We start from the raw sequence: 72089 nt of genomic DNA, 5'->3' as shown, positions 1-72089 counted from the left end.
GTAACAGATTTCCTCTCTCTAATTATAAACATTTACATATAATAGGATATATAGCATATAATAAAGGCATAACTTAAGTTATAGGAATTGGAGAAAAAGATCGTTAAACAAAATACTACAAGTATACTTGTGTACGTTTTTGAGCAAAAAATCTCTTATGAAATAATAGCACAAGTTATATATATATATGTTTTAATTCCGTCCTAAAAAAATGATCAACTGAATTCGAATTGAGGGCAAAAATACAAGTGAAGCCAAAATCAGCTGATTCAAGAGAACCGAGATGTGTTGTTATTCCCTTTGCAAACTGCTATCAATTTGGCTTGAGCTGTTGGTTTTCCTTTAATATCTCGTTAACTATTGGAGTAATATTCTGAAAATTTTGACACAATATGAAATTTGGCCAAAAATGGAGTTGTGTTGATATTCCTAGTGGCCACAGATATATGTGAAGGGCATGAAACGCAACCATTGCAACTACAATGAATTCTATGCACTAAGTGTAATGGAAGAAGAAGGAATTGACAACGGTAACGCGAAATGATCAGTAAAAAAGGGATTGGCAAGAGTCTTTCACCCGCCCTCAGATAGATCGACACAAATAATAGCGTTTATAATTTTATGTGCAAATTGAAGAGAATTCTTAAGAGCGTTTTGAATTTCCGGTCCAATAACTTTGCATAGGTTTAGCAATTGAAAACCAGTCAAACGTCATAACACCAGTGGAGCGAATTAACAAAAAAAAAAAAAAAAACAGCAACAGGAGAAGTAAAACAATTTCAAAATCATAATTTAACATTAATATCATCAACAACTGGTGAGCTGTGTATATGAAACCATTATATTCAATACTAGCAGACCCGGCAGACGTTGTTCTGCCCTAAATTTTGTATATCTGCATACATTTTTATAAGCTTTTTCCGCCTAACTCTGCCCTACCCCTCTACCATTTTTCCTAATCTTTTTATCCACTCCTCCCTCAGTCTTTTTTGCTTCATCTATCTCTATCTTCGTCTCATTCTATCTCTTTCTCAGTCTCCTTCCCTCTTTTCTCTTCTCTCAATTTATTCTCATTCTTCTCCATCTCTTATTGCCAGTCCCAGAGGGTGGTGTGTATTTTGTTCCAGTCCCACTCCGGGTCTTAGTCTCAGTCCCAGTCCTAGTCCTAATCCCAGTCCCAGCCCGTCTCTGGTACACTTACCGGAAAAAAGCATCGTAAATACTAATATAGGCAAATTTATATACGAAATGTCAGGCAAATCGAGTAGGACGTATGTAAATAGGTATGTGGGTATTATTAATTCTTGTCTTTATTTCGGCTTCGCATGCATATTTATCAGTTTTGCCAAGTTGATGCGACTAAATCGAATATCACAATGAACTGTAGAGCTCTCAGCAACAGCTTTCATTTGATATCCATAATGCACACACATTCTAGGGGTATCGGGGTACATGTTTTGGCCTATATCTCGAGACCCTAGTCACTCAGCGTTGTAAAACCTTCACTGTATTATAGAACACATCAACAGCTTCAATTTGATACCCACAATATAAAACACATTCTAGGTGTATCCGGGTCCATGTTTTGGCCTATATCTCGAGACCATAGTCACCCAGAGGTGTAAAACTTACTCTGTACTAAAGCATACATCAACAGCTTCAATTTGATACCCATAATGTAGAAACACATTCTAGGTGTATCCGTGTCCACGTTTTGGCCAACATCTCGAAACCCTAGTCACCCAGTGGCATTAAACTTACTCTGTACTAAAGCACACATCAACAGCTTCAATTTGATACCCACAATGTAAAAACACATCCTAGTGTTACCCTGATCCACGTTTTGGCCCATGTCTCGAGTCACCAATAGATATGAAAACTACCCTGTACTAAAGCACTCATCAACAGCTAAAATTTGATACCCACAATGTAAAAACATTGTTTAGGCGTTCACGGGCCCACGTTTGGCCTATATCTCCAGACCATAGTCATCCAGGGGTATGAAAATTATCCTCTACTAAATCACTCATCAACAGCTTTCATTTGTTATCCATATTATATAAACACATTCTAGGGGTACCGGGTCCACGTTTTGGCCTATATCTCGAGACTCTAACCACCCAGGGGTATGGAAATTATCCTGTACTATAGCACTCATCAACAGCTTTCATTTGGTATCCATATTGTATAAACACATTCTAGGGGTACCCGGGTCCATATTTTGAGCTATATCTCGAGCCCCTAGCCTCCAAGTTGAATGAAAATTATCCTGTACTATAGCACTCATCAACAGTTTTCATTTGATATCCATATTGTATAAACACATTCTAGGGGTACCCGGGTCCACGTTTTGGGCTATATCTCGAGACCCTAGCCTCCAAGTTGTATGAAAATTATCCTGTACTATAGCACTCATCAACAGCTTTCATTTGATATCCATATTGTATAAACCCATTCTAGGTGTACCCGGGTCCACGTTTTGGGCTATATCTCGAGACCCTAGCCTCCCAGTTGTATGAAAATTATCCTGTACTATAGCACTCATCAGCAGCTTTCATTTGATATCCATACTGTATAAACACATTCTAGGGGTACCCGGGTCCACGTTTTGATCTCAAGACCCTAGGCACGTAGCGAAAAAAAGGTAGACGCTGGCCGATTTCATACCTACCCAATATGCTCACAAAATTTCATGAGAGTCGGTTCAGCCGTTTTGGAGGAGTTAAGCCTCTAACACCGTGACACAAGAATTTTATATATTAGACCAGCAGACCCGGCAAACGTTTTTCTGCCCTAAATTTGGCCTATCTGCATACATTTTAATAAGCTTTTTCCGTCTACCCCTGCCCTACCCCTCTACACTTTTTCCTAATCTTTTTATTCACTCCTCCCTCCGTCTTTCTCACTTCATCTATCTCCAACGCAACCCCACCAAATAATTATGGTAAATAATTAAATTTTAAAGAAAAAAGAATGTAAGCGATTGAACGTACATATTTTTAACTTAATGTGCCCATCTCGGCTTTACATACATAGCTATGTAGACCATTTTTAGCTACAAAACGATTTCTACGAATTTACATACATAAGTACGCACAACAGGTGTACCGATGTATGTACATACGTTTGTAAAGTGAGTAGGTAATTATGCCCACTAATATGCCGATTTGTCTTGGTTGCAAATCAAAGCAAAAAATTTTAACAATAACAAAGGCAACAAAGATATTGGTACAATATTACTTACATATTTTATTGTGATAGGTATGTATGTGGGTGATGCAATCCAGCGATGAAAGGCCTTTCTATCTGTTGGACAAATTTCTTGCTTTGGTTTTGTTTTTGGGCTATGATGTGACTTACACGGTAAGGGAGTGCGCTCGCTTACAGTGACACATAAAACCCTTCGGTAGCCGCAAAATTTAATTTGAATATTTTTGTTAACCAAAATATTATTATAATTTTCTTTTTGATTTTTAACTAAGTTTATGTTTTTTTTTTCTTTGGAGGGAAAGATGGGGTTAGATATGCCTACCACACATATGCATGCACTCAAATATTTTCACATCTTATTTTTACGTAACTTTCAATTAATTATAATATTATGATTATTTATTTATTATTTTGATATAACACATTTACTCTTTTTACTTTTAATTTTCTTTTCTTTCTATCGTTCTTTTTAGTTACATTTAATTCACTGCTCTAAACTTATTATTTTATGTTATTTTATAAATTTTTTTTTTCACTATGACCAATTTTAATTTTTGTCACACTGTGCACTTATTTGTTCTGCAAATGGGTGGTGGATGGCAAAAAGCGACGAAAATGCTGCCTATTTTATGTGCGCCTGATGGTGCTTGAATGAGGTGGGGTGGCAAAACCAAGCCCCAGGATCCTTCTATATTCCTAATCTTCGTTGGTCGCGTGGAAATTAGTGGAGGCTCACTCTTGATGCTCCTCAGCTTCAATTTGTACCAATGGTTCGTAACCAAAAAAGCTTCCACACCCTCACCTATGTGCATTGGGAAAGTGACTTCCAACTTGTCAGGAGGCGATGAGTGTGGGTAGGAATTTCTGTCTATATGGTAGTCACGCCTATTGAAGAAAAATGCCCTATAATTATTTCCTATCTAAGGAGATTTAAACGGAAATGTCTTACCTTATTAAGCGAAAACAAAACCCATGTGGTATACGGGAACTGCCTGAATATCTTTACTGGAGCTGTCCGTCTGGTACGATGAAAAACAGGAAGGAGAGCTAACTGTAGCCGTTCAGGCTCTTTTATACCCTCGGGCTTCCTATCTTTTGGCTTCTGTTTTTGACACTTTCCTAACTTCGTTTGAGAAAATGTTTAATGTCACTTAAATGCGTCTTTTCAATCATTGTAATAAAACAAAGCAGAATGACGTGAATGATTTGATTTTGCTACTGTTTGTAATTTTTCTAGCCTACGAGACATATTTACTAACTTTGGCGCATTTCATCATTTGAAAGTTTCGGACAGATTTACCTTGGGAAAATCCAAGCGATTATTGTTCACGTTTCAGCCACTAGGTGACAATTTGTCGTTTTTACTAGAGGTAATCAATTAAATGCCCTAGAGCGGTAATAAAGTTCTTAAGTCAATTTCTCGCATGCGAGACATTTTATTTTAAAAGGGGATAGGTACACGCCAAAAGACATATTGCAGCCCAAGTGACCATTACAGTTTTTAGGGTGAGACATGCTCCGAGCTTTCCATACAAAATGTGATCCAGAACCGGTATATACATACTACTAGTCGCTTTTAAAAAGTAACAGATTTCCTCTCTCTAATTATAAACATTTACATATAATAGGATATATAGCATATAATAAAGGCATAACTTAAGTTATAGGAATTGGAGAAAAAGATCGTTAAACAAAATACTACAAGTATACTTGTGTACGTTTTTGAGCAAAAAATCTCTTATGAAATAATAGCACAAGTTATATATATATATGTTTTAATTCCGTCCTAAAAAAATGATCAACTGAATTCGAATAGAGGGCAAAAATACAAGTGAAGCCAAAATCAGCTGATTCAAGAGAACCGAGATGTGTTGTTATTCCCTTTGCAAACTGCTATCAATTTGGCTTGAGCTGTTGGTTTTCCTTTAATATCTCGTTAACTATTGGAGTAATATTCTGAAAATTTTGACACAATATGAAATTTGGCCAAAAATGGAGTTGTGTTGATATTCCTAGTGGCCACAGATATATGTGAAGGGCATGAAACGCAACCATTGCAACTACAATGAATTCTATGCACTAAGTGTAATGGAAGAAGAAGGAATTGACAACGGTAACGCGAAATGATCAGTAAAAAAGGGATTGGCAAGAGTCTTTCACCCGCCCTCAGATAGATCGACACAAATAATAGCGTTTATAATTTTATGTGCAAATTGAAGAGAATTCTTAAGAGCGTTTTGAATTTCCGGTCCAATAACTTTGCATAGGTTTAGCAATTGAAAACCAGTCAAACGTCATAACACCAGTGGAGCGAATTAACAAAAAAAAAAAAAAAAACAGCAACAGGAGAAGTAAAACAATTTCAAAATCATAATTTAACATTAATATCATCAACAACTGGTGAGCTGTGTATATGAAACCATTATATTCAATACTAGCAGACCCGGCAGACGTTGTTCTGCCCTAAATTTTGTATATCTGCATACATTTTTATAAGCTTTTTCCGCCTAACTCTGCCCTACCCCTCTACCATTTTTCCTAATCTTTTTATCCACTCCTCCCTCAGTCTTTTTTGCTTCATCTATCTCTATCTTCGTCTCATTCTATCTCTTTCTCAGTCTCCTTCCCTCTTTTCTCTTCTCTCAATTTATTCTCATTCTTCTCCATCTCTTATTGCCAGTCCCAGAGGGTGGTGTGTATTTTGTTCCAGTCCCACTCCGGGTCTTAGTCTCAGTCCCAGTCCTAGTCCTAATCCCAGTCCCAGCCCGTCTCTGGTACACTTACCGGAAAAAAGCATCGTAAATACTAATATAGGCAAATTTATATACGAAATGTCAGGCAAATCGAGTAGGACGTATGTAAATAGGTATGTGGGTATTATTAATTCTTGTCTTTATTTCGGCTTCGCATGCATATTTATCAGTTTTGCCAAGTTGATGCGACTAAATCGAATATCACAATGAACTGTAGAGCTCTCAGCAACAGCTTTCATTTGATATCCATAATGCACACACATTCTAGGGGTATCGGGGTACATGTTTTGGCCTATATCTCGAGACCCTAGTCACTCAGCGTTGTAAAACCTTCACTGTATTATAGAACACATCAACAGCTTCAATTTGATACCCACAATATAAAACACATTCTAGGTGTATCCGGGTCCATGTTTTGGCCTATATCTCGAGACCATAGTCACCCAGAGGTGTAAAACTTACTCTGTACTAAAGCATACATCAACAGCTTCAATTTGATACCCATAATGTAGAAACACATTCTAGGTGTATCCGTGTCCACGTTTTGGCCAACATCTCGAAACCGTAGTCACCCAGTGGCATTAAACTTACTCTGTACTAAAGCACACATCAACAGCTTCAATTTGATACCCACAATGTAAAAACACATCCTAGTGTTACCCTGATCCACGTTTTGGCCCATGTCTCGAGTCACCAATAGATATGAAAACTACCCTGTACTAAAGCACTCATCAACAGCTAAAATTTGATACCCACAATGTAAAAACATTGTTTAGGCGTTCACGGGCCCACGTTTGGCCTATATCTCCAGACCATAGTCATCCAGGGGTATGAAAATTATCCTCTACTAAATCACTCATCAACAGCTTTCATTTGTTATCCATATTATATAAACACATTCTAGGGGTACCGGGTCCACGTTTTGGCCTATATCTCGAGACTCTAACCACCCAGGGGTATGGAAATTATCCTGTACTATAGCACTCATCAACAGCTTTCATTTGATATCCATATTGTATAAACACATTCTAGGGGTACCCGGGTCCATATTTTGAGCTATATCTCGAGCCCCTAGCCTCCAAGTTGAATGAAAATTATCCTGTACTATAGCACTCATCAACAGTTTTCATTTGATATCCATATTGTATAAACACATTCTAGGGGTACCCGGGTCCACGTTTTGGGCTATATCTCGAGACCCTAGCCTCCAAGTTGTATGAAAATTATCCTGTACTATAGCACTCATCAACAGCTTTCATTTGATATCCATATTGTATAAACCCATTCTAGGTGTACCCGGGTCCACGTTTTGGGCTATATCTCGAGACCCTAGCCTCCCAGTTGTATGAAAATTATCCTGTACTATAGCACTCATCAGCAGCTTTCATTTGATATCCATACTGTATAAACACATTCTAGGGGTACCCGGGTCCACGTTTTGATCTCAAGACCCTAGGCACGTAGCGAAAAAAAGGTAGACGCTGGCCGATTTCATACCTACCCAATATGCTCACAAAATTTCATGAGAGTCGGTTCAGCCGTTTTGGAGGAGTTAAGCCTCTAACACCGTGACACAAGAATTTTATATATTAGACCAGCAGACCCGGCAAACGTTTTTCTGCCCTAAATTTGGCCTATCTGCATACATTTTAATAAGCTTTTTCCGTCTACCCCTGCCCTACCCCTCTACACTTTTTCCTAATCTTTTTATTCACTCCTCCCTCCGTCTTTCTCACTTCATCTATCTCCATCTTCGTCTCATTCTATCTCTTTCTCAATCTCCTTCTCTCTTTTCTCTTATCTCAATTTCTTCTCATTCTTCTGCATCCCTTATTGCCTGTCCCAGAGGGTGGTATGTATTTTGTTCCAGTCCCATTCCGAGTCTAAGTCCCAGTCCCACTCCGAGTCTTAGTCTCAGTCCCAGTCCTAGTCCTAATCCCAGTATTATGGTATGGGTATTATTAATTCTTGTCTTTATTTCGGGTTCGCATGCATATTTATCAGTTTTGCCAGGTTGATGCGACTAAACCGAATATCACAATGAACTTTAGAGCTCTCAGCAACAGCTTTCATTTGATATCCATAATACATACACTTTCTAGGGGTATCGGGGTTCATGTTTTGGCCTATATCTCGAGACCCTAGTCACTCAGCGGTGTAAAACTTACTCTGTATTATAGCACACATCAACAGCTTCAATTTGATACCCATAATATAAAAACACATTCTAGGTGTATCCGGGTCCATGTTTTGGCCTATATCTCGAGACCGTAGTTACCCAGCGGTGTAAAACTTTCTCTGTACTAAAGCATATATCAACAACTTCAATTTGATACCCATAATGTAAAAACACATTCTAGGTGTATTCGGGTCCACGGTTTGGACTATATCTCGCGACCCTAGCCTCCCAGTTGTACGAAAATTATCCTGTACTATAGCACTCATCAACAGCTTTCATTTGGTATCCATACTGTATAAGCACATTCTAGGGGTACCCGGGTCCACGTTTTGATCTATATCTCGCGACCCTAGCGTCCCAGTTGTATGAAAATTATCCTGTACTATGGCACTCATCAACAGCTTTCATTTGATATCCATATTGTATAAGCACATTATAGGGGTACCCGGTCAACGTTTTGACCTATATATCGAGACCCTAGTCACAGAGGGGTAAGAAAATTATCCTGTACTATAGCACTCATCAATAGCTTTCATTTGATATCCATATCTCGTCCACGTTTTGGGCTATATATCGAGACCCTAGCCTCCCAGTTGTATGAAAATTATCCTGTACTATAGCACTCATCAACATTTTTCATTTGATATCCATATTGTATAAACACATTCTAGGGGTACCCGGGTCCACGTTTTGATCTCAAGACCCTAGGCACATAGCGAAAAAAAGGTAGACGTTGGCCGATTCTCAGACCTACCCTATATGATCACAAAATTTCATGTGAATCGGTTCAGCCGTTTCGGAGTAGTTAAGCCTCTAAAACCGTGACAGAAGAATTTTATATATTAGATTTTATCTTATCTTGTAAGTTTAAACGAGCAATTCTTGTATATTTGTATATTCGTATATTTGTATGTTTGTATAGCCGAACGACCTCGGGAACGGCTCAACCGATTTAAATGAAATTTGGCACAGAGATAATGTATCACCTTCTAAGACTTTCTACCCAGGTGTTGCCACTCAGAATGTTTCACAAGGTTGCCACCTACTCGAAATTAAAAAAAAAATTCCATGGGATATGCCGATATGGGTATCAAACGGAAGGTATTTCACTCCTCATTACAATAGGGACATTTTCGAGTAGGGTTGCCATCTAGGGTTGCCACCTATTCGAAATTAAAAAAAAATTGCATGAGATATGCCGATATGGGTATCAAAGGGACATTTTTGAGTAGGGTTGCCATTTAGGGTTGCCACCTATTCGAAATTAAAAAAATTGCATGAGATATGCCTATATGGGTATCAAACGAAAGGTATTTCACTCCGCATTACAATAGGGATATTTTTGAGTAGGGTTGCTTTTTAGGGTTGCCACCTATTCGAAACTAAAAAAAAATTGGATGAAATATGCCGATATGGGTATCAAACGAAAGGTATTTTACTCCGCATTACAATAGGGTCATTTTTGAGTAGGGTTGCCATTTACGGTTAGGGTACATGGAATAGTACTCTACTTATTCATATTCTATTAAAGCTTTAAAGGAGAACATTAAAGTTAAAAATCTTCGTAAAAAAATCTTACACATGCTAGTAAAATTGAAATGCAATATGAAGGCACCGTGGCAAATTCTAGTAAAATATATTTAAATGCAAATTTTTGGCAAATATGAAATGAATAATTGCAATTTCTCACAAATTGCTATTAGAAAGATTTCTCACCATAGCAAAAAGATATCTCACCATGGTAATATGCTATCGTTGAACACTAGAGGCATATGTTCAATTTGAAAACGACATCTAACCATTTAACTACTTACCAACAGATGGCGCTTAGGGAAGTAAGTTGACATTTAATTAAACTACCTGATAGTTATCATAACTGATAGTTGTCATTCGTGAAATTTACAAGTTTTGGGAATGTAATAAAATTGTGAGACTTTCATAGTGTATATCTGAAAAAAAATTTTTGAAATTAATAATTCGGCGCATGAAAATACTCGACCTAAATAACTTAGTTCTCGATTTCACTAATTGTCATAACAATCCCTTATACTATAGGCTGGAATTACCCATTTCAAATTTTTATTCTAGTTCATTTTGCGGTTAGTGTTTGATATGTTTTTGAAATCTATTTTTAAGGAAATCAAACATACATATAACAAGTAAGGAAGGTTAAGTTTGGGTGTAACCGAACATTACATACTCAGTTGAGAGCTATGGTGACAACATAAGGGAAAATAACCATGTAGGAAAATGAACCGAGGGAAACCCTGGAATTTGTTTGTATGACATGTGTATCAAATGAAAGGCATTAAAGAGTATTTTATGAGGGAGTGGGCCATAGTTCTATAGGTGGACGCCATTTAGGGATATAGCCATAAAGGTGGATCAGGGTTGACTCTAGAATGCGTTTGTACGATATGGGTATCAAATGAAAGGTGTTAATGAGTATTTTAAAAGGGAGTAATCCTTAGTTCCATAGGTGGACGCCGTTTCGAGATATCGCCACAAAGGTGGACCAGGGGCGACCCTAGAATTGGTTTGTACAATATGGGCATCAAACGAATGGTGTTAATGAGTATTTTAAAAGGGAGTGGGCCTTAGTTCTATAGGTGGATGCCGTTTCGAAATAGCGCCATAAAGGTGGACCAGGGGTGACTCTAGAATGTGTTTGTACGATATGTGTATCAAATTAAAGGTATTAATGAGGGTTTTAAAAGGGAGTGGTGGTTGTTGTATAGGTGGTCGCATTTTCGAGATATTACCATAAAGGTGGACCAGGGGTGACCCTAGAATTTGTTTGTACAATATGGGTATCAGATGAAAGGTGTTAATGAGTATTTTAAAAGGGAGTAATCCTTAGTTCCATAGGTGGACGCCGTTTCGAGATATCGCCATAAAGGTGGCCCAGGGGTGACTCTAGAATTCGTTTGTGCAATATGGGTATCAAACGAAAGGAGTTAATGAGTATTTTAAAAGGGAGTGGGCCTTAGTTCTATAGGTGGACGCCTTTTGGAGATATCGCAATAAAGGTGGACCAGGGGTGACTCTAGACTTTGTTTGTACGATATGGGTATCAAATGAAAGGTGTTAATGAGTATTTTTAAAAGGGAGTGGACCTTCGTTCTATAGGTTTCGCCTTTTCGAGATATCGCCATAAAGGTGGACCAGGGGTGACTTTAGAATATGTTTGCACGATATGGGTATCAAATGAAAGGTGTTAATGAGTATTTTAAAAGGGCGTGGGGCTTAGTTCTATAGGTGGACGCCTTTTCGAGATATCGCCATAAAGGTGGACCAGGGGTTACTCTAGAATGAGTTTGTACGATATGGATATCAAATTAAAGGTATTAATGAGAGTTTTAAAAGGGAGTGGTGTGAAGGCGTTTTCCAGATATCGACCAAAATGTGGACCAGGGTGACCCAGAACCTCATCTGTTGGATACCGCTAATTTATTTATATATGTAATACCTGTCAAGATTTTAAGGGTTTTTTATTTCGCCCTGCAGAACTTTTTCATTTTCTTCTACTTAATATGGTAGGTGTCACAACCATTTTATAAAGTTTTTTCTAAAGTTATATTTCGCGTCAATAAAACAATCCAATTACCTTACCATGTTTCATCCCGTTTTTCGTATTTGGTATAGAATTATGGCATTTTTTTAATTTTTCGTAATTTTCGATATCGAAAAAGTGGGCGTGGTCATAGTCGGATTTCGTTCATTTTTCATACCAAGATAAAGTGAGTTCAAGTAAGCACGTGAACTAAGTTCATTAAAGATATGTATGTCGATTTTTGTTCAAGTTATCGTGTTAACGGCCATGCGGAAGGACAGACGGACGACTGTGTATAAAAACTGGGTGTGGCATCTACCGATTTCGCCCATTTTCACAGTTAACGTCATAAAATCTATGCCCCTACCAAATTTCAAAAGGATTGGTTAATTTTTGTTCGACTTATGGCGTTAAAAGTATCCTAGACAAATTAAATGAAAAAGGGCGGAGCCACGCCCATTTTGAAATTTTCTTTTATTTTTGTATTTTGTTGCACCATATCATTACTGGAGTTGAATGTTGACATAATTTACTTATATACTGTAAAGATATTAAATTTTTTGTTAAAATTTTACTTAAAAAAAATTTTTTTTTAAAAGTGGGCGTTATCCTTCTCCGATTTTGCTAATTTTTATTAAGCGTACATATAGTAATAGGAGTAACGTTCCTGCCAAACTTCATCATGATATCTTCAACGACTGCCAAATTACAGCTTGCAAAAGTTTTAAATTACCTTCTTTTAAAAGTGGGCGGTGCCACGCCCATTGTCCAAAATTTTACTAATTTTCTATTCTGCGTCATAAGTTCAACTCATCTACCAAGTTTAGTCGCTTTAGCTGTCTTCTGTAATGAATTATCGCACTTTTTCGGTTTTTCGAAATTTTCGATATCGAAAAAGTGGGCGTGGTTATAGTCCGATATCGTTCATTTTAAACAGCGATCTGAGATGAGTGCTCAGGAACCTACATACCAAATTTCATCAAGATACCTCAAAATTTACTCAAGTTATCGTGTTAACGGACGGACGGACGGACGGACATGGCTCAATCAAATTTTTTTTCGATCCTGATTATTTTGATATATGGAAGTCTATATCTATCTCGATTCCTTTATATATGTACAACCAACCGTTATCCAATCAAACTTAATATACTCTGTGAGCTCTGCTCAACTGAGTATAATACTAAGTTCAAACACACACCAAATTGGCAATTTCTACTATTTAGGCAATTTATTACGCAATTTGTCATATAATAAATTGTAATAATAAATTGCCAATTTAAAAAAAATTGCGTAATAAATTGTTTCAAACTGCAAATGCAACATTGTAAAGTGTGTTTATTGAGTATATTTCAACGTCAGTTACGCATGGCTGAACTTTATGGTTGGCTCATCTCATCAGCTGATTTTATGTCTTTCATTCACTGGGAGTAGGGATTGTCAAAAGAAGATGGCAAACTCAAAATGAAACCAAAACATTGAACACATTTTCTTACAACACACAAAAATTTCAAAGTTTTATGTTTTCATTCCATTTCATTCGCCTAATAATGTACGTGTTCATTTTGAAAGTCTGAACAAAGGTATGTTCTTGATGTAGAGATGAGCCAACCAGCTATCAAATTACTATTGTGTAAGCTAAATCGAGTTGTATGAACAGCACTCAATTCAAATCGAAATTTCCTCAATTTATTTTTCTGTTTGAACATAGTATAAAAAAGTCAGTAAAAAAGTAGAGCTGGATTAATGATGACATGTAGAACAAAGTATGTTATGCGGCATACTCGAAGATTGCCGAGCAAAGCTCGATCGCCCAGTGTATGTATATATATGTATGTGTATAATTATATTTAATGGCATTTTCTCAGTATTTATTTGACGGAAATATTTAAATATTGAAAACTCTCCCTTTTGAAATATGTATATTTATTCGTTATGTCTTAGTTAATTGCTTATTACCCACAATATTTTGTTTCGGAACTTTCTTTTAACATATGTTTGTATACAAACATGTTTCGCTCACCGCAATAATACACAAACACCAACAATGAGTAACAATTTAACGATTCTTTAATTGATTAGCAATGACACTTTTCAACAACAAATTTCAAATCTATACGAAAATCTTCCCCAAAACGAAACTTCTGCACCATCGGTCAAACATCCACAATTTTGGACTACTCCATTTCCAGTTGTAAATGAGAAAGCGTCAGATATAAATGAAAAGCGTCATATGGAAATGAGAATAGTCAATTGTAAATGCGAAAACTTCGATACGAGGATAGTCACTTGTAAATGAGAAAACTGTAAATGAATTTTGGATAGCGTCAATTGTAATTGAGAATAGTAAGTTGCAAATGAGAATAGTAAATTGTAAATGCGAAAGCGTCATTTGAAAATGAGAACAGTCAATTTTAAATGCAAAAGCGTCACATAGAAATGCGAATAGTCACTTGTAAATGAGAAAGCGTCAGATGTAATTTCGGAAGCGTCATATGGAAATTATACAAGTCACTTTAAATGAGAAAGCATCAAATGAAAATGCGAAAGCGTCATTTGTAATTGAGAATACTGTAACGAATTTACTTTCAAATCCTCTTATTTGCCCTTTTGCTAGGATCGTATCGCTAAACTGTTGAATAAATAACTCCAATATTGAATAATGGAAAAATGGCCTTTATTAAAATACTTCACAATAACACTCAAACTGTGCAACGAATAGCTTAATAACCAAACTGATAGCTTAAAGGAAACTGACTTTCAAAATAATAGTGCTATTGCTCGCTAGATATCGTCTTACTCGTAACTGCTTGACAATTCAAATCAAACTGAATTACATTTTACTCGCTTGTGCCGCTTTTATAGTTTACGCTGCATACATCTAGGCTCTTCTATTTCCAGAACTTACCAACTATTTCGAGTGTTTATAGTTCTCATATAGTTTCTACTTGTTTACAATTTTCTACTTTTCAGCGTCTCTCAGATGTATGTGAGTTTGTAGTTTACAGTCTCTCGCACACACATAGGCGTATAAGTAAATGCATCTGTGTGTGACATCTCTCGGCTGCCTTATATATGTGTATACATGATTTGATTATTGACGTGAACATCGCTTAGCATCGCCTTAGTGATGGTATAGCTTAGTGATGCTAATATCCGTGACAATACGTAATCAATTATGAATAAGAAAGTATCACTTGCAAATGCGAAAGCGTCATATGGAAATGGGAATAGTCACTTCTAAATGAGAAAGCGGATCCAACCCACATAATTGCTTAAATTACTTAAAACCGTGGTTAGCTTTTTGGATGGTATTTAACCACTACTTACTTCACTAAAATAACACTAGGTATTAATAAGGCTTTGTTGATTATTCCAATTGTGTCCCTCGGACTTCGGACTCCTTATATATTTTTTGAAGAGAAGTCCCAGTTCTTGTAGAGTGGTGGGCAATGGGTAATGAGAGGGAAGGGAGGGGGGGAGCCTCCTCGCGGTGACACCTGGTAACGCTTTGGCGGCGAATGCGAGCGGCTACCCTTTTCTCTTCTGTACTCCCTTTTTCCTGGGCCAAGTTTTCCTATAAACAGGTGCTATTTTTAGTTGAAGACCCACCATACGTGGCGAACAGTCACACCCTGAATAAGGTGCCCAAGCTTTGCTAACAAATGTGGCGGATCTAGAGAGGACAACTCGATAAAACCCGTAATTCGGAGTGTCATCCGAACCGTACTCATTGGATGAATGGAACTACGTTAGTGTGTCTTATAACGGTGGCCTCAAGATACCTGACGCCCTCTGGATGTAGTCTTGCTGGGATATGGGGGGCTATGTCCCAGCTGACCTACCTTCCCCCATACTCGTGGGTATTTATATGGATCAAAATAATACACAAAAAAACCAAAGTGGAGCTGAACAGCTCCCACTAGATCAAGTCGATTGCGACCTTTCGGTGCAAGCCGAATCAGCTGTCGCTACAGACTTGCCGGGGCCGAATAGTCCCCTGCATGACGTGGAGATGGCAGATGTGGGGAGCAGGATGCAAATCGGATAGAGTCACAACCTGCAATATCACCGGAGGATGAAGAGAGGCTCCTTGCTCTCCGGCGAAAAGCGATCAGCCTGGCCAGAATGCAGAGCGCAATCGGCTAAGTGGTGCCGCTCGAAAACGTCTCAAGCAATTATTGGACGGGGGGATTAGCTACGCTGAAGCCAGTGGACTTGCCAAAGAACCCTGGGGATCGGTCCATGGTGGGGGGTCATGCAAGACAGGCCGCTCAGATAGCTCGAATCCATCAGAGATAGCCCAAAAAGATGTCGCTGCCCACAGCTGGAAATAAAAAATGTTGTCAAAAGCTTTGGAAAGCTGTGCTTGGAATGTCGAGGCAACCATACCTCCCCATCGTGATGAAACAGCTAAGCAGTCGGCAACTTTCAGGGATGTTCTGGGCTGCGCATTATACCTCCCGACTATCCAGCCACGGCTTGGTCTTCAGGGGAACTGAAGGCCATCCTGGGAGAGGTGATGAGCCAAAAAGATGGTACTATAAAGCCCACCTTTAGCGGTTGCACACCTCGCCCAGGCTGGCTTTCTATCGCCTGCAGGGATGGAACCACCGCGGAGTAGCTAATGGCTATCGCGCCAAAGCTCACTCCATGACAGGGTACCAAGCTGGAGGTAGTATCTGATGCGGATATACCACGTCGCATCATTCTCGTGGGGTACTTTAAGGAAGAGGACATCTTGAGGTCCACGGTGGTGGCGGAAGTTACAATAGCCGTCGATCCGTTGTCTGCCGAGCTAATAAAGCAACGCAACTATTTCATTTTCTGTGGGTTTAACGGAGTTAAGCTAAGGCCCAAAAACAAGCCAACGCTGCCCCTGGTAAATATAAATACCAGCGGTAGTAACAATAAGGGCGAGGGGGATGAAACGGTTGACGATGACATACCCTGCTGTTCGAAGACCCTGAAGATATCTAGTAGGCACTTACCTACTGAACAGCAGGATTTACCAAGTCAATCGGACACCCCCAAAACCACTTCTCAGGAACAGCCCAGGCCCTCTGGGTCTAGTGTTGACCCAAAAAGGCCAAACGAGGCAGCGACAGTCCGCCAACCTGCCCCCCAAAACCTGACAATAACGCAACCACCACGTGGGAGCCCCAATGTTAGGAAAGGGGACTAGAAAGGACGAGCACGAACGGCTGAAGAAGCCGTAATGTCGCGTAGCAATAGGGAAAGGAAGCTGGCTACACATGGCCGAAAAGACCATAAATAGTGAGTCCTTTCTCTATCAAAGCCCAAAAGCAAAGACGTCTGAAATGCCTGCAGGTGCCATGCCAAGGCAGCCTCAGACGTCTTAATTAAAAAATTTGCAGAAGAAGATCTGGGAATAGCCTTCATCCAGGAGCCATGGATTAACACGGTGCCGTTAAAGACCTGAACAGTACTGATGGTAAGTTAATTTATTCCACCAGTTCTCGCCCAAAAGCGGCGATGCTTTTAAGCAACAAATTAAAGTTTCTTCCACTTTTAGAGTTTATGACGGCTGATCTGGTAGCAGTGTGGGCTAATATTCCAACCCCAAGAGGAGAACAAGGGGCAATTTTTGCCTCTGCCTACTTTCCGGGGAGGAAGAAACGCCCCCAACAACCGAAACAATAGCCCTCATCAAATACTGTCAGCAGAGTGGCACACCATGGATCCTCTGTTGTGACGCGAATTCCCATCATACAACATGGGGCAGCACGAACATCAACAACAGGGGAGAGTACCAACTAGAGTTTATCAGTAGTAATAATATAAGCATAATCAACCGGGGCAATGAACCCACCTTTGTGAATGCTATTAGAGGGGAAGTTTTATATCTTACTCTGTGTAGCCATAATATGGCCAGCACCGTCACTAACTGACATGTTTCAGGAGAGGAGTCAATGTCATGCCAGCTTTTAGAAATCCCAGAAAGCGAACTGGGAGCTTTTCCGTTTTATCATTGAGGAAGCTGGTAACAGCTTACACCGATTCATAACCACCGTGCAGGAGCTTGAGAAGGGAGTTGAAGAGCTCCACTCTGACATTAAAACAGATTTCAATGAGAGTTGCCCCAAGGAAAGATACGTACACAACGCGATGTGCCTTGCTTGAATAAAAAGGTTGGGCAGCTAAGATACCAGGCTAGGAAGCCGTTCAATAAAGCGAGAGTTACGGGCGACTGGGATTCATACAAAGTCGCTCTAACATCTTACAATAAAGAAGTCAGGAAATCTAAAGGGCAACATGAAGAGAACACTGTGAAAAGATTAATGATCTTCCAGCAGCGGTTCGACTACAAAAAGCCCTTTCTAGAGATCACAGAAATGTAATTGGCACGTTGAAAAAAATAGATGGAGGCTACACCACGAGGCCGGAAGAGACGAGCAAACTATTACTCGAAACACACCTTCCTGACTGCATAGCAGGCTATCAATTACCACCCATAATGGCAGATTTGCCAACCATCAGCGGTAATGAAAAAGCCCTAACAACAAAGCTCACCACTGTGAAACGTGTGCAATGGGATCTATCTAATTTCAGTCCATTGATCTCACCAGGGCCAGATGGGGTCTACCATTGTATGTTACAGCAAGGGATAAATCATATAGCCCCAGTCCTCTCCACTTTATATAAGGCATCACTACTGCTCGGCCATATTCCAAACAGGTGGACAGAGGTTAAGGTAGTATTTCTACCAAAGCCAGGGAAACCCGAGCAATTGCCCTCATCGTATCGACCAATAAGTCTGAGCTCATTTCTCCTAAAAGGTATGGAGAAAATCTTAGATCAGCATATCAGGGAGATCGATCTAAATAAACTCGCTCTGTGTAGGAATCAGTTCGCCTACAAGTCAGGAAAATCCACGGAGACGGCTTTTCATAGTCTCACGGTAAAACTCGAAAAGGCTCTAGAGTCTAAAAATATAGCCCTCTGCGCTTTTATTGATATATCAGGGGCTTTCGATAACACAACACATCAAGCCATCGAACAAGCTATAATTGACAAGAACATAAGCCCTATAATAATTCGATTTGTGCTGTCCATGTTAAAGAGTAGAAAAATCCATTTGGAACTGGTAGGGACAACTGAATCAATTGCGACCACAAGAGGATGCCCACAAGGAGGTATGCTCTCCCCTCTCCTGTGGACCCTGGTCATAGATGACCTCCTTCAGTTAATGAAAACCAAGGGAGTTGACACACAAGGATATGCAGATGACCTAATCATTTGCATCACAGGGATGCACGAAGATGCAATATCAGATCGCATGCAACAAGCCCTTTACATCATAGAGACGTGGTGTGATATCAAAGGATTTTCTATCAATCCTAACAACACTGTTATAGTGCCTTTCAACCGGGGAAGGAAAGTATCCATCCCAGAACCAGCCCTGGGTGGTACAAAAATAAAATTCTCAATAGTGGCTAAATATCTAGGGGTGACACTGGATAGAACCCTCACGTGGAATGCTCATTTGGATGCTATCCTAAATAAGGTAAGAAGATCTTTCTTCGCCTGTACTCGTCTCTACGGCAAAACATGGGGGAAATGGTACATTGGACATTTAATACTGTTTTAAGGCCAATAGTCACCTATGCTTCCCTAGTTTGGTGGCAGAAGGCCACGCAAAGAACGGAAACAGCTAAACTAAGTAAACTGCGTCGACTAGTTTGCGTTGGCATAACGGGTGCGATGAGAACCGCCCCTGCTGATGCACTTAGTGCTTTAGTGGGAATACCTCCTTTCCTATTCTGATAGAGAAAGAGGCAGCACTAGGCGCACTAAGACTTCCAAATATTTCTGAGTTGAAGCAAGGAAATATGATAGGGCATATGAAAGTAATAAGAAAATTCATAGAACGTAATGTCCCCTAAACTTTGAATCTCACGGAACTTTGAAGTGTCCATTGGGGACAGGACCCACCGGGAAATAGGGAATCCTTATAACGACCCTGACTCAGAGGTCTGGTTCACGGATGGATCGAAATTCGATGACGGAAGAACGGAAGCTGGTATCTATGGGCCGAACTTCAAGAAATCGATACCAATGGAATGCTACCCCACCATATTTCAGGCAGAAATTCATGCAATAGAAATCTGTGGTAGAGAATGTCTGCGAAAAGGCTCAATATCGAAGAGCATCTACATTATGTCGGACAGCCCGGCGGCCTTACGTGCCATGCAATCCTACACAGTTACATCTAAGCTAGTGGATGAATTCACTGAAATCCATAATGCCCTGGGAGCCAAAAACAAGGTTTTGTTAGGCTGGGTTCCCGGACATCAAGGACATCAAGGTAATGAACTATTCTATGGTCCACAGCCCTTTTGTGAACTTACAAAGGCACACACCAGTGAAACTATTAGTAACTGGGAAACTAAACAATTCAGACGTCACAGGATTGACTGCCCAGGGAAAAGGCAGAACAAACTGTTTATACTTCCGGCAACGAAAGTATCAGCCAAACTCATTAATCTAAGCAGGGAGGATCTAAGAACTCTCACTGGGTACTATACGGACATTGCGGTCTACGATATCACCTAAGTAAATTAAGTCTATCTGATACCAAAATTTGTCGTTTCTGTGAGCTGGATGATGACACGCCGGTTCACATTCTCTGCGAATGCGTAGCTATAGCTAGGCAGAGACTATCCCATCTAGGTGGAGGGACTCTTAATCCCTATGTGATATGGAGTAAAAAGCCTGAAGAGGTACTTAGATACATTAAAAGCCTCCATATACAAAATTAGGCTGTAAGGTCTTGCACAATAGATCTTCACAAAGGTCGCATTGCTTCCAGACCTATTAATAATAATAATAATAATAATAATAATGTGGGCATCTCTTTCATGGGCAGTGCATGGAACCCATACTCCATACTGGTAATGGTACGTGTCCTATTTGTCGCGGAGCTATTGAAGATATGTACATGAACGTGAACTATATACACATATGCAAGAACTTAATATATTCAATTAACACTTCATTGTTTTATTCGCCCAAATACACTCAGAGAAAAAATCGTTCTAAAACGAACGAAACAATTTCAAAATTAAGAACGTTCGTTGACAAAGGTCTGTTAAGTACGTTTTTTCTTAACTCGTGACCGATGGGCTTATTTTAAGAGCGGTTTTTCCAAGCACACCGTTGGTATTTGGTGACCACTTTGGTATTGATGTGTGAACCTTCTGTGCTCATTTCAGGCACTATTTGGGCTTGATTTAAGATTTTTCGTTCTTCGGTCTCAATTCAAAAACGGTTTGTGCTTAATCTTTGGGGGAGTGGGGAAGGTAGTTTTTTCAAGAAGAACCCATTTATTAATTTTTTTATTAATAAATACGTTTTTTGTCATTGATAAAAAATATTAATAACAAAAAATTATTATTAAAATTCCAAAAGATTAGAAAAAACGCATAATATGCATTTTTTCATATATTTCTCTTATTGAGAAATTCTTCTTATTTGACGATGCAATCTGAATATATATTTAAAGCATTGCATAACAAGATTGAGAATTATCTGTGCATATGTGAATGGAACTCAATGAAAAATAAGAGTTAAAAAATGGAATATAAAAAATTGTTTTAAAAACTTCAGAGTTTGACGGTGTTCCAACTCGCGCCCCACGATGGCAACCGCAACATCTTAGCCGCTGGACCACTGCAACTGCTTGATGGCTTATGCCAAATGTTGTATTTAGCATTGTAGTACACACGAATTGCACGGTTTCTTTTTTCTTGAACTTAATTTAATGTTTATAGTTTAAGAACATTGTTCTCATTAATAGAACGTTTGTTCATATTTTAAGACCAGCCATTCTCTTTTCAAGAAAATGGTTGTCAGTTGAAGAAAAAGGTTGTTGTTTTGAGAACAGGTCGTTCGTTTTTCAAGAACAAAAAAGTAAGAACATGAAAAGCTTGAATTGAGTCCGGTGGTGCTGGATTTTAGAACGGCGTTTTTCTCTGAGTGTAGATGCTGAAGATTGTGAAAGAAAAACTTACCGCAAAAACCCATTAGCAGACCGAAACAGAATCGTTGCTGCAGCCACACGTGGAGAGGAAGTACAAAACGGTATGGAATTGGGCAAGATCAGGGCGAGCTGAACATAACCCGAAAGGTGGCAAGAAGCCAAAAATACTGATGCAAGAACACATAGACGCGATGGTGGCGTGGGTAGAGGAGAATTGCGGTATCACCAGAACTTCAATACAAGGGCGCCTTCAAAATACATATAATATTGCCATATCAAGCACAGCCATTGTAAATTACCTCGAAAGCCAGATGTTTACTTCAAAAACAGTACCTACGGAGCCTGTTACAATCAACAACGAGGTAAATAAACAAAAGCGCGCAGCTTTTGTCACAGCTCTGAATCAGCACATTCAAGCTGGAAAGCATGTGGTGTTTATCGATGATATACATTTTAATTTGTTTTGTCGCCACACCCGAGGACGGTATGAAGTGGGTTAGAGAGCCATTCAGTTACTTCCCGCTGCCAGAGGTCCCATCGTCCATTTAGTTAGGGCAATATCAGAATCTGGAGTGGTGTCGATCGACCGAAAATGGGCTTATTCAGGATGCACACATGTGTTGCAAGGTTCGGGACAATTTTCCAACGTTGGGAGGACCAGGGAAACCACCTAAATGATTTATGTAGTTTTAGTGTGCGACAAACCTCCATGTCACTCCAGAATCGAGGCAGTGGCAGCTTGTGCTTCAAATGGTTAGGTGGAAGTTCTGCGTTTAGCACCCTACTCTCCAATGCTTAACACCATCGAAATTATTTGAGGAAAATTAAAAACGTACGTGAAAGGACACATTTCCATACCACAGACAAATGGCGGGAGCAATGGCTGCAATATTATGAAGCGAAGCTAAGTGTAACTGGAGGAGAATTTGATAGGGCGGTCCATCATGCAGCATCATTCCATGGAAATGCTCTCTCGCTCCAATATATGCCCGTCGGAACATAGTTAATATTTATATATATATATATATATATACATATTGTAATATTTTTCACTTTTTCATCAATTGTTATTGTTCTTACGCCATATGCCCGTTAGCATATACAGTACTGATGTAGCTCTACAACTTACAATGTTTTAATGTTATGTTTATAAAAATGTGCTGTGAAAATAATTACTCCCAATTAATATTGCATACCAAATGTCATACCAATATGTAGTTATTGTCATTAGTCAATATACTATTTAATACACGTATTTAATACAACTTTTATTCGTAATAACAAATAAGTCTTTCTCACTTTCATTTAATATTTTCTCATTCAAAATTTACTTACTTTTCTCATTTCTATATAACACTTTTGCATTTACAATTGACTATTCTCATTTCCATATGACGCTTTCGCATTTTTAAGTGATACATTCTTATTAAGAGTTGACTATGTATTCTCAATAACAAATGGTGATTTCGCATTTTCATCTGTTGCTTTCTCATTTACAAGTGGCTATTCTCATTTACATATGACGCTTTCGCTTTTGAAATTGACTATTCTCATTTACAAGTGACTATTCTCAATTACAATTGAAGTTTTCGAATTATCAAAAGACGCTTTCTCATTTAAAAGTGACTGTACTCATTTCCATGTGACCCTTTCGCATTTACAATTCACTATTCTCATTTACAACTCACTATTCTCAATTACAAATAACGCTTTCCCATTTACAATTGACCATTCTCATTTACAAGTTGTTTAGTCTCATATCGAAGTGATGCTTTGACTATTCTCAATTGCATATATTGCTTTCGCATTTACGTTTGACGCTTTCTAATTTACAACTGACTAATCTCATTTAGAATCTACCAATCTTATTCTCAAATTACGCTTTCTCATTTACAAGTAGAATTGGTGTAGTTGTACAGAGGCATGGTTTATTCATGCCGAACCACAATTTAGCACTAAAAACATCACACAAGCGAACAATAAATATCGTCGGTCCAATGCCAAAGTCACGAATGTGCATATTTGATGTTTTGAGAAAAAAGCGTTTCAAACCTTGAAGACATTGTTAAAAATAGAGATCTAATCAATTGGCGGCCACCGTGGTGTGATGGTAGCGTGCTCCGCCTATCACACCGTATGCCTCGGGTTCAACTCCCGGGCAAAGCAACATCAAAATTTTAGAAATAAGGTTTTTCAATTAGAGGAAAATTTTTCTAAGCGGGGTCGCCCCTCGGCAGTGTTTGGCAAGCGCTCCGGGTGTATTTCTGCCATGAAAAGCTCTCAGTGAAAACTCATCTGCCTTGCAGATGCCGTTCGGAGTCGGCATAAAACATGTAGGTCCCGTCCGGCCAATTTGTAGGGAAAATCAAGAGGAGCACGACGCAAATTGGAAGAGAAGCTCGGCCTTAGATCTCTTCGGAGGTTATCGCGCCTTACATTTATTTTTTTTTATTTTATATTTACCATTTATTCCCTTTGATGTCACAAAACAGATTGAATTGTATTCTAAACTGAAAGCTAACTCTAAGCTTCTACATTGATTACTTATTTGCTGACACTGCACTTCCCACCATTGGCCAAAATAATATTTTATCGGAACGATTTCGACGGTAGAATAATAAACGAACAGATAAACACCATTTCTGACACAATATTCGAGCCTTTAAAACTTGTTTACAGGAAACAACTTAATCACACAGGTACAACAGACAAACGCACAACAACAAATAAACACAAAACAATTAACACACCAAAACAAAAAACCGACAAAGAAGGTCAAACGGCTAAAATCACAGATTTCTACCTACCCCAGTCAGCCACACAAATCGATTAGTAAACCACCCTCGGTTCTGAACGAACAACAGCACATACACATAACTAAATATACACAAGCATGAATTTGACAATACCTGCTCATATACCTACGAACTATAAATACAGGACAAATGACAACAACAGATCAGAACGAAAATCGACACTGATGATGGCACAACGCCGAAACCGGTTTGTCTCAAAACCAAATTTGACAAGGGATGACGGAAAATCGTTCCAATATACATTATTTATCCACCCTGTCGGAAAATCAACCAAACAAGATAAGTCAATATTTTATCGCTTGCGTGGCAAATCACATCACTTGCATTTTGTCTGCATATCATATCGCTTACGCTGCAGTTCCCATGAATTGCATTTCGTCCGCTTACGCAATATGATATCGGATCAATTACCTGCGTTGGCTTGGCAGCACATTCTTACAAGTAAGCGTCCCGCAGATGAGTTCCTTTTTCAGAAGGATCCTCATGGCTTGGCTGGTCCTGATCTGTGGTATGTTTTAGTCTAGGAAAGTTGATTGTAGTAGTGAATTTTCTCCAGATATGTAGCATACGCCTGCCAGAATGGCCAAGACAAGAGCGTCAAAAATTAGCGAAAAGTAAAAATTATTGCCAAGTTGTTTAAGATGATTAATATTTTCCATGCTGAGGCCGCGAATGTAGTTAAGGTTCAATTTTAGTCCTTCGCTCGTGATGTTTACCAAGGGCGGTGGAAGGGCCTGCGCTGTACGTACTGATCTGCTGGTAAATTTTTGATTTCCCACCGTGACTGTTTTCTTGTTCATAAGAATGACGAACGTTCCATTTAGGATGTGGAGTAGTTCCTCCCTTGTAATAGACCTTCAAAGTTTGTATGTTTTTTTTTTTTTTTTTTTAATTGTGGTTTTGCTGATCGAAGGGCAATCCTCGTTCAGTCCAAATGTTTTAACTTCGTTTATTAGCATTCTTTTAAAGCTGAAGTCAATGTGTTGTCCTTTTATAACAGCGGCCCGTGTTATTAGGAGTCGGTTGCCATCTGGTTTTACCTTTGGCATTGAGAGTACGTACAAAAGTGTGCTACCGTTTGAATACACGGAGGCCGACCCGTACTCTATGGCTTTAATCGTGTTCTGATATGGTAGTGAATCTTCCTCCATTATGAGCCTTCCAATCTCGTCTCGATCAAGAAGATTTGTGTTAATTAAGCCAGATTTGGCCATATAGCACGCTTGGACGACTTCTGACACCTGTTCTTTCATGATAAGGACTTTGCTTAGGTAAAGAAGTTCCATATTCTCCTAGCTAATGTTTTTGTTTATAGCGTTAATATAGAGCATCGCTTCGTTTGCTTTCTCGATTGCATCGCGGGGGTACCGTTGAATAGTTTTTCGTTGACCCGGTACTGGTGATTGTTGTTTATTACCACGTCATTCATGCTTCGAAGCATATAGTCCGAATCCGCTGCATCTGGAGACACAGCTATCCACTTCCATGCAGAACCAATCCAGTCAATGTGCTCTGTTGACTCCATCAATTTGAGCGAAGCCATGTTGAAGTAGTTTAGGTCGACCACATGGACTAAATTGAAGTGTCCGTTCAGGATCCAACCACGACCATGCTCAATAGTTACCAGCGGGGAGCCATAGTTGTAGATGTTGAGGCCGTACACGCCAGATATTTAAAATAAACTGTGTTCCATTATTGAGAGAAACAAAAACTCATTAGTGTTGGTAAGATTAGTATTGGCCATTTTTTGTTTTTTGGGACTTTTATTATTTATCCCAGGGACGGTGAACTAATAATAAATAGTTACATAATGTAAATCTTGTTTTCTTTTGTTTTTTTTTCTTTTATTATTATTATTTAAAGAACATTCTATTGTAAAAAAATCTTTCCACACTAAAGGAAGAAATAATATTAAAAAAATAAATTTTTTGTGTGCTTTTTGAACTGAACTGCAAATTATTTATGTGTTTTTGTTGCGTTTGAATGTATTCCTATATCCTACCACCGTCTCCGGTTACCCATCGTGGTACTTGGAAGGTCCACAGGATCCGAAAGTAGCGTTAAAAGTTACTACCCTTGGATCCTGCCGCCTTACAAAAACTCGTGCTAAATAAGATATTATTTATAAGAATTGCTGAAATGTTTCTTCTTTACTCCCTTCTTTAAAGTGTTTTATGTTTTTTTTTTATGTTTTTAATTGTTTTTTTTTTTTAAGTTTTAATAATTTTTTTGTTTTATCCAATTTGTCTCTTTTAGTAAGCGCATAATTAGTTTTTTGTTGTGGGCAGATTTCTTCTATGAAAAAATTTTATTTTTTATTTTGCCTCTTTTATTAAGCGTGTAATTAATTTCTTGTGGGCAGATATTGCTTCATTAAATTTTTTAAACGAAACACCGTTTACTCTGTGTTTTTTTTTTGTATGTTTTTTTTTTTTTGAAATATTTTATTTTGCCTTTTTAATCGCTTAAGTGGTTTGTTATGGAAAAGAACTTTGATCTTGAAATTTTATTTTTCTTTTTTTATCATAATATTTTGTTTCTTTTCTTTTTTTTTTTTTGTACCTTATGTTGGCATATTTTTTATCTGCGCTTTAGGAATCCTTTTGCCAGTGTCTGTGAGCAATGTCACCACTCTATTGTCTTTACCAACCGTTTCCTTTTTGTAAAGTGCCTTTTCTTTGTTTATCCCTGACGTAAACCTCATCTTCTGGCCTGAATTCCTTAGCTCTTTTCCTTTTTTTATTCAGTGTGAGATTTCTTAACTCCTGGTTTCTCTTGATTTGTTCCCTGATGTCCTTGTCGACCCTGCTTTTGAAGTTGTTTAAGCCTTAGTAGTTAATTCTTTCTGTTCTGTTGAAAAATATGTCGCTAGGCTTCCTCTTCATTACAGAGTGCATTGTTGTGTTGTAACGATCGACAGCAATATGCACCAATTCTTTTGGTCTAGCGTTATTAATTTCTTTCCGGAGGCACCGATAAATCTCAATAATGGTAGAGTGGTTTTTTTTAATCTAGCCATTTACTTCACTTATTTGAATTTGAGTCTGATAGAGTTCGTTTCCCAAATCTCTTATGTAGTTACATACCAAGGGAGTCATAAAACCACTCTCATTGTCGGTGACTATCATTTTAGGAGTTGTGAAATAGTATATTATTTTGGCTAGCTTAGCGCGGAGAGTGACGTATGCTTTATTTTTAATGTGAAAAAGCTTGGCAAATTTTGAAAATTTGTCTATGCAAGATAAAAATTTCTCCCCTTGAATTTCAAAAATGTCCACATGCACTATTTTGCATGGATATTTCGGCACTGGAGTCACTTTTATCGGTGGTACTGCCGGATGCCTATCATACTTGTTAGCAAGGCAGGTTTCACAAATAGAAGTGAACATTTTTATCTTACTAGCCATTTTGGGAAAATAGTACTGTTCCAAGATTTTTCCCCTATTTTCTTTTGAGTTTCTATGGGTCCTCCTATACTCTGTCTCTATTATACCGCAAATCCTATCCTCGTTGGCCACATCCTCGACCATCCTCTGAGTTATCCTAATTTTGTATAAAAGTAAATGTTCTATATATACTTCTTGTAGGAGTTGTAAGTAAATTTCTGGAATCTTTGTTCCATTTATGAGTGCCGGGTTTAGACGTTCCTTCAAGGCTTCGGTTAAGCTGGCCTTTTCAATAATATCTAATCTCACAGAATGACGAGTGAATCCTGGATGTGGGTTTTCAACACAAGTCATTGTATTCCCCTCCGTAAAAATTATTTGGTTTCGGAAAACGTTCAAAGGGGCTTCTTCGTGTTGAACAAGGTCCGAAGAATCCTGCTGGTTTGCCTGGCATGGAATTCTGGAGAGAGTATCCGCCACGACATTCGATTTACCAGGAGTGTAAATCAATTCGTGGTTATACTCTTCTATTCTAGCTTTTCACCTCTTCAACTTGGCGTTATAGTTTCGACTTCCTAACGCAAAAGAGAGAGGCTGGTGGTAGTGAAAATTCTAACTTTTTTGCCCCATAGATGTAGGATCTGAAGTTGTCTAGAGCGCAAACTATAGCCAACATTTCCCTCTCGTTTGTGGCATAGTTTTCCTCTGTTCTACTTAAAGATCTTGAGATGTAGGCAATGGGTCGATCTTTCCCTGTTTCTCCTTGGGATAGCACCCCACCAATGGCATAGTTTGAAGCGTCGGTGGTAAGGTTGAATGGTTTTTCGAAATCTGGAAATGCGAGAATATCTGAGGAAACGAGTAGTTTTTTTAGGGTATCGAAGGCCTGAAGGGCCTTGGAATTCATTTTTATACGCACTCTTTTAGACTGGTTTGCCTTGACCTGCGAATTCTCACCGCGTGTGAGATTGGTCAAGGGTTTAGCAACCTTAGCGTAATCTCGAATGAACTTTCGGTAATACGACGTTATTCCCAAAAAGCTTTTTAGTTCCTTAAGCGTTTCGGGAGGTAAGAGGTTCTCTATAGCTTGGGCCTTTGAAGGATCCGCCTTCATCCCGTGGGACGTGATTACATATCCCACAAATTCCACTTCCGTTCTTATAAACTTAGTTTTTTCCAAATTCACTCACAAATTAGCATCCGCAAGCCGTTTAAACACCAGCTCTACATTTACTAAATGTTCGTCGGTACTTTTTCCAAAGACAATAATGTCGTCAATATATATACGTACGTATATACTCTTTAAGGACGTCACCAATCATTCGCTGGAATATAGCCGGAGCATTTTTTAACCCAAAAGGTAGTCTCAGAAATTCGTACTTTCCATTCATGGTTGAAAACGCTGTTTTGGGTATATCTGTTTCTTTCATTGTGATTTGGTGAAAGCCTGAGGTCAGATCTATGGTTGTAAAATATTTTGCGTTCCCTAAACTGGCCAGCGTTGCATTAAAATCTTGAAGAGGATAGGCGTCCGGCACGGTGACCACATTCAAACGTTTGAAGTCCACTACCATTCTATACTGCTTTTCACCAGAGGATTTGGGTTTTTTCGGAACTAACCAAATAGGAGAGTTGTACGGGCTTTTGGATGGTCGTATAATTCCTTCTTCAAGCAACTCGGTAATTTGCTTTTCTACCTCTTCCCTCATGTTTGCACGATATGGGTAACTTTTCGTGTATATGGGCTGATTCGTAGTAGTCTTTATTTCAGCTCGAACTGTGGTTTTAATATTTGTTTTGATGTTAAGTGGACCGAACAAATGAGAATATTTTTATATCATGGCTTTTAGGCTTGGGAGAATTGCGTCGGTTATATCGTTAGTTTTCGGGTCTACCAGGAGGTGCAGTGTTCGTCCCTTGATTGCCTTGGAATCTGTTGAAGGATGACCGGGTATTCCTTGAGTGTTGTTCCGATTCGTCCAGTTGTATGTTGACCGTGAACGAGGAGGTAACGGTGGTCTCTGAGTAACTTGGGGACAACTACTCCCTTTGGAGTGTTTGCATGGAGTACTGTATTCCTTAACGTTAGGTTCTGGATGTCAAAGAAGGCCGAGTATGCTTCTGGCAGTGTTTTTGGCTTCTGCACTATAAGCATACGCGACAATTCTGGACTGAGACCCCGTATGAAAACATCAAGTGCCCTGTTACAGTACGTTTCCACAAGGACCGACAAAGTTTCCTGGCTATGGTCATCGCAAACAGTCTATGAAGGAGGATATGACATAGTGGTACTCTCTGAACAATACAAAAATCGCCAGGAGCAGGGTTGGCTCTCAGATTCAGCAGGGAAAGCCTCAATTTGGGCACCAGGGAAATTTCTCCCACAGGAAATTATGACGCCAACGGTAGCAGGATTCACGTGGGCAAAAATCAACGGTATATACGTCTTCAGTTGCTATGCCCCTCCGAGCATGACCATCGCCGAGTTCGAAGACATGATATCCGGGATCACCATTGAAGCACGAGGTAAACACCCGCTTTTAGTGTGTGGACACTTCAATGCATGGTCATCTGTGTGGGGAAGTAGACGAACCAACGAAAGAGGGAGAGTTCTCCTCGAAAGTCTTACTTCTTTGAGGCTAGAACTCCTAAATGAACCAGGGATATATACCTTCGATACGGGTACCAGACGATCCATTATCGATCTCACCTTCGCTAGCAGCGAAATAGCAAGACGAGGAAAATGGTCCATAAGCAACGTCTACACACACAGCGACCAAAAGCTATTAGCGTAGAGCTGCTCGAAACTCCACGAACGGTATCAGCAAGACATCGACAAAGTAGGAAATGGAAACAGCACCTTTTCGACCCACAAATATTTGACATTATCTGGAAGGACGCCATAGTACGAGAATCGCATGCGGAAGACCAGTCGGTTCAAATCACTAAGTTGCTATGTATGGCATGTGATGCTGCCATGCCCAGAAGTCGCGGAAAAGCACAGCGCACTCCGGTATATTGGTGGAATGACGAAATTGCGGAAGAACGTAGAAAATGCCACAAAGCACGAAGAATAGCGCAGAGGGCACGCTCATCACCACGATATGCAGAGCTACACAGCACCTATGTCGCACAAAGAAAGGCACTTAAAAATGCCATAAAAAAGAGCAAGAAGTTATGCTTTAGGGAACTGCTGGATAATGTCGACCTAGATCCTTGGGGATCAGCCTACAGAACTGTGATGGCCAAAGTTAAAGGACCGATATCACAGCAACCTACGTGCCCGATACTGATGAATATTATTGTTGAAACACTTTTCCCGGCGCAAGATCGCTGGACTTATCCAAGCGAGGATCTAGAAAGTACGAAAATTCCGCAAATTACAGAGCAAGAGGTGCTGGACGCTGCAAAAAGAGTTGTTGATAACAAATCCCCAGGACCCGACGAAGTACCAAACATAGCCCTTAAAGCCGCGATTACAACTAGGGCTACATTATTTACTGATCTTTTTAATGCGTGTATGCAAGAAGGCGTGTTCCCTCGCCCGTGGAAACGACAAAGATTTGTCCTATTGCTGAAACTTGGTAAACAGCCGGACCAACCATCCTCATATAGGCCACTTTGTATGCTGGATTCCCTAGGGAAGATTTTCGAGCGTATAATTAGTGAGCGCCTACAGCTGACTCTAGAAAGACCAGGTGGCTTATCGAATAGTCAATATGGATTTCGCAAATCAAGATCCACCGTAGATGCAATACAAATAGTCGTCAATATAGCTAGAGAAGCTATCTCTGGAGGCCAAAATAAAAGGAAGTTCTGTGCACTGATTATGTTGGACATCAAGAATGCTTTTAACACTGCGAACTGGATGCAGATAATGGCAGCGCTGCAAAGCTTCGGCACTCCAGCTTACTTACGCAGAATTATAGGTAGCTAACTTAAAGACAGAGTACTTCTTTTTGACACGGATCAAGGAGCTAAAAGAGTACAAAATCACAGGAGGCGTCCCACAGGGATCTGTTCTCGGTCCAACGCTTTGGAATGTAATGTATGACGGGGTGCTAAAGATTGATCTACCAGAAAACACGCAAATTGTGGGATATGCTGATGATATTGCAGTGGTAGTAGTGGCCAAGAAATTGGACCTGCTTCAAGCATTATGTAATGACGCCGTAGCAAGAATAAAGGAATGGCTGACCAATACAGGACTGGAGTTGGCTAGCCAAAAGACGGAAGTGGTATTAGTAAGCTCCAAACGGTCGGCGAACGAGTTAGTCTTAACTGTCGGGGATCATCAAATCACCTCAAAGGATTCCTTAAAATACTTAGGAGTGCACATTGACTCTAAGTTAACTTTCAAAGAGCACTTCAGAGCGGTGGGGGAGAAAATTACCAAAGTTATTGGATCACTTATGCGAATAATGCCTAACATTGGTGGTCCGAGCGAAGCTATACGTCAGCTATTGTCCACAGTAACCAGCTCAATAATACTATACGCAGCACCAGTGTGGTATGGATCTAAACAGACCCATCAAAAATATATATTAGCAGCGTACCGACTTGCTTCTTTAAGAATAGCAAGTGCTTATTGGACGGTGTCCGACGACGCGATCCTGGTTCTATCCCGGAAAATCCCAGTGGACTTACTGGCAAGCGAAATGGCCGATCTGTATAACACTAATATCGAGCGACCATCTGAAGAAGACAAGAAAAGAGCAAGGACACAAACAATAGCTAAGTGGCAAGAACGGTGGGAGGCCTCGAGTAAAGGGCGTTGGACTTTCACACTAGTTTGGAACGTAGCTCAATGGAATGAGCGGAAGCACGGCGAACTGAACTACCATCTCACGCAGATAATGAGTGGACATGGCGGTTTCAAAGAGTATTTATGGAAGCGTAGGATAGAGGAAGATCCTCATTGCCCAATGTGTACCACAGAGTTAGAAAACGCAGAACACGTCATGTTCTACTGCCCCCCTTTCCACGAAGAAAGACTCACCTTGCATGGAGTCTTTGGGGAGGAACCTACCACGAGAAATTTAGTTTCACATATGTGCAGCAGGACAGAATGCTGGACTGCAGTGAGCAAAATGGCATTTATAGTAATGACACGCCTCATGGATGCTGAGAGGGAGCGCAGAGAAATGCGCATGCGAAGCAGTGGCTATTAAATGGACACTCAGAGCAAATAGCGGGAACCTGGACGCAGGGACAACAGTAGGCTCTTAAAAAATGAGAAATATGGAACGCCACCCTGAAGTAATGCGAAAGGGGTGCCGGGGTGGGTGACGGTTCCAGAACGGGGCTGTTTCTTAGTCTACGGACACACGGTTGCTGCGACGGCAGCAATTATGGTGCATTAGGCGTTTTTCAGCCTCCCCGCAAAAAGAAAAAAAAAAAAAAGTCATCGCACTTGATTTTGTTCACTATTAGAGACAACTGATGATTGACCGTTGCGTATAACTCATCTAGTCTTGAACCTCTCTGAGCTAGCTGATTCAGTTGGTGCTCAAAAGTCCTAATGTCCCTTTTTGTTTGCGTAATGTAGCGATAACACCCGTTTTATTTGTACCCAATCGCTATGGAAAACATTACTCGCTACCAGTGCTCCATCGGCACAGCCACGCATTTTCTGCCTAATATGTTGCAGGATGGCACGATACAGGGGCCTTTCCTTGAGGATGTAGTAGTCCGAAAGAATTCCTTCAACGCTGTGAACCTATGAGATGTATTGAGTAGGGCTACCTTCAAAAACTTGCCGCTCCTTTACGCAGTCGGGAAGTCTGCCAATATCTTTTAGGTCCTGCTCCGACAGTGGTGTTCGCACCGCTGCCAGTACCCCCTGTGGCTGAGTTCTTACGCCATCCTGTTCTACTCTTTCCAATCGCTCATCGATTTGTTCTAAACTCGCGTTATTGCATTCAATTTTCCCTAGCCTAGAGTTCAGAGCAACACCGTTGCTTTCGATACCCCCAAGCCGTGTTTTAAACCGCCTAATCTGCTCGATAATAGCATTGATGTCCCCATTAAGTTCATTAACATTCGTGGCTAAAGCGTCCATTTAAGATTTTAAAAAAAAATTTTGTTTGATATTAAAAAATATATTTTTAAATTTTAATTTGGCACGCGGCGGATCTTTAAAAATTGTTTTTATTTTTTTTGTGTGTTACTTACTGGTATTCGCGATCATCTGACTGGATAGTCCTTATAGCACAGACGATTTGTTTGTTTTTTGTATTTGTTTTAAGTTTGTCCTTACACTTTGACAGTTTCCTGCAAAGAAAAAAGGACTTTAGTTACATTTGTGAAACTTTTACCATGTTCTTATGGTAAGGTGAATCGCGGTTTTAATGTTTTCGTTATTGGCTGTACAAGCCTTAAATTATCTAAGCTGAGGTCTTGTCTCTTTATTTTTTTATTCCTTTATCGGTAAAATTTTTCTTTTTTTTTCTTTTTTCCTTAGCACTCCACTATCACTGTCACTTCTTGCCACTAATCACTATAGACCTCACATTTAAAAGGACTTAAAAAGGACCTCCTTTTTGAAGCACCCACATGCCAGTGGGTCCCTGCTCGGGCGCCAGTTAAGGAGCCCAAGGACTAGGGCTCCAAAAAATTATAAACTGCAAAGATCCAAATAAAAAATAGCTGATTTTCGTCTTAAGTATATTTACCATTTATTCCCTTCGATGTCACAAAACAGACTGAATTTTATTCAAAACTAAAAGCTAACTCGGAGCTTTTACATTGATTTCTTATTTGCTGACACTTCACTTCCCACGATCGGCCAAAATAACATTTTATCGCTTGCGTGGCAAATCACACCACTTGCATTTTGTCTGCATATCATATCGCTTACGCTGCAGTTCCCATGAATTGCAATTGATTTGCTTACGCAATATGATATCGGATCAATTACCTGCGTTGGCTTTACTCGTGTTTGTTGAAGTGTGGTGTCAGCACAATCTTACAAGTAAGTGTATCTGCCCCCTTGTTAAGTTATATAATATTTCGTTAAAACAAAAATGGCACATTGGTGACTTTGGCATTGTACCGACGATATGAACACGTTATTGTGGCACTTCCACAAGAAGTTATTATAATTATTTTGTATTTAATAAGAAATCCTTCCCTGGGTAACAAATTTACGGAAATGAAAAAAAAACCTTAATTTAGCAACATTCTCTTAGCGAAAGTTCGAAACTTTACACAATTTTTTGTGGTTCTGAGAGGGGTGATCGTAAACCTTAAACATTTTATTGTTCTTTAATTTTACTAGTCGGCTCTAATTTTAAAGAAAATATTATTAAAAAACTTTGTATGCGAAAATTTTCTAAAAATCTAAGTGTGATTTTAGTTATTCGAGTTCTATTAATATTTCTGAATTATCCGAAAGCAGAAAGTACTTGGGAAGTGATAAGCAAACAAGAAGGTTTTCAATTAATCATATTTTGGAAATAAAAACACGAAATTCTGATGTGTGAATTTTTGTTGTTATACCGGCTTACTGATTTGTCAGAACGCGGGTTCGAATCGAGCTCAAGGCCTAACAATAATTTTTTTATCATTATTATTGTTATGATAAATTTTTTCTTAAATCAAAAAATTTTAAATTAGAATAGAAGAAAGAAAAAATTTAGATAACTGCCAAATATAGTTGTAGAAATCCACTTCGGGAGCTGCTAAATTCCTTCATCGGCATCGTATAGGCGCTGCGGCTATAACCATTCAGCTATCACAGCGGTTGTTTGTTTGTCTTCATTATTTCTACTTCTATTCTGTTTCTTGCCAATTGTAATTCACAGCGCTATAAACAAAATCTTTTGACAGGTATCCCTTACAGGATTTTATCATGAACCTTCATAATAAAAATTTATTTTTAAACTTAGATCTAGTTGGGGCATACCACCGAATTCCTATGGCTAAAGGAGATATTTATAAAACTGCCACTACAAATCCTTTTGGTATGTTTCAATTCACGAGAATGCTTTTGGACTTAGAAGTTCTGCACAAACTTCAAAGTTTCCACCAAATCAGACCTCTCTGATATAATCAACAAATTAATAAACATCTTGCGAGATCCAAAACTGTTTACATACGTTCACGTAAGGCTACTTCATTGTTATTTAACATTTTTTTTGCATTTGAATATTGTGACTGTTCAAGCAGCATTGAACATTTTTTCTTATTTGCAAGATAATAGTAATTAACAGGTTCTTAAATACGGTCCACTATTAGAAACTATATTTTAGCGATTGAGCGACCAATACAAACAAAGATAAGACATTACACACACATGCATACATAGATATGTAGCAAAATGAACCCATGTAAATATGAGCGACCTACACAAACAAAGATAAGATAATGCATACGAGGTCGCTCATATAACCAAACAAATATATGAAAATACATATAGTTAAAAATAAGATATCTACACACTATGATAAATATATAAATTCTATAACTAAATAAACAGTATGCTAGACATTTGTTAACACAGCTATCATTAAAACTCAGTGTACGTATTTTTATCGCCAAGCAATTAAACAAGAAGGGACCAACTGCAGATACGAATCGGTCCCTTCACACAAACACATGCATTTAGAATAGAAACATAATTTTAAAATTTTTTATATAAACTAATGTAAATATTTCAATAAATTAGTAGTCTTACAAACTCTCAAAACAGTTGATCTCTTTATTCAACGAAGTTGTTTCTGTCCCCAACAAGGCAGATTCAACTAAATAATTAACATTTTGTTTCTGCCACCCCCCAGTGGTAAGGCAGATTCAATTAAATATGTAACATTTGGTCCATGAGAGCCGTTGAGCCAGGACAGTTAATAAAATAAAAGAACATTTTGTTAAATGTAGTTTTAATAAATATGCGTACTAGCGGCTGTAACAGCTAGTTAAAAAGTAGTGTGTGTATTAATGCGTACTAGCGGCAAAAAAAAGCTAGTTAAAAAGAGGTGCGTGTATTAATGCGTACTAGCGGATAAAACAGCTAGTTAAAAAGAACAAATAAAAATATATGTAAGACGGGAAAGCAAAGTCTGCCCCCCATTAATAAATACAAAAGGTCCTATAAAATTAGGGACACTAAAATCCTAGCATTGGCTAGAAGAATTTACCCGGCATGACCACTTTGTGGTGGTAATAAGCCTATTAAAAAAAAACATATACAGGTGTAGTATTCCGTGGAATTCACCTCACTTCAAACACGCTTAACGTTACAAATATACTTACAAACAAACGTTCATATCTAATTGACCCAGATAACCACCATGAATTCATTTGCATTTGCCAAATCGCCCAATATATTGATGCGTCATACCAAACTGCTCAAGCGCGGACCACATTGAAAATATGTAGGTCAATGTAATAATTTGCTGACAACCATTTCTCATTATTAAGTCATGCACCTCTAGGATGTAAATATTAATGTAAGTATGTATGTGTAGGTTAAGAACTTTTGTATAAATAGAAATGAATTTCGTCAATAAACAGGAATCACTTTTTAACGCTACTCTTCAGCGCTCGTCTCTCAACCATTTTTAACTTTCTTTACATGGCGATCCTCCCAGCTTGATCAGGAATTAGCAAAACTACTAAAGATCTTGCTGGAGGAAAAGAACCTGCCAGTTTAGATCAAGAATTAGCAAAACTGCTAAAGATCTAGATGGTTAGAGATCCTGCCAGTTCGCGTTGTATAATAAACCATTAACTTTGATCGAGGAAGACTCGGTTAAAAATTAAATCCTGAAAAAAAGAGGATCAAATATTAACTTGTTACAGCGGGTTAAACTATTTTGAATCCATCAAAGATGATTAAAAATAACGATATGAGCAACTTACATTCAGTAATATTTGGAGAATTGGCCAATGGTCTCAAGGAACAGTAACAACCATCAAATGACTGGCACACAAAGAAGCAAAATATTGACACGGTAACTGGCAGCAAATACAGAAAGGAAGCAGAATATTACCTGAAAAGAAGATTTCCATTGACGGCATGGCCGCATAACAGGGTGGAATATTACATGAAAAGAAGATTTTGATTGGCAACATTCTTACTGGCAGCAAGACGGCGTAAATTTTTAAGTATACTTTAAATTTTAGAATCAATTGAGAGGCCTTATGGACGCTAAACCATGAACTTAGTTTTTGCTTAGGAATTTTTTTATGAACAAATTTTTTCATAAAGTTTGATGTCAGCTTTGAAAATGACACAAACTAAACTTAAAAATAGAGAAAAAGATTGAAGCCCAATGTGGCGTAAAAGAAATAATAACAGCATAAAATTATTTTTAAACAATACTTTGAAAAAAAAACTTTTCAATTTTAAGAAAACTAGAAATGGTAAAAATATTAACTTTAGAAATTTTTTCTTAAGAAAATCAAAAATTTTAGAAACAAATTTTAAACAGTAGTTTCTATAATATTAATTAAATAGGTTAGGTTGGGTTGAACTGGCCGGTCCATGAGGACCTCACATAGACTGATTGAGTCCGTAGTGGTACCAGAAGTTTGTTTTAACGACCAAACTGAAAAACTCTATCAAAAACCAGGACCTATGTTATAAAATAACTCCGTCCTCTTGGCAAATACTAGAAGCTTCCTAGGACTTAAGCTACTTTATGCTTCTAGATCTCATAGCTGTATCACTCCTAATAGCTGGAGTCTTAGCCTGGCAAGTGCAGGGCACGAGCACAGAACGTGCTCAATCGTTTCCTCCTCCAACCCGCATTTCTTACATCTGCTATCACTGACCAAGCCTAATTTAAAGGCTTGTGACGCCAGAAGGCAGTGTCCAGTCAGAATACCCGTCATGAGTCAAAAGTCCTCTCTTTTTAACTGTGTTAGTCTAAGGTTGTAAGACCTACACATAATATTCGACACTTTACAGCCCCGCGCTTGAACACACGCCTTTCCCGCTTGGTCGATCATGTGCACCTCTCGCCTTCGCTTAATCTCGCCCAATCTAATTGGGACGTCTACGGAGCAAGCTTCAAGGGATGCGCCCTTTTTAGCTAGTTCGTCCGCTTAATTAAATAAGCATTAGTTTGGCGACCTTTCTATTTCATAAATTTTATTTGCCGGCTTGAGGTCTGATGTTTTGAAAAATAAAACACAGATGTTTTAAATTTTTTACCAATATATTTCGGTTATGCACGATAACCGTCCTCAGGGTGTTCTGTTTGTTTATAGTTCACCCTGAGGACGGTTATCGTGCATAACTGAAATATATTGGTAAAAAATTTAAAACATCTGTGTTTTATTTTTCAAAACATCAGACCTCAAGCCGGCAAATAAAATTTATTAATTAAATAAGGAAAAATAAAATTAACAAAATTCTTCTTAGATCTTTATAATGTCAAATAAATCAGGGAAAAATAATAAAAGCAAAATGGCTTAAAATGAATTTTTAAAATATTTTGTAAATTAAAAAAAAAATAAATTAAAGTGTTAAACATGTTTAAAGTTAAATAAATTTTTCCGTTAAGAACAAATATTTTCTTAGACTTTAATAATGTTAACTAAATAAACAAGTAAAAGAAAAAGAATAAAATCAAAAATTTTATTAAAAATTAATTTTAGTCCCTTTCTCACAGAAACAGGCAAAATAACTATAGGAAAATTTCAACATGGCTTGGTGGGCAAAGATTGCACACGGCATAATGATAGCATTAGCCGGATATGAATTAGGAAAGGAAAATTCAGGAAACGCAGAAAATAGAATATTAAAATATGAACCACCGGCTGCCCCAGAAACAAAAGCTGCCCCAAACATTCCAGTTGTTTGGCAGCAGTTTTAATCTGCGTTATCGTGCTATTAGTCATTGCAATAGCCACTATCATCAAAAACTATATGAAAGTTAAATATAGGCAGTTGAAAAATGCTCAAGCACGCATTTAATATTCAAAGCACTCTAAACCCTTAAGACCAAACCCAAAGCTGAGGAAGAGCAACAAATAATTAAAATAATAGCTTTTAAAATTTCCCAATCACCAGTAAAGGCAGACTCATTAACCCTGCCCAAGTTCAATAGCAAATCAAAATTTGCATAATTCCTTTGAACGCCACTGACACAGATGGTCATGAAGCGATAGGAAATTCTAGGACAGTGGAAATATGAAAAAAAAAGTACTAAAAACCCAGCCAATGAGAACAACAAAAAATGAAGAAAAAGTCACAAAGAGAACATATAAAAATATATGTGAAACGCTATATAAATTTGCAGCAATAAGATATGTGGCGCTCGTTTTCATCTTAGGATAGAAAAATGTTAGCGTAGAAAGGCAATCAGATTGTCGAGGAAGTTATTAAGACAATATTCGACCAGGCATACAAAAAATTCCGGCAATCCAGGACTTGAAATTCAAGGGACAAATTGGTGAAAAATTATATAATTTTACTCAAGTAGGCAAATTTAATTGTAATAAAATCCAAGATCTAATAATTGCACAATCCCAAGAGGTTGTGCATGTGAAAATCCCGGTAAAAATAAACATAATTCTTCAAAAAAGTCATAACGATTCTGTCTTGGTGGCCGCCGCACAAATCGCATGATGTAAAAGATCAAAGATATATTGCTGGAAAATACAAAAAAACAAAAAGTATAAAGATATGAAAATTTTTGCATCCACTGTACCTTCCACTTACCCATTAATAGAACTACTACCAATACATAGCTACCCCGCTCTTCCGTCAGCAACCCCTCAATTGTCTATGCAATTTATTACAGATTTACCTTATTATGTATGAAAAAAGGTCAAGTGAAAAAAAAAAATTTTTTCTTGAATAATATGCAGAATTAGTTTTAGAAAATAAAATAAATACAAACATTTATTGCCTGTGTCCCATTTAAGAAAACCTCACAATTGAAGAGGTAATAATTTTACATATTAGGAAAAATACTTTACTTTAACATACAATAGATATAAGTATGACCTGTTTCAGTTAGGAAAACCTATTTATTTTAGAGATATCATAATTTTAAAGACAATATCTTTATTTAATAATTTGGGAAAAATTTAAACAACGTGACATCAGGACGGACAACTTAAACCTCAATAGAATAGGAAACACACAACAAAAATATATTTACTTTAACCCCCAATAGTTTCGAAAATAGTAATAGGAAATATTTTTACTTAAACCTACTTACAAAATAAGGAAATAATAGTCCATAAGAATAGGCTTACCCACTTTACTCGTCATTCAAAAGTCAGCACACAACAAATGCGAAAATAAAAATGAGAAAACAAAAACAAACAATTCATATTGGTATCCAGTTACCATTAATTCACAAACGTTAATTTGTAAACACAAGCCGACTTTTAAGTGAGTCGACGCTCATAAGGGGCGGCTGTGCAAAACATTACTCATCATAGTAAATATACAAAAAAAAAAGCAAAAGTCAGCTTATTATGAAAAAGCGAGAATCATAACGGGCACTGTATGTAAAGCAAATACAAGCGAATAAAACCAACAAGAAAGCACATAAGCAAAAAATTCATTACTTATAGTATACAGTTACCACTATGACATAAATTACAACTTAATTAAAAAAAAATTATTTGGTAACACCAAGCAAGTTCACTGGGTCATTTAGCGTAAAATGAAACAACACGGCACAATTATAACAGTGATATTAGAGTGACCGTATATAATTAAGCATAAAATTATATACGCTCACTTAAAAGGCCGATGGTTTAGTATTGCGTGGAATTCACCTCACTTCAAACACACTTAACGTTACAAATATACTTACAAACAAACGTTCATATCTAATTGACCCAGATAACCACCATGAGTTCATTCGCATTTGCCAAATCGGATCATATTAACAATATGTAGGTCAATATAATAATTTGCTAACAAACCATTTCTCATTATTAAGTCATTCACCTCTAGTATGTAAATAGTAATGTAAGTATGTGTGTGTAGGTTAAGAACTTTTGTATAAATAGAAATGAATTTCGTCAATAAACAGTAATCACTTAACGCTACTCATCACGCACGTTAATGGAGGAAATGCGATCTTATCACCAAAAACATTTTTCTGAGGCGTTGACCCAGAAATTGAATTTCTCTATACTAACATATTGTTACGAATATTAGCAAAACTAATGGGTGCTGCTATCTCTAAGCCGATGCTAAGCAGTGACGTGAATGCACATCAATAATTCAATCATTATGTATCTACATAAACGAAACAATAATTGCGTATACACATATGTACCATGTACGTATACGAGCAGCGGAGAAACAATGCACAAACACATGCATACATCTGAGTTACTCCTGAAAGTATGCAATGAGAGAAGCTATAAAATCGTGCAATTGTAGTTACAGCTGAGACGTTTGAGAGCTGATGGTAACTAGTAGATTCTGGAAGCGCCTAGAAGATGCGAACGTTGAAATAAGAGAGTATAAAAGGCAGCAAATGTAGAGGCGCTGGAATTCAGTTTGCTTTGAGCTATCAAGCAGTTGTTGATTAAGACGCTATCTAGAGGGCCATAGCAGTATTATTTTGAAAGTCAGTTTCATTTAAGCTATCAGTTTGGTTATTAAGCCAGCTAGTTGCAAAGTATAAGTGTTATTGTGAAGTACTTTAATAAAGGCCATTTTTCCATTATTCAATATTGGAGTCATTTATTCAACAGTTTAGTTATTCGAACTTAGCAGAAGGGCAAATAAGAGGATTTGCAAGTAAATTCGTTACAATATTAATGGAATATGACAAAAAATGTGTATTCATATCTTAAAGCCAATAAAGTCTAATTCGTCAATTAAGGAAGAACTAAAATCAAATGGGAAAATTTTGGATGAATCTTCAAACACTATGACAAAAGACACCGAAGGCCAGCGAGACTTCGGTCTGCCTATCAAAAAAAAATGTACTAAAAAGGAAAATTGATCATCTTCAAATGCTGCTTGATAGATGTGAAATTGAAGAGAGCAGAGAATTCAATATCATGCTCCACACGTTGATGGAGGAAATGCGATCCTATCACGAAAAACATTTTTCTGAGGTCTTTTACCCAGAAATTGAATTTCTCTATACTAACTTATTAATGGAATATGACAAAAAATATATATTCATATCCTTAAAGCCAATAAAGTCTAATTCGTCAGTGAAGGAAGAGCTAAAATCAAATGAGCAAATTTTAGATGAATCTGAAGAAAAAACCTCATTTGCACCATATCCACTATACGCCAACTGTTCATGCCGCAAACAAGTAATGCTGCATGCGATAGCGACAGTGAGTTTAAAATCCACAAGGACGTAGCAAATGGTGATACCACGTTGATGCAACAGCATGTTAATGAAGTTAAATATATCACAAACGTCATACAATCTCTTGATCAAAACAGCACCCACGATGCAATGATGAGCACCCCAGCAGGATAGGGGGTCAGAATATACCCGCGGTAGGCATGCCTGTCGTAAGAGGCGACTAAAATACCAGATTCAAGGGGCTGTGCAGCGCAACACTTCACGATGCCAGCGCAATATATAGCTTTCCCAAACCCAATTGTCAACCTCACCTATCCGCGGCGAATCCTGTTTCACTAACAGACAAGGCGCTGGCGACCCTAAGCTCCTCATGGAACTTGGGGTTGGGGATGGAGGGTATGGCCTGAAGGTTTAATGTGGCCACCTAAATCGTTCCCGAGATGGTCGGGCTAGCACCTTAATGGTGCTGTGGCACCGGAGCGTACCAGGTCTGTATTCGGCAAAGGACCATCACATCGATAACATTCCCCAAAGCCTTCGGGGAGCAACCTTATCGCTACAACAACAACATGCAATGATAAGCAAAAAACTCACTGAATCAGCAACAAAACCAAAAATATCGCATTATTTTCCCTGGGGAGAAAATTCTGGTCGAATTTGCCAATCTGGGGATAAAAGTGGAATAAACCAAGATGATGCTAATTTGGATAATATTTCGCTGATACCAAGATAAAGCTTCGCACTGAACATACGTACTCACCTTCAACAGAAGATCAACAACGATACGGCAATGAAAAAAGAAATCAATGAATTTCTACGAACATCGCATTTGATTCCTCCTGCAAGATTTTCTGCGGGAATGTCTAAAACCGGGGGTTTTTTTTTGTTGTTGTTTATTTTTAAAGTTTCATACGTAAGTTTTCTTAATCCAAATAAAAAATAAGATACAACATCAAAAGAGGATCTCTCAGTATCTATGATAAATATTATTCCTATACTTTTGTGGTAACAGATATTTCCATGAGAGTTTGTATGTTATTCAATAATACATATATGAAAACGTAGTTAGTAATTTGGTAATATAATGAAAAAATTAAGAAAAAACTGTATAAATTTAGTATGATTTATTTAAGATAAAAAACTGATAAAAACTTAAAACTACATATTAAGGCTAGTCCTGTAGCCACCAAAATTTTAAGGTACCTTTTGAGGTTTTCACATCTCTGGAAGGTATACTCATTTCGAATCGAAGTTCGCCTACTTCAGGTTGGGAGAGTTTAATCGATTTATCTGTCGCTCTGCGGTATCTGTGTATACAATATAGGTACGGCATCACCAACTTATCTTTGTCAAGGTAGATAAATGCCTCTGGCGGAGTGAATCCTAATTGCAGAGACTCTTTTATATAATTTTCATTGGTGTAGAATGGCCCATTTATTATCTATCCTGTGAACCTTGGATTTATTATATAGTTGGCTATTGGGATAGTATTGTTTGTAATCACTTAGTGGTTTCCTATAAAGTGATGTGCATACTCTTAGACATTTGCGTTCAAAAATTCTAATTCTTTCCATGTAGGATGGAGATATGTTGAACCATATAGGAGCGGCGTATGTAATTATGGGTCGTATTAAACATTGGTACATGATTATCTTGACTCTGGATGATACATGTCGTGAATAGAACAAGTTTTTATATGGAAAGAATGCACTTCTGGCTCGCTCCAACTGTTTACTTACATGATTATTAAAGTATAGGAACTTGTCTAGGTTTATTTCTAGATATTTTACATTGTCCCGCACCGAAATATTTGAGCCGCTTGTGCTTGCTTCTATTCCGGATTTTTTCCAATTTTTTGGTATTCTTGGCTACAGTTTTTAACAGGGGGCCTAAACAAGATTGTCTCGCATTTGTTTGTGTTCATTTTAAGGTGCCAATTTTTTGTGTATGTTTCTATCTCATCAAAGGTTTTTTGAAGATTTGACTTTATGGTATATAGTATTCTCTGCGTGATAGATAACGAGATATTTAGCATATGAGATGATATTTTCAATAATATTTTTATAAGGTCCAAAATAAAAATGTTAAAGAGTATTGGAGAGTTTACTGTTCCTTGCTGCAACCCATTTTCCAATAACTTTTGGGGGCTTTTCATTTCACCATTAGATATTGTGAATTGTTTTCTCGTATATCATGTTGTAAGTTAACATTGACAGATGCAGAGGAAATTTGTATATAATAATTTATATATTAGACCATTCAACCATAGTCCATCAAATGCTTTTTCTAGATCAATCAGACATGCGCCTGGACAATATTTTTTATGCCAGTTCCAGTTGATGTATGAAACAAGACAGTGAATTGCTTTTGTGGTAAAATGTTGGTATTTAAACCCAAATTTTTTCTCATTTACAAGACCCTTTTCGTTACAGAACTTTGTTATATTGTTACTTACTATTACTTCAAATACCTTGCTGATATTCGGAAGAAGACTTATGGGGCGTAGGTTATTTATGATAGTAGGATCTTTGCCTTTTTAACACGCTTGTATTATCTTGGCCTGTATCTATGTATGTAACGGAATCTTTGAGCTTAATTTTCACCGGTTTCTAGAAGTCTGATTAATTGGAAACTTTGCATACGTATCAAGGCTCGATGACGATGCATTAATGTGATGGTGTGGTGACATAAGGTCAACGGCCATAAGGTCAATTGGCCTTATTACCACTTTGAATATCCATAAGTTTGATTGAAACTTTTCACACGTATCAAGCCTCGATGACAATGCATTAATGTGATGGTGTGGGGACATAAGGTCAACGGCCATAAGGTCATTTGGCCTTATTACCACTTTGAATGGCCATAAGTTTGATTGAAACTTTGCACACGTGACATAAGGTCAACGGCCATAAGGTCAATTGGCTTTATTACCACTCTGAATGGCCATAAGTTTGATTGAAACTTTGCACACGTATCAAGGCTCGATGACAATGCATTAATGTGATGGTGTGGTGACATAAGGTCAATTGGCCTTATTACCACTTTGAGTGGCCATAAGTTTGATTGAAACTTTGCACACATATCAAGGCTCGATGACAATGCAATAATGTGATGGTGGGGTGAAATAAGGTTAGCGTTATATAATTAAGTTATTAATAAAATTTAATTAAATTTTTCGGGATCCTGCCATCTTCGCTGCTCTCGTCTATAATGCCAGTGATCTGCCGACCCTTGGCAATTTCGGCGAAAGACCGCGTCCAGCCTCCCTGCGTTTTGGCCCTTTTCGGTGCCGTGGGGTTGGATTCATCCATGGACCGCTGGCGTTTCGAGGTTTCATCACTCTCGACTAAAACTTTTAAAATTACTAAAAAATTAAAAGCAAATAATAGTTTAAAAAAACTAAAAAAAACACGCTTTTATAGCTAACCGAACTAAAAAATAGAAAATATTTTTCTATTAAAAAGAGTTTATTTAACAGTAGTAGAAGGTCAAACAATCGTTAATAGTTAATCACCTCAAAATAAAATTATATTAAAATTTAAGTTATTAACAGAATAATTTAATTCACAGTAAAAAGCGTGGGGTGCTTGATATTGAATGTTACAGTCTTTCTATTAGCAACTATCTGAGAGGAAAGATATGAAATGTAGTCAAATGCACCCCACGCTTTTTAATCTGAATTAAATTATTCTGTTAATAACTCAAATTTTATTATAATTTTATTTTGAGGTGATAACCTATAAATAATTGTTTGACCTTCTACTACTGTTATATAAACTATTTCTAATTGAAAATTATTTTCTATTTTTTAGTTCGGTTAGCTATAAAAGCGTGTTTTTTAGTTTTTTTTAACCTATTATTTATTTGGGTATGACGATGGTTTTCGCTCTTTTTCAATTTTGGGTGAAGTAAGCATTATTAAACATGTTATTAAATAACGAGACGTATTCTAGTATCATTATGGGTGGCAAATTTTTCAAAATTATATTTGGTATCCCATCCCAACCAGATGATTATTTTGCTGGAATGTTTCTAAAAATATTAATTATTGCTTCCGATGTTGCGAAGTAATTTTGTATTTGGTGGTCCTCAAGCATATTTGATTTAGTATTTAGGTTAAATGTGGTTTTTGTGTAATTGTGAGTATCAAATTCGTCTTTTATTTCTAAAAACTTATTGAAACTCTGCATTACTATATTGTGAGTTGCATTATCAGGATCACTCTGCTTTATGGAGTGAACTGATTGCATATATGAACCTATAGCGTTGAGTATGAGGTTTTGTTCTCTTATTATAAAGAAATCGGAAGTCTTCTCTATTTCACATTCTTAGATATTAGCCTCTGTAAGAATGTGTTTGTAGTTGAGAGGTATTTTAATTTTGATGAGTTCTTGAGGGGTATAAGGCTTGAAGTTTTTTTGATTTTCTTAAACATATCTAATGAGTCTTGGGGATCTATGGCAATACATTTTTTTGTAGTAGTCGTTCGATACTTGGCTTATATTTTCTTTGAGTAAGATTTTAATTAATTTAAGTCTAGATTTAAGTTGTGATAGTATTTCGTCCCTGAGTAGTATTTCTCTTCTATTATGTTTTTTAATGAGTGTGAGGAATTTACTCTCTTCTTTATGCAATTTTGTGATAATGATATTGTGATATATTTTATTTACGTCGTATCTAAGATTATTTCGAATACGGCGTTTAAGTGAGTGTCTATTTCTGAGTTTTCTAGATTTCTTTCTTTGGGTACCGGAGCTCTATTAGACAATTTTTGTAGAATTTTGCGATAGAATTTTTCCTAGTTTGTTCTTTTATAATCGAAATTCCTAGTTGCCTTTTCTGTAAACAACTCAAAGGGGTTAAGGTTAATATCTCTTGAGACGTCCATTTGGATTGCATTATGGTCACTGTCATAATCGAGGGTATTAAGGCAGTTTGTAGTGTCATTCGTTTTTTTGAAAGATAGTCGGGAATCTATTATGCATATGTCAATAAAAGAGTTGGCTCTGGGAAAGGAAGGGAACTCTACAAATGGTGTCAGGCGTGTATATAATTCCTGCCTAGTTAACTCGATTGTTTAACCAAAATTTGCGAACGCTTTAAGTACCTACCTAATAAAATAAGTGCGATTTTGTGAAAATTTTAATATTTGAAGTGCTACATATCGAGCGAGTGTATGCGAACAAAACATGTAAATGTGCACATTTATTGAAAATTTAAATTCAAAAGAAAGAAAAATCAATATTCTACCATAGATAAAAAGACAAATTATATTTGTGAATAATTTTCATTTGGGTATGAAGGAAGGCGTCCCAAAAAAATCATTTTAAAATTTTCGGTTGCTGTACTCTTGAACAAGCGTAGCGTGATATCCGTTAGTTAAAAGCACCGCTATCCGAAGCTATTCCAACGCCAAGTCGACAAGCGCAGTCTAGCAGAAGCAGCGAAGCCATTAGAACACGGACGAACTTAGTCATGTCGTTGCTGGACTGCAAGACATATACATATATAAACGTAATTTTGAAAGAGTGAGTGCGAGCATTTGGCGAAAGCGTCGAAATAAATGCGAAAGAACGAAAATACATTATGTTGGAAGAGTGGTTGAAAGCATTTGGCGAAAGCGTCGAGATAAATGCGATCGAACAAGAAGTAAGCGAATTTGAGTAAAGTAACGCTGCGCAGATGCGTTACTGGCTGATACAAGTGCAAGAGCGAGTACGAGCAAGAGTACCGGGTTAATAACGAAAGACAGTGGCGGACGAAGACAAAAGAAAAGCAAATAATACGAGCAAGAGTTCGAATAGCTAAAGGCTAAAAGCGAACAGCAATAGGAAACCGTCGTGAGTAAAATTTTAAATTTAATTTGTATGTAGGTACGTGTTGTAAAAAGCAAGAAGAGATAAGTTGGTGCGTAGAAGCAAAAATATGTGAAATTTAAGCAAAATTGTAATAAAAGCAACAAGAGATAAATGTGAGCGTAGAAACATGCATACGTGTAATTAAATCGAAATTGTAGTTAGAAGAAAGGTTGCTAAAAAAAACAAATTGGTATCAAAACAAGAAGTAAGCGAATTTGAATAAAGTAACGCTGCGCATATGCGTTACTGGCTGATACAAGTGCAAGAGCGAGTACGAGCAAGAGTACCGGGTTAATAACGAAAGACAGTGGCGGACGAAGACAAAAGAAAAGCAAATAATACGAGCAAGAATACGAATAGCGAAAGGCTAAAAGCGAACAGCAATAGGAAACCGTCGTGAGTAAAATTTTAAATTTAATTTGTATGTAGGTACGTGTTGTAAAAAGCAAGAGGAGATAAGTTTGTGCGTAGAAGCAAAAATATGTGAAATTTAAGAAAAATTTTAATAAAAGCAACAAGAGATAAATGTGAGCGTAGAAGCATACATACGTGTAATTAAATCGAAATTGTAGTTGGAAGAAAGTTTACTAAAATAAACAAATTGGTATCAAAACATAAATAAATGATCTACATATGTTTCAAGAAGTTGAAAAGAAATGAAGTGTAATGAAAAGAAAAAGCAAAGCAAAATTTATGTGAATACAAGAAAATTTATATGTGAAATCTCAGGTTAAAGAAAGGTGAAAGATATCGAATGGATAAGCAAAGGCAAAGAAGAATTTGGTTGAAGAATAGTGGTTGTTAAAATAGAAAGAAGCTGGAAAGAAAAGCTAGTAAAGAAAAATTGAATGTGTTAACCAAAACAAAAGAGATAAAAACGGACGCATACATTTGTAAGTAATTGAAATAATAATATTGAAGTTTGAATGCAAAGTAGTTTTCGATAAAAGAAAAGGGTAAATAAAATATGAAAACACATAACGACTAATTGTTATAAGAATTACTTTCTTTATAAACCATTTTAAGAATATAGATAAGTAAGAGAATATTTGAATCGACATTAGCGATATTTGCCCGGTTTAAAGTAAACGTAACACTTTATTTAAAATATATATATATATCTTTGTGTTATAAGAAATTAGTGTACACCGAAAGCTCGACATGGACAGGGAACAAATTCTAGCACTGACAGTGAATGGTCTAAAGGAAAATTTGGTAGCTCTAGGTATTTCAACCATCGGGCGCAAAGCTACACTGCAGGATCGTCTTTGTGAGCACTATGGCCTGACAATCGGTGACGACGATGGTTCTGACAGCGATAGTGGCTCATTTCAAAGTGGCGTGCAGCGGACGGAGGTGGTTTGTCGTCCGGCTTTCACATTGCGCGATATCGAAAGTTCTCTTATATCATTTAGTGGTATCGGCTATCCCTCAGTTGAGGAATGGCTGGATGATTTTGAGAATAATGCTACAGCTGTGCAGTGGAGCGATTTACAAAAGTTTATTTATGGGAAGCAGCTTCTGAAGGGCGCAGCTAAAATTTTTGTACGCAGCCAACGTGCAACCAGTAGTTGGTGTATGCTTAAGGAAGCATTAAAGAAAGAGTTTGGGGTTATTGTATCTTCAATCGAGGTACATCGAGAGCTTAGGAATCGGCGAAAACGTGTCAACGAGGACTACCGTGAGTACTTTTATAGCCTTATGGAAATAGGTAGGCCCATCAATATCGATGACAGGAGCCTGATTGAGTATTTTATTGAGGGTATCCCTGACTCTAGGGAAGGAAAGTCTAATCTGTATCAGGCCAGGACCATCGTAGAATTGAAAGCTCAGATTCTAATATACAAAAAGATACGGTCAGGGCGTCAAGTAGGTTCAAGTGTTTCGCAGAGTAAGCGCGAAGATTCGAATAAAAGCATCAGCAAAACGCAAGGAAATGATACTAAGAAATGTTATCGATGTGGAGAGGTAGGCCATTTAGCTAGCGGGTGTCAACGCCAGCGAAAGTCGACGTGTTTTGGGTGCAACCAACCTGGGCATCGCATTGCTGATTGTCCAAACAAAGAAGCTAAGGTCAAGCAGGAGGTGCCTCGTGTGAATACTTTGAAATCAGCGCGTGCTCCTTCGTCTATAGGATGTGTTATTTTTAAAGATCTGACAGTAAACGGTTTCACATTTTCGGCACTGTTAGATACAGGGTGCGACTTGTGCCTTTTGAGGTACGATGTTCTTTTAATGTTAGGGGATATTCAATTATCTAAGGAGCGGAACCAGTTAAAGGGCATAGGTAGTAGTGTCCTTTGTACGATTGGCAGTTTTAACATTAATTTAATAACAGATGGCATCGATCTGATAGTAACCTTTCACGTTGTTCGCGAACGCGATATTGCATATCAAGCAATCATAGGTAACAATGTCTTGAAACAGGTTGACCTGATTGTTTCAGAAGACAATGTCGTGTTTAAGACAAAAGGCAAGATCGAACCTCCTGAGTTGAAGGAGGCGGAGTTAGAATTGGATATCTTGCAAGAGTTTAGAGACTTGTGTTTGTCAGTTAGCGAAAAACCGGAAAATAAAGTTAATATTGACCTAGCCCACCTTAACAGCTCACAAGCAAAAGCGATTGAGACCATGGTAAACTGTTATTTGCCAATGAAGCACCAAGAGTCCCCGGTTGTTATGAAAATATGCTTATCCGACGATACCGCTGTTTTCCAAGGGCCACGTGGAATGTCATACTCCGACAAGTGAATTGTTGATAATCAGGTTACCGAGTGGCTAAGTGAAGGCATTATCCAACCCAGCGCCTCTGAGTATGCATCGCCCATTGTGCTCGTCGCGAAGAAAGATGGCAGTAAAAGATTGTGCTGCGATTATCGTCGTCTTAATGAGAAGATAACAAAGGACAATTTCCCCATGCCGCTTATGGACGTCGTGATTGAAAGGCTGCAAGGCGCACTGGTTTTACAACGCTCGATTTGAGAAATGGATTTTTCCACGTGCCAATGGATGCAGGTTCTAGGAAATATACTTCGTTTGTTACGCATCAAGGACAATACGAATTTTTGTATGTTCCGTTTTGAATTTCGAATTCCCCTGTGGGCTTTACCAGATATATTTTCGCTGTGTTTAGGGATGGCACGGTAATCACATACATGGATGATCTTATTATTCCCTCTAAGGATGTTGATGAAGGCATAGTCAAGCTTAAGGCAGTTTTGGACAGGGCAGCTCAGTTTAATTTGCGTATTAAATGGGAAAAGTGTCATATTCTTCAAAAAAGGGTAGATTTCTTGGGTTACGTCGTGGAGGGAGGTAAAATTCGACCATCGCATGGGAAAACAGAAGCGGTGAAGAATTTTCCCGTCCCAAACGACAAAAAGGCGGTACAAAGATTTCTGGGCTAACGTCTTACTTTCGCCGATTCATTGAAGGGTATGCAGTGATCGCCAAACCACTGTCTGACCTTTTGCGTAAGGATGCAAAATTTGAGTTCAGGGAAAATCAGCAGGCAGCGTTTCAGCAACTAAGGACTTCGTTGGCCAGTGCACCAGTTTTGAAACTTTATAACCCGAAGGCTTTAACTGAGGTTCATACTGACCCTTCGATGTATGGGTACGGAGGAGTACTTTTACAGAGGGACAGCGAAGACCAGTGTTTCCATCCGGTCCAGTATATGAGCCGAAAACCAAAGCCCGCCGAGGAGAAGTACCACTCATACGAGCTGGAAGTGTTAGCTATTGTGGAGGCTCTCAAGAAATGGAGGGTGAATTTAATGGGAGTACATTTCAAGATTGTCACGGATTGTAATGCGTTCGCCATGACAATGAGGAAAAATGATGTTCCTCTTAGGGTAACTCGTTGGGCCATGATGTTACAGGATTACAACTATGAAGTCGAACACCGAAGCGGGTCAAAATTGCGCCACGTGGACGCATTAAGTAGGGTGTCCTGTCTGATGTTAGAGGACTCATTAGTCCATAGATTGAAACAAGCACAACAGCAGGACGAAGGGATAAAGCCGATTTGTAAAGTGCTAGAGAAAGATACGTACGAAGATTTCTTCAATAAACATAACCTTCTGTATAAGGATTCTGTAAACGAGCTCATGGTGGTGCCCTCAGTAATGGAAGATGAGATAATACGAACAGCGCACAAACAGGGACATTTCTCAATAAAGAAAACCCAAGACGCTATTGAGAAAAGCTTTTTCATTCCACAACTAAACTCAAAAATAACGAAAATCGTAAAGAGTTGTGTAGAATGTATTGTGACTGACGCGAAAGCTGGAAGGAAGGAAGGTCTATTAAATCCCATCGATAAGGAAAATCGTCCACTAAGCCTTACCATGTCGACCATGTAGGACCCATGGAGCAAACCAAGAAAGCGTATAATTATGTTTTGGTAGTCGTGGATGCATTCTCGAAATTTGTGTGGCTGTATCCAACCAAAAATACTGGTGCTGAAGCTGTCGTTGCACGTCTTACTAGTCAGGCAGCAATGTTTGGAAATCCCAGGCGCATAATCACAGATCGAGGAGCCGCTTTCACAGGAAACCTCTTTAAAGGATACTGTGAAAAAGGGGGTGTTGAGCATTTGCAAATCGCTACTGGTGTTCCGCGGGGAAACGGCCAAGTCGAGCGAATGCATCAAATAGTTGTACCAATGTTGTCAAAATTGATTGCAGAGGAACAAAAGAGCTGGTATAAATACATAGATAGGGTACAACAAGCGATAAATAATACTCCAACGCGTAGTACAAAGTTTGCACCGTTCAAGATATTAACAGGATGTGACATGAGGGTTACCGGGTTGTCGGAATTAAGCGAGTTTTTAGAGAATGCAGATTTCGATGACTTAGATGCGGAACGCGAGGAAATTCGAGTGGAAGCCAAGGAAAATTTTGCGTTGATTCAAAAGTAAAATAAACGTAATTTCGACATGAAGAGAAAAGCGGCGGTGAAATATAAACAAAATGAGTTGGTCGCTATTAAGCGTACCCAATTTGGAAGTTGTCTTCGATTAAGGCCGAAATATTTTGGACCTTACAAAATTGTGAAAGTTTTAGCCCATGATCGGTACGAAGTAGAAAAGGTTGGCGAAGGTGAAGGTCCTGGACGTACAACCACCGTCGCCGAATACATGAAAAAGTGGGACCCATCGTTCGAGCCGAAGGATTAGTCAGGATGGCCGAAAGCGGGATTGCATACCATAATATGCTATCTCTACGCATGCCCTAATACGATCCTGCCTTTACGCTTATATACAACTCTGCGCAAGAACCCTAATTTGGCGAACAACAACGGAACGAGGAAAGCATAAAACGACATCGACGAACGAATGGACAGTTGCTGTTTAAATACGAGACTACACGGACCGCTTAATTATAAAATATAGTTCTCATAAGTAACCTATTTAACTATTGAGTTTAATCAAATAAATTTAACAGTCGCGTGTTTCTTTTAATTGGAACTCTACATACATAGTATATATCTCATACAACCGATTGTTCAGATAAGAAACTTTGCGCAATTTCTTCTCCATTTTAACAGCTAGAAGCTTTAAATTTCACCAAATGCTTACGTGTATAGTATATATTGTTGTCTGAAAAAATCATTGAGATCGGTGGTACATATATACCCCATATAAACTGTATTTTTTTTGCCCCTTTTTTACGGCTAGAAGCTTCAAAATTCATAAAATTTCATCAAATAGTTACGTTTACGTCATATATTGTTGAAATACGTGATTCGTAGTCATAGTTTTTACACGCAGACCACAAAAAACCTGAAACTTTGCATCCTCACACAAAGTATTTACCTATTTTTATACCTTTCATGAAAATGAAATGGTATATTAATTTCGTCACGAAACCGAAAATTGCAAGTCCTTAAAGGAAAATAGATAGACCCACCATTAAGTATACCGAAATAATCAGGTTGAAGAGCTGAGTTGATTTAGCCATGTCCGTCTGTCCTTTTGTCCGTCTGTCCGTCTGTCTGTTTGTATGCAAACTAGTCCCTCAATTTTTGAGATATCTTGATAAAATTTGGTGAGCGGGTGTATTTGGGTGTCCGATTAGACATTTGTCGGAACCAGCCGGATCGGACCACTATAGCATATATCTTCCATACAACCGATTTTTCAGAAAAAGAGGATTTTTGTAATATCTTACTCAATTTAACAGGCTGAAGCTTCAAACTTCAGCATATAATTTCGTATACTGCACATATTGTTGCCTGAAAAAATTGATGAGATCGGTCGTATATAAAGTATATATCCCCACAACCGATTGTTCAGATAAGAAACTTTTCGTAATTGGTGCCCTATTTTAAGAGCTAAAGGCTTCAAATTTCAAGGAATGCTTACGTATATAGCATATATTGTTGTCTGAAAAAATCATACAGATCGGTGATATATATAGTATATATATGGTGGTATATATAGTATATATATATAGTATATATATATATATTCGCAATTTTAGCCCCATTTTAACAGCTAGAAGCTTCAAATTTCACCGAATGCTTACGCTAATGGCATATATTGTTGTCTGAAAAAATCATAGAGATCGGTTGTATATATAGTATATATCTCATACAACCGGTTGTTCAGATAAGAAACTTTTCGCAATTTCTACCCCATTTTAACAGCTATAAGCTTCAAATTTCACAGATTGCTTACGTATATAGTATATATTGTTGTGTAAAAAAATCATAGAGATCGGTGATATATAATTATATATATATATATTAATATATATGATGGTATATTTAATATATATATATAGTATATATATATATAGTATATATATAGTATGATGGTATATATAGTATATATATATAGTATATATATATTTTTTGCGATTTCGTCCCCATTTTAATAGCTAGAAGCTTCAATTTTCAACAAATGCTTACGTGTATAGCATATATTGATGTCTGAAAAAATCATTGAGATCGGTGGTATACATAGTATATATCTCATACAACCGATTGTACAGATAAGAAACTTTGCGCAATTTCTTCCCCATTTTAACAGCTAGAAGCTTCAAATTTCACCGAATGCTTACGTGTATAGTATATATTGTTGTCTGAAAAAATCATTGAGATCGGTGGTATATATTGTATATATCGCATACAACCGATTGTTCAGATAAGAAACTTTGCGCAATTTCTGTCCCATTTTAACAGCTAGAAGCTTCAAATTTCACCAAATACTTACGTATATAGCATATATTTTTGTCTGAAAAAATCATAGAGATCGGTGGTATATATATTATATACTTCATATAAATTCTAATTTTTGCCCCTTTTTTACGGATAGAAGCTTCAAAATTCGTCAAATTTCATCAAATAGTTACGTTTACGTCATATATTTTTGAAATACGTGATTCGTAGTCATAGTTTTTACATTCAGACTACAAAAAACGTGAAGATTTGCATCCTCACACAAAGTACCTACCTATTTTTTATTTTATATTTATCTTAAAAATCGTTTAGATATGTTCAAATTTTACCAAATGTTTACGTGTATAGCATATATTGTTGTCTGAAAAAATCATAGGGCCCGGTGGTATAAATAATCTCATACAACCGATTGTTCAGATAAGAAGCTTTGAGCAATTTCTTCCCCATTTTAACAACTAGAAACTTCAAATTTCACCAAATGCTTACGTATATAGCATATATTTTTGTCTGAAAAAATCATAGAGATCGGTTGTATATATATTATATACTTCATATAAACTGTCATTTTTGCCCCTTTTTTACGGATAGAAGCTTCAAAATTCATCAAATTTCATCAAATAGTTACGTTTACGTCATATATTTTTGAAATACGTGATTCGTAGTCATAGTTTTTACATTCAGACCACAAAAAACGTGAAGCTTTTCATCCTCACACAAAGTACCTACCTATTTTTATACCTTTCATGAAAATGAAATGGTATATTTATTTCGTCACGAAACCGAAAATTGTAAGTCCTTAAAGGAAAATAGATAGACACACCATTAAGTATACCGAAATAATCAGGTTGAAGAGCTGAGTTGATTTAGCCATGTCCGTCTGTCCTTCTGTCCGTCTGTCCGTCTGTCTGTTTGTATGCAAACTAGTCCCTCAATTTTTGAGATATCTTGATAAAATTTGGTGAGCGGGTGTATTTGGGTGTCCGATTAGACATTTGACGGAACCGGCCGGAGCGGACCACTATAGAATATATCCTCCATACAACCGATTTTTCAGAAAAAGGAGATTTTTGTAATATCTTACTCAATTTAACAGTCTGAAGCTTCAAACTTCAGCATATAATTTCGTATATTGCGCATATTGTTTCCTGAAAAAATTGATGAGATCGGTCGTATATATAGTATATATCCCCCACAACCGATTGTTCAGATAAGAAACTTTTCGTAATTGTTGCCCTATTTTAAGAGCTAGAGGCTTCAAATTTCAACGAATGCTTACGTATATAGCATATATTGTTGTCTGAAAAAATCATACAGATCGGTGGTATATATAGTATATAAGTTAAACCTTTTGTAAATTCTAAAAAAATATATTTTTTACACGGGAGACGTGCTCCTTTATTGAATGCAAACTTATATCTGACTTTACACAATAATAATTCTTACAATCTAACCTACGTTTGCCTTACCGCGATGAAAGTGAAAACTGCTGATCACGCGCACCTTTCATTTGATTCCCATATCGTACAAACAAATTCTAGAGTCACCCCTGGTCCACCTTTATGGCGATATCTCGAAAAGGCGTCCACCTATAGAACTAAGGCCCACGCCCTTTTAAAATACACATTAACACCTTTCATTTGATACCCATATTGTACAAACGCATTATAGAGTCACCCCTGGTCCACTTTTATAACGATATTCCGAAAAGGCGTCCACCTATAGAACTAAGGCCCACTCCGTTTTAAAACACTTATTAACACCTTTCGTTTGATACCCATATTGTACAAACGCATTCTAAAGTCAACCCTGGTCCACTTTTATAACGATATTCCGAAAAGGTGTCCAGCTATAGAACTAAGGCCCACTCCATTTCAAAATACTCATTAACACCTTTCATTTGATATCCGTATAGTACAAACAAATTCTAGAGTCACCCCTGGTCCACCTTTATGGCGATATCTCGAAAAGGCGTCCACCTATAGAACTAAGGCCCACGCCCTCTTAAAATACTCATTAACACCTTTCGTTTGATACTCAAATCGTACAAACAAATTCTAGAGTCACCCCTGATCCATCTTTATGGCGATATCTCGAAACGGCGTCCATCTATAGAACTTAGGCCCACGCCCTTTTAAAATACTCATTAATACCTTTCATTTGATACCCATATCGTACAAAATAAATTCTAGAGTCACCCCTGGTCCACCTTTATGGCGATATCTCGAAACGGCGTCCATCTATAGAACTTAGGCCCACGCCCTTTTAAAATACTCATTAATACCTTTCATTTGATACCCATATCGTACAAAATAAATTCTAGAGTCACCCCTGGTCCACCTTTATGGCGATATCTCGAAAAGGCGTCCACCTATAGAACTTAGGCCCACTCCCTTTTAAAATTATCATTAACACATTTCATTTGATACCCATATCGTACAAACAAAATCTAGAGTCAGGCCTGGTCCACCTTTATGGCGATATCCCTAAATGGCGTCCATCTATAGAACTATGGTCCACTTCCTCTTAAAATACTCTTTAATACCTTCCATTTGATACACATGTCATACAAACACATTCCAGGGTTACCCTAGGTTCTTTTTACAACATGGTGATTTTCCCTTACTTTGTCTCCACAGCTCTCAACTGAGTATGTAATGTTCGGTTACACCCGAACTTAGCCTTCCTTACTTGTATTTAATTTGGTTTCCATTTACCGCTTACTGTTCACACGGTTTGCTTTTTATGTGTTGCGGCTTCAGCAATTTTGTCAGTTTGTTATGTCTGGAGTATTATGTGTCTGAATATTTGTTTTTTTTTATATTATATAAATATGTGCCGTGGTAACAAACCCCCCCTAAGATCCAAGCGTCCTCGATTGGAGTTTTGTTAAAAATGTGATTAAGCCCTTTTACTGCATCTTCCGTTAAGTCGATGGACCGAGCTTCTTTGCTTTCTCTGGTTGACAGGACTAATTTGGTTAAAAATATGGTGACGATTACAAATATGATCATAAGGCTGATGTTTGTGGCATATATAAGCCGGTATGATGATTCTGTGAGGCTAATCTCTTTTGTATTGTTGATGTTTAGCTGTTTTAACATTTCTAGAGTAAGTATTTCTTCGTTTCTGTTTGATAGTGATATTGGTTGGAGTATCGCAGGTAGGGGTTTGTTTGTTGATTTTTCCGCATTGAAAAATTACTTCCCGTTAATTTGGATTGTAGCGTTATTAAAGTGAATGACAAAGGTTCCGTTTAGAGTTGTAGAATCTTCGTTTTTAGGACATAGCCCCTGAAGTCGTTTAGGAATATAACTCCAGGTGACAGCTCCTCAAAGTCTGGAATGTGCTGACTGTTTGTGACGGTGCAGGCTGGCAAACGGCTCGTTAAAAGATTACTAATACAATAATCATTACTTAAATCTAGCAAATCGTCTTTCGAGCATATTTGTAGTGCGTTATATTGTTTACAATTTCTTTTTATTCCATACATAGTTTTTTCGCAGCTAAGGATTGAATTGCAATTTATTTTGTTAATTTTATTGTCTTTCTTTACTGCTCTGATATCGATAGTTTGGCAAATTTGATTCTCTGTTGTTGGTAAACTTATAATATAGATGATTGTCTTGCCATTGGTCGCTATTTTAATTTCGGAAAATTCTAGCGCTTCGTCTAAATTTACGAATGGTATATTATCCTTATCAAAGATTTTTTTAGAAATATCAATTTCTTCGGTCGACAAAATATATGAATTTACTATATTGGCCTTTGCCCAATGTATCGCGCAAGCGATGTTCACGACTTCCTCTTTCATAATTTCTAGCTTGTATTTTAATTCTAAAAATGCCTCTATTTCTTTACTCTTGTCGTTTTGCATGTGCTTCATAATATGGTTTGTAATATTTGTGATTTCATTAACTTTTTCTACTGTAAGTTTATTAATGAGGACTTGATTGTTGTTGTTTTCTAAAACGTTATTTACTTTGTTCAGAACTATTTCACGGTCCTCATTGTCTGGACTTCCCGCAATCCATTTCCATGCACTGCCCAGAAAATTGAGTGACCTTTTTGATATTTTTTCTATCCTAAGATTATTAATATGGGCCTTCACTTGGGATATTAGGAGGGATATAAAAGGGTAATTCGGATTTCTGTAGAATTTTTCTGCTTTTGTCGTTGTTTCTATAAGTTCCAGAATTTCTGTATATTTGTCGATGTTTATTTCGTGTATTATCGTAAATTGTCCTGTCTGTAGTCTGGCAGTTCCTTTTTCTATTGTGATTAATTGGGAGTTCGAATAGTCTAATATCTGTACCTCTGCGAGGCATAGTGGTAAAAAGAATCTGAAAAATGAAAATTTTATTGTAGTAGTTAATTCCGTATCCTACTTTTATGGACGATTTGTCCTCTCTCGGTCACTACCGTGCTGTTCCTGTCTTCTTTAACTATTTCCCTACTATATAATTTGCTTAGTTTTGTTTCTAACCTCCTATTTTTTTTTACAAATATGACTTGTCCTGGCAAGTAGGATTTGAGCGTTTGTTTACCTTTATTATGGAATTCAATATCCTAATTTTGTTTGCAAATTCTCGTATCTAGTTTTTTCTATGTCTTCGGCGTGAAGTTCATATTTCTTCCGAAGAATATGTCGACCGGTCTTTTCTGTGTAACTGGGTGAATGGTATGATTGTACTCGGATACTGCTCTTTCTAAAAGTTCCTCAAAGTTTCGATGTCCCCCATTATCTTTCACACAGCGCAGAATGGAGTGGAATCTTTCCACTTGGCCGTTAGCCTGGCCTTTATATGGGGGAGTAGTATAAACTTCGATGCTTAATTCGTCTTTCATCATAAAATTCATTAAAATGGAATTTAACGATGGTTCATTATCGATCACTGTACAATTGTGGTGTTTCGCAGACTCGGCAGCGGAGTGGAGGCACCAGAATTGCGTTTAGGTTAGATTTAAAATGAAAGGAAAAGAAAGGCGAGAGATATTTCTCGTTATAATAAAGATTTTATTTGGAGTGAAAATTATAATTAGTACAATAATTTACCGTGTATAAAACTTGTGGCGGGGCTTCTCGGGACGGCTGGTTGTAGTTCGCTCAACGATCGCTGGAAAGTAGACGGTTGCCTTGTCGAGGACAACCGTTGAACCGCGGAAAAAGTCTCCGGTTTTAAGGGGAAGCTTCCCCACATAGTTGTACCGGCATACATGTATATGTGTACGGACAACATAACCCTATCTATGTACACATATACATGCAGGTGGGCGAACTAGGGGTCGATAAAGTGGTGCTATTAGGGTGGCGCAAATTAAGAAGAATTTAGGCTTCGGGCCTAAACATGCCGGCCCCCTTGCGGTACGCAACAGCCCAGATTCCGCCCGAGCGTCCCCGACCACGATTTGTCTTAAACCTAGATACTAAAATTAAACGATGCGTGCCGGATGGCGCGACGGCATCCTCCTTGCCTTCGCCGGTATCTGTAGCTAGGACGAGATAAGGGAATGGTAAAGTAAAAGAACGATGAACGCCGGATGGCGCGACGGCATCCTCCTTGCCTTCGCCGGTACCTGTAGCTAGGACGAGATAAAGGAATGGTAAAGTAAAGAACACGCATCATATATTTCTTGCCAGTTACTACAGAAATCCATTTATTGTGTGAAAAGGAAAGATGTTATTCACATATATATAAAGCTTAAAACTACGTAACGTAAAGACGTGTTAGATTGGGTGGGTCCCCGAGAGCACCCATCCAAAGATAGTGCTTTGGGCTAGGAGCGAGCCAAACGACGGCGGTAACGTGCCCGGTGTAATTATTTCCGCGTAAACGTCGCCGCCCAGAACGAGGCGGATTGGTGTTGATGCGTAGAATTGTGGATCTGCCAGACGAATGTGTTCGTAAGGAGCTGCGACGCTGGGGTCGACGCTATAAGTTGGGCTGACGCGCCTAAACTCATGGACGCAGACTGCGTGAGTCGTCACCGTCTTGCTCTGTCCATATTTGCCCCTAAATCTGATAAAACAGCCGGTTTCGCCGGCGGCGTTGGTCGTCGGCAGTGCTAACTCTCGCGCCAGCCTGCGGTCGATTGTTGTGCGGGGGGAACATGCATCAATGAGTGCCCGGATGAGATGTAAACGCCCCCCGGCTTCCACCTTCACAACCGCAGTCGGCGCCAGAGTAGCCATTGGGCGAAGGATTGGGCCGGCTATAGTGCGGGCCGGCATGACTCCGTTCCGGAAGGAACTGTTGTGTGGTAGCTGGCGCGGCCGAGTGGCCAGTCTACCGTCCCGGTTTTCTTCGTGGAGGTGTCGTACAGTGCGTAGCTGGCGCGGCCGAGGGGCCAGTCTACGCTCGCGCTTCTCTCGGTTTATTCGTGGGCGTCGTCTCGTAGGTGGGCGGAAAGGCCGTGATTCCGCTCCACTCTTTTCTCGTCGCTCGTGGGCTAGTAGGGGTCGGAACGGCCGTGGGTCCGATCCCCTACTGTTTGGTTGTGCTATATGGGTGCCTGCTCCACTCCCGGATGGTAACAGTTGCTCGTCGGTAAAGGCCGACTCGGACGCGTGGAGAGACAGCGCCTCATCCATCGTCCCGTCGTCCACCTCTTGCATAGTGGGCATCCGCTCATACCCTTCTTCCTCTTCTTCCATGACCAGCTGGTTCCAGCTCTTCGGTGGCTCTGGCTCGGACGACAAGTCCTCCATCGACAGGTGCAGCGTGGTATGATGGTTGCTACCACATCTTCGGCACCTGCCCTGACTCGTGCAGTCTCGTGCACGATGTACCATTGAAAGGCAATTTTGGCAGTACTTGGCCTTTATAATTTCGCGCAGTCGTTGCAGCGGGGACTTCGCGCGGTATATTGGGCATGACCTGATTGGGTGTTTCGCGTCGCATAAGTGGCACGGCTTTGGATAACGAGCGGCCTGGCGCTCGGTCCTCTTTCGTAGCGAAGCGTAACGAGTCATTCTATTTAGAGAAGATGGAATAAAAAAATAAAGGGAACTTGTTGATTTATTATGACTAGGTTACGCGTTCGGCGGCGAGTAAGCCCCAATTCTATTATCGGCGCTTTTGAAATTTCGCGCGTGAGTAGGGTGAAAACATGTCTAAATGCCTACGAGAATATATTCATCTCGCGTTCGTTATGTGCGTTGCTTCTTTCCCCACACGTTATGTGCCTGGGTCATTAGTGCCTTATTCTGTTTAATTTTGTGTCATCCGGTAGCGCTTCAGCTAGTCAGGCATACTAGTGCTGCAGAAAAATTGACATTTAAGTTGCTTGGTACTCACATTTTGGTACCGAACCGGGTAGAGAGTGTATAATGTGGGATCTTGCGAGTCGTTGTTATTTGTGTTGTTGGTGCTGAAAACCAACAACTTTCCTGCCCGCCACAAAAAAAATGTTTGGTCAGCAAAATTTTATGCCATATAAGAAAAAAAATGAAAAATCTTCGTTTTGGACTAGGCGTAAAATTTGTCGAATGAGCCATTCTTTTGTATTGCCCTTCGATTATTTGTTCAGCTTTTCCCAATTACGCTTTTAGTCCTGTTTTATTGATGGTCTTTACTAAAAGGCACGGTTCCAGAAGTGTTGTTGGTTCCGATGCCGATTTGCCAGAAACGGGTTTTTGGGTACCCGTTTGCATCTTTTTATGCATCCCTAATATGATGTACATTTAAAACTCGGCATATATATGTACATTCGTTGGTATAAGTATATGGGCAGTCAGTGCGCGGACTTTACCGCATTGGTAGATTGACCAACCTTTTTGACCCATTTTTCATACCTGCTACTCCTACCACCAAACCCAAAAAATCTAACACCATTTCAATATCTTCGCATTAAAACCAAATATTGTAATAATTTGGTATTGAATTGTCGCGCCCACCCAAAATAACATTAAGGGGTGATGCTGACCAATCCAATCACATTTTGAAACATTTGTAAACAGACTTCAAAGACAAGAAATAAAGTTGCTTATTAAATGAATGTAGTGAATGCGCACGCATATATATTCCTGCTCTATTTTCATCAGTTTGTGTGCACAATTCTGAACGAAAAATAAAGTTTAAAGTAAGAGAACATGTCGGTGGTTTTATGGCAGTATTTTTGGCACATTGGAAAAACCTACCACTACCAACCTTTTCATTATTTAGAGTCCGCGCACTGGTATAAGCATACCAACGGCAAAGGCAAAAACGAAACAATACTCGCGAACATTGATACATACCTATGTACATATATATAACGTAAATTCCACAGAATTGAAGCAAACGGTAGATTGCTTCATTCTTTTCATTTTTTACGCTGGTTGGAGTACGATGTTCGGTGGTCATTGTGGACATGGTAAGTGAATTTTAATTGCATTTGATAATTTAATTCATAATAAAATTTACATTATGTTATTTATTTTATTTTTCAGGGGGATATGGGCCCGGACACCGTGGATTGCACACAGAAAACATCTTTCTTCCAAGCCTTATCGATTCCCACCAAGATTTCGAAGGGTACTATTGAAATCATCAACGATGTACCTATTTTGTAACCTGGTGATAAGGTCGGTGCTCATGTGTGAGCTCATTTTTACACCTCAATTTCAGTAAATTACAAATTGGAATATATTTTCTGTCTACATAGAATCGCACTTTGCTTGCCTGTCAAGTTGTACTGGACGTAGGGCGATTCAAGCAAACACAATAAACTTTATACATCATATATGTAATTCTTGATGAGTACACTATCTCTTCACATTCGTAAATTGTGAAGATAACAGTTTTCCCTTGTGCGGCTTACAATTCACACGAAAATAAAACTTCCATTATGCTTCGCCTTGCTATTATCGGAGGCACCGGCATGACCGGTCAATGTGTTGTTGATTACGCTTTGGAAAAAGGGTTAAAAGTTCGCCTTTTGTACCGCAGTGAATCGACATTACCCGATCGTTTTAAGGATTTAGATTCATTAGTATTCCAAACCTTATGCACAATAATAAATTACTGGTGTTTCCGAAGCAACATTGCTGAACATGTTAAAAAGCTCGCCCTTTTCATATGGTTTCGTAATGAAGCATCTTAATTGGTATACAAAAATACAAAATAACAATATTAAATTATAAATGCACTGAAAACCGATTAGTGTAAACTGTAAAAATTAATTTAATTGAACTGATTTGATTAGTTCATTGCTGTTGAGACCCAACTTATTCTGATATTCGTCGTAGGAAAGGCGAGACGGATGCCAGCGATGATGCTGGAGAAACATCTGGGGAGGGTGACAAACATAATTCTGCAGCAGATTTATCATGAAAAAGTTGTAGATGAGCTATCAAAAACGAGTCCTTAAGGAATGGACAAAATTCCTGAAATTTTGGATTCAGCGTTGAAAGGTCTTCCAGACAGGTGGAAGAACTACGTTATTCGTGGCATATTTACATGGATTATGATATGCGGCTTTGCATTTATAATATACGGAGGTCCGTTAGCACCTATGATAACGACGCTCCTTGTACAAGTTAAATGTTAACCAGATGTGATTTCCATTGGCTATCAAGTTTATCGCATACATGGTCTACCATGGTTCCGCAGTTTTGTCCTGGTATGTTCTTCTAACGTTCAACTCTTCTTCTATGGTGAAAACTTAGTCGACTATTTTGGTGTAGTCATAAATCGTGTGGAATATTTAAAGTTTTGGTAATTTATCATTGCTTCCTGTCCTTTGCGTTATGTTGCATTGGGTTTGTATGGTTTGTGCTGAGTCTGGTGAAAAAGTATTATATGAATCAGTTCAGTTTGTTCGCTTGGACTCATGTCTCGTTGCTGATCGTGGTTACACAGGGTTATTTAATAATACAAACTATTCTTGAAGGACTTATTTGGTTTATATTTCCGGTGTAATTAAACTAAGACCAAAGAAAACATGGGAAGGTTTTATTGGTGGTGGTTTTGCTGCAGTAATTTTTGGAATTATCTTTTCCTATTTCCTTTGCCATTGTCAATACTTTGTATGTCCAATTTTATTCGGAGGAATTGGGACGCATGAACATGGTTTGTCAGCCAAGTTATTTATTCACAAAATTACAGCTAAAGTATGTTTGGTATGGGTAAATCTATAAGCATATGCATTTGTGTGGCACTCAGTTGCATTGAGCTTATTCAGTTCAATTATTGGACCATTTGGTGGTTTCTTCGCCTCAGGATTCGAACGTGATTTCAAAATAAAGGACCTTGATGACATGGACATGGTGGAATAATGGATCGCTTCGACTGTCCATTTTGGGATGGCAACTTTTGTGAATGTCTACATTTTTAGCTTTATTAGACCTCCTGCACCATCGAAGATATTAACACAGATTTACAATTGGAAACCGGAGCCACAACTACAAATTTACAAATCACTCAAAGAAGGTCTTGGAGACTTAAAAACCAACTACAAGAACAAAAAGAACCCCAAGCACTGTCACCTCAATGCAACAGCAGCAGCAGCAACCACTTTGATATTTTTCATTCAATGCAGCAACCTCATTTGCTTTGGTGTATGTATATGTAGGCTACCGTCTGTTTAGTAAGCTGGTGCTGTATGACGATGAAAATGTGGCGGTACGCCGTGATATCGTGTGGCAGACGCGGATTAGGGAGTTGTACTAATAAGCCATGTGCGGAGATTTCATCCTTTGCTAACCCCAATAGCAGATATTGCGCTTCAGGTCTAGCTAGAATTGCTTTCATCTGCAAGTTTGCTAGCAAAAAATTGTGTCTATCGGATAAAATCCGCAATATTTTCATTGCAATATGGAATTTGTGTTTGCTGCTGATTGCATATACTAATCATGCCATGCCTGTTTTGTATACCAATTTGCCCGTTTTCATTGCATGCGCCGCGCAACAAAATAATGTTGTTGGCTAACTGTTGGTGATTGGGTTTTCGCCAAAAAAAACATCATATGATGATATCACATCAGCACATGATTCCAAACACATCATGTGATAATATCACAGATGATTGTAGTTTTGGTGCTTGTGATATACATGAAACGAGTAGTGAAAGTAGTAAAATTAAAATCTGACTAATAAAATAGACACATCATCCATAAACGAAGCCAACAAAAAACAATCATATACCCCTAACGTCCCCCACATCGACAGGTAATACATTAGCCGGCGGAGCAGCATCACCAGCAGGTGGAGGAAATACATCAACAAACTGGGCGCAGTCGTCATTCAAATCGTCTCGCTGGTAAGCAACGCGCAGTGCGTGTACGCAACGAATAATGTCCAATCAGTGCGCGCTATGATATAATATGCAAGGAGAAAGATGCAGTTATTGTTACGAATGCAGCCATTGACGAAAATGCATTGTAAGCCGCATCGAATGATATCGAAAATTATAGCGTTGGCGCTAATACAAATGTCGACCAGAACGACGGGATACTTTTGATGGCGGGTCAGTGGGTCTAGATGAGATCGAACCACGACTCTACTTAGGTAAGCTTGCCTAGTAATTAATATATGGGTATAATAGTAAATTGCTTCCGCTTTCCTTTAGGTTTTCTCACTTCAGCGACACGTATGGAAACATTGAAAAAGGAGAATATGGCGCATATATTGACGTTGGACTCAGTGCCGCGGCCACAACATAAAGCAAGGGCAAGCTTCCTTACACCCAAATATGTGCACGGTAAGTTGGATGTATACTTCTTTGGCAGTTTGCAAAATCTTCGTTAATTGGAATTTGGTGACTTAATAACACCCAATGCTCAAGGACTAAAAACCCAAGATTCTCATTTTTTTGTAAAGAATTTTGCATTATTTTAGATTTCCCTCTATATAGATAGAGTATAGAGCCATCTGCAAAATTTTGCTTAAATTTATTCAACGCTGCATGTGGTTTTATATCCTTATCCCTTGCACTAAAAAATTAATGAGTTATGAAGCTGAAGGCTTAACGTTTTAAGAATATTTGAAAGTTTTGGGAGTTTTCATCGCATTCTTACAAATTCGGGTTGAGTTAATTGAAGTTTGTAAAACTCTAACTCATTTAATAATGGTAATGTCTGGGGCAGATGGCTTTTCTCGTCTGCGGTAGGCTTTTCCGGTCTCCTCGCTCTGGGTGAGCGAGTGAATTTGGGTTGTAAGATTAAGAATAAAATGGGCTGAGTCCCTTTCGGTTCTATGTGGCGGATATCGGATCTGCGTTAGGTTGTTGGTTGGCCTCGTTTCGGGAAAACGAGTGAGTGGGAAGATTTCTGGAAAATGTAAAGACGAGGTTGATTTTTATTGATTATTTTTTTTTTTTAAGGAGGTATGTGGAAGCCGGAGGGATTGTTAAGAGGAGCTCGTAGTCCTCTCACAGTCTGTCTCCATGGGAAGAAGGATCAGTTTGACCAAAGGTCGTCTGACTTGACCCTTCTCGGTTATGAGGTCGACTACACGTACTCGGTTATCTTCGCCGGGGTGTACGTTGACGACTCTACCTAACCTCCATTCGTTGGGAGATAAATTGTCCTCTTTGAGGACAGCGAGATCTCCCACTTTTATATTTTCCTTGGGATGCTTCCACTTCACTCGTTTTTGGAGTTCGGATAAATATTCGGTTTTCCATCGCCGGCAGAAGGTTTGATGGAGGGCCTTGAGCTTCTGCCATCTATTTAGCATGGAGGCAGGGCTTTCGTTCGCATCCGGTTCTGGCGGCGCCAGAAGATGGCTGCCGGTGAGGAAATGTCCTGGGGTGAGTGGCTCCAGGTCCGTTGGGTCATTGGACGCCGGGCTGAGAGGCCGTGAATTTAGGCATGCCTCGATCCGGCACAGAAGGGTTTGGAACTCCTCCATGGTATATTTATGGAGAGAAGAGACCTTTTTGAAGTGGCTTTTGAAGCTCTTCACTCCCGCTTCCCACAGGCCGCCCATATGCGGAGCGCCGGCGGGAATAAAATGCCAAGTTAATGCTTGATGGCTATACTTGGAGACTGTTTTGTCTCGGCTTTCTGCCAGGAAGGCTTTGAATTCCGATCGTAGAGATCGGGAAGCTCCGACAAAGTTCGTACCATTGTCGGAGTAGATGTTTTTTGGACATCCTCTTCTCGCGATAAAACGCGAAAAGGCTGCGAGGAAGCATGGGGTGCTCAGGTCACTAGTGGCCTCTAGGTGGATGGCCTTAGTGGAGAAACAAACAAATAGGCATACGTAGCCTTTGGACAGTCGACATCCCCTACCGCGGTAGCTTTTTATGTCGAAAGGCCCCGCGAAATCTACCCCGGTATTGGTGAACGCGCGAGTAAAAGTAGTACGTTCGCAGGGAAGGGTACCCATAAGTTGGGACTGCGCCTGCTTCCTGTGAAGAATGCAGGTTTTGCAATTGTGGATGATGGCTCTGATCATTGTCTTGACCTTCGGAATCCAATACTGGGTTCGAATAAGGCGGAGCATAAGTTGGTTCTCGCCATGAAGGGAATCATGATGAATCATCATGACTGCAAGGCGAGACATTTGCAATTGTAAGGCAAGATGATCGGATGACGCTCGTTGTACGACATGTCTTTCGAGGCTCCTAGACGCCCCCCCGTTCTGATAATATCATCTTTGTCGATGTATGGGTTGAGTGACAGGATTTCACTTTTCCGATCAATAGGTTCCCTATTTTTTAATTGCAAGTATTCTGTACCGTAGGATATTTTCTGACATACTTTTATTAGTGCTTGAGTCGTTGCCTTAATCTCATCGGCTGAGATTGTGCTCGACTTTTCGTGGCATACCGTTTTTGTTTTAGGATGCGTTTTTTTTATAAATCTCCTAACGTAGGATAGGACTCTTAGAGCTCGTGGCAAGTCTGAAAAACGATCGAGTATATCTTCTTGTTCAGCCTGTGTGACGGCATACGACTGTGCTTTCACTTTCTTCTCCTCATATGATGTATGGTAGTCCGTTTCCTGTACTGGCCATTGGATATTGTCCTCTTGTAACCAAGATGGTCCCTGCCACCACAACGAGTTGTTGACTAATTCACCCGCTGGTAGGCCTCTGCTTCCTAAATCCGCTGGATTTGATTCTGAATCCACATGTAGCCAGTCCTTGCTTCCGACCATGTCGATGATCTTCGTGATGCGGTGTGCGACGAAGGTTGACCAGGAACAAGGCGGTTTCCGTAGCCATGCGAGGACAATGCTGGAATCAGTCCATAGATGAATGGTGATGGGTCCTAATTTGACGCTCCTACAGATTGAGTCAATCATCTCTGCGAGCAATACTGCACCGCAAAGTTCCAGACGTGGGAGGGAGATTGTCTTCACTGGTGCGACTCTGGTTTTTGCCATAAGTAGGTGTGTATAAACATTATTCTCCTTTTTGACGCGCATGTACACGGCTGCTGCATATGCTTTCTCCGACGCGTCACAGAAGCCGTGGATTTCAACCTCGTCTTCTGGTGAGAATTGTACCCAACGTGGTATTCGAATCCTATCTATTTCCGGGTAATCTTGGGTGAAGGTGTTCCACCGCTCCAATGTCGTTGGTGAGACTGGCTCGTCCCACCCTGTGCCTTCTAACCAAATGTTTTGCATAATTATTTTTGCCACTATGACCATTGGGGCAAGCCACCCTAACGGGTCAAAGAGTTTGGCAATAACTGACAGGATCTCTCTTTTTGTTGGCATGTTAGGGTTGTCTAGTGATCCCGCTTTGAAATAAAATAAGTCAGCATGTGCGTTCCACCTTATACCTAATGCTTTCACTGTGCTGGTGTCTTCAAAGGCTAAGAAGTCCTCGCTGAGCAGATCCGATCTCGGGATGTCTTTGAGAACCTCCTCCGAGTTTGATGTCCACTTTCGTAATGGGAACCCTGCCGAATGTAAAACCTGTCGAATTTCGTTTCTTGCCATAATGGTGGAGGTGAGGTTGTGTCCTCCTGCGAGGACGTCATCTACATACATACATTCCCGGAGTATGTTTGATGCTGTGGGATGGGAACTTTGTACATCGTCAGCCAACTGTAACAGCGTCCTTATAGCAAGATAAGGGGCACAATTAACTCCGAAAGTTACCGTTTTTAATTCGTAGAGTCCTATTGGTTCGTTCATGTCTTTTCGAAAAATAATTCGTTGAAATTTGGTATGATTATCGTTCATCCAAATCTGCCTATACATTTTCTCTATATCACTGTTGAAGACGTACCGATAAAGTCTCCAACGAATGATGAGAGTCGGGAGATCTGCTTGGAGTACCGGGCCTGGGAGCAAAACGTCGTTCAGACTTGTACCATTAGCAGTCGGACTTGAAGCGTTGAAAACGACCCGGACTTTAGTAGTTGTGCTTTCCGCCTTTACCACGGCGTGATGGGGCAGGAAATAATTATCAGGGTCATTTGCTGCGACTGTGCCCTTAATTTTGTGCATATGTCCGAGCGTCTGGTATTCTGAAAGTACCCTTATGTATTCATTCCCTAACTCCGGATTTTTCGTTAACCGCGTTTCATTTCGATAGAATTGCGAGCATGCGCGTTTAAGGGACCCTGCTAATTTTCGTTCTTCCGGGTATTCCTGTCTAAATGGGAGTGAAACGACATATCTTCCATCCTCATTTCTCTTTGTGGTTTCTCTATATAATTTTTCACAATATCTGTCATCGTCGCTAGGGCTTTTAATTTTCGGTACATTTTCCAACTCCCAAAAGGCTTTTAGTTGGTTGTCCAACGCGACCTCGTTGTAAAATGACACGATGCTCTTCGTTGGATTCGGTGTTTCAATACGACCGGTTAGTATCCAACCGAACACTGTCTCTTGGGCCAGAAGTGTATTAAGTACATTCTTTTTTAGACCGCTTAGTATAATTTGGGGATATATATCGCCACCAAGTATGAGGTCTACATCTTCATTGACGTAGAACCTCTTGTCTGCCAAA

At 38.6% G+C, this 72089-nt stretch overlaps 1 pseudogene; it reads left to right on the top strand.

The window, feature by feature from the left end:
• The first annotated feature begins 64460 nt into the window (after positions 1–64460).
• On the top strand, positions 64461–67865 carry LOC137240077 (phosphatidate cytidylyltransferase, photoreceptor-specific-like; annotated as a pseudogene).
• Positions 67866–72089: the final 4224 nt, after the last annotated feature.

Source organism: Eurosta solidaginis, chromosome 2, assembly GCF_040869045.1.
Source record: "Eurosta solidaginis isolate ZX-2024a chromosome 2, ASM4086904v1, whole genome shotgun sequence".
Classification (NCBI taxonomy): Eukaryota; Metazoa; Arthropoda; class Insecta; order Diptera; family Tephritidae; genus Eurosta; species Eurosta solidaginis.
The sequence above is the reverse complement of the archived record's forward strand: the minus strand, read 5'-3'. Positions and strand labels throughout refer to the sequence as shown.